Genomic DNA, 60,948 nt, shown 5'->3' with positions numbered 1-60,948 from the left:
ATCATGTAATGCATTTTTATATATTATTTTCATTCATAAATTCATTTAAAATTTATTTTTATGCACACTTTCCCCTCCCATATGCATTTTTGTAAACATTGGTTGGCAAACTGCATTGCAACATTTGAATAAATGCCAATTTCGAAGGATGGCTGTGTTTCGGTTTACATATTTGATAGATCCGGGTTGAAATGTAAATGGAATCAAATTTCTCACCCATATCTACCCATTGACAAGTCCTTGAAAACTGCCCTTGCTGCTGGCAGTATTGGGGAGAAGAAGAATTTTGTGGCCATTCACACACACATCACACGCCACCCTTCTAAACAATGTATTATCTTCACTCAAAAATGGAAACAAGGATTAAAGACGAAAGTATTTATAAAAGTATTGAAAGTGACAACTCTTTAACTTGGGTTCTCAAAACAAAGCTATGGAATGGGTGTCCTCTCATGGTAGATGCTGGTGGCTCTCAAGCCGCTTCCTCTGTGAGTTGCTACCAGCCTGAGAGATATTTGGATTTTGCAGGGTTTGGGGACAGGGAGATGGTAAAGCTTCTGCCATCTTGGTTAGGATCAAGACCTGTAAAATGAAAAGTGGAGGAGAAAGGTTTAAAGTGGAGATTCTGTGCATAGGAAGGGCACCTCCTCTTGAAGGGTGTTTTATTGCAAGGTGTATTGTGCAACATATTCTTAATAGTGGACTGGTGGTGGATTTAGTTTGTTCTGTGATGCTTCTCCAATGCTACCACATTGTTGATGTCTAGAGAGGCAAAAACAGGACAAAAATAAACCAGGACATTTATGGTATAAAAGGTTATGGGATTTCAGCAGGAAGTTATGAGATATGCACTGATAAGAAATGAAGCAGTGTGACCCTCCTCAAAACCTTTGCAGGTGCAAACATTATTGAAAGCAGAATGACGTGTGACCACCCTGACAGCATCAAGAGCATGAATCATCATGAATGTGCAATAAAAAGGATGTCACTCTGGAGGGGCCCTCATAATGATAAGAGCTGCTTGATGGTGGAACAGGCTGCCTTGGGAGGTGATGGAGTCTCCTAAGCTGGAGGTATTAAGCAGAGGCTGGGCAGCATCTGTCAGGGATGCTATAGTTGCACTCTGCATTGTGGATCCTGCATCGAGCAGGGGGTTAGACTAGATGATCTCTAAGATCCTTTCAAACTTGATGATTCTATACTAGGGATAAGCAGGTTCTCTTTTGTTCCATTCTTTTATGGTTTCCATGGGTTTTCTCTGCTACAAGTTCAATTCTTTCTGCATTCTGGTTTAACTCAGGGTGCATCCAGACTGTCACTATCTTTGGGTGGGATTCAGTCACATACCAGCAAATTCAGGTTGTGCAATTATAGTTGATTGGGAGTTCTTGCACAACAAATCCACTTCCCTGAAAGACTGGACTTTTTGCAATTAGGAAAATGATGGGGAGATGTACTGGAAAGCGCGGGATAACACTTGCTTTGATGAAACTTTATAAGATCTCCCTGCAAACAAATTAGAATGAACGCTCATTAAATAGCCAATGTTGTCTAATCTCCCTGCAAACAGATCAGGATGAATGCCCAATAAACAGCCTATCTGGAAACACCCTTAGGGGATCTCTAAAATGAATTCCTGGAGTATGCCAGGGATTGGGAAATTGTGGCCCTCCAGATGCCACGATTATCGGCCAGCCAGTATGGCCAATAGAGTTGGAATCCAGCAGTATTTGGAAGGGCACAGTTTCCTTATCCAATTTGCAGCATTGTCTTTGAGCTCTGTCAGCTGAATTGTACCTTCCACCCATCCTTCTGTGTTATTCATTCACATTGGCAAAACACTGTAAAATAAATAAACAGATAGACAGATAAATATATAAATTTGATATATACTATGTGGTGTTATGTATACTGATCAGACCTGCTAGCCAGATCTGGCCATAGCTTTGTTTTATCTGGTAGATTACTGGCTAATAGGTCAGTGGCCAGGGAAATGTATGAATGTGGGAGCAGTGGACTTCCTTTGTAAGGGTGTTAAGTTGTGACTCCATCTATGCTCAGCTTGTATATTTGCAAATAAATCCAAATATATGGAAATGCTATAAGTCTTCAGGAATAGGGGCTTCATACAAACCCATCTATGTGCATGATGGAGCTGTAGGACTGCATGGTCTGCCAGGAATAATGCTCCTCCCCACCCCAAAAAAACACCAGTCCTCACTGGAGAAGACCAAGGCTAAAGAGAGACAGTCCTGCCATATTTGTGACTCAACAACAAGCCACACACAGGCCACTGGCCACTAGCCACCTCCCTTTTCCTGCAGTCCCAAGTAGGCAACAAAAACAGATTTATTGAGCCCTTGGTTGGCCGCCATTAGGGATGGACACATCTGCCCAGTTTGATCCTCCACGTTTCTCATTACTCCAATCTTAAATTCAGTATTACACCTTTCTGCAACAATTTGCATTTTTTTTAAAAAAAATCCTTATTAAAATTCATCAGCATTTTAGTGCAAATTTGTCCTGATAAAGGTATTTTTGTATGCAGTTTTGATGAATGTACACATTTGCGTCATGCAAGTTTCCCTCATATAATGCATTTTTGTATCTTATTTTCACTAATATATGTAATATATGCACACTTCCCCCAAGAATATGCCTTTTTGTACACATTATTTGGTTGGAGAACTGCATTGCAAACTTCAGAGAAGTGTGAATTTTGAAGGACGGCTATGTTTTAGTTTGCATATTATTTCAAAAGGTGCAAATCTGATGCGTTTGCCTTTCAGTGTGAACTGAATCAAATTTCTTCTCCAGTCCTAGCTGCCTTACATGGCTAGTTGATTTGATGTGGGTCAGTGACTCCTATGTTGTGGCTCCTTTATTCTGCAATGAGTTTTTATGGTTGGTGGAAATGTGGCCAGTATGTACGGTCATCCCACGTCTGCCTCTGGTCAGCAGGTTTGAAGGTTTTGGTATTTTGATTCAAAAACCTAACTATTGACCAGAGGCAATAGTAGAACATGACTGAGCACCAAGTGAAGCAATGCCTCTTTGACACCTTTGGTCTAATCCAGCCTTTCCCAACTAGTGGGCCACCAGATGTTGTTGGACCACAATTCCCATCTTTTCTGACCATTGGCAATGCTGGCTGAGGCTGATGGGAGTTGTGGTCCAGCAACACCTGGTGGCCCACTAGTTGGGAAAGGTTGGTCTAATCCAGCCTTTCCCAACCAGTGTGCCTCCCAATGGCTGAGGCTGATGGGAGTTGTGGTCCAACAACATCTGAAGGCACACCGGTTGGGAAAGGCTGGTCTAATCTAATGCAGCAGGACTTTGATTTATTATTTCATTACAGCTCGTGGTGGTATATATCTTTCTACTCCCATTTTTATCCGCAGAACAATCTTGTGAGGTAGGTTAGGCTGACAGAGAAGCCTTGTTGCGGGCATTAGGAATGGGGCTGAACAAAGTTGTGGTGTGCGCAAATGTATTTGCATGCTACTATCTGAGCATGCCTTAGCCTACCAGTTGTCTACCAGTTGTCTACCGGGCCCAATTCAAGGTGTTGGTGTTGACCTTTAAAACCCTAAACGGTTTTGGCCCAGTTTATCTGAAGGAGCGCCTCCAGAGTCACCAATTATGCCGCCTGACAAGATCAGCCTCACAAGACCTTCTCTCAGTCCCACTGGTTAAAACAGCTAGGCTGGTGCAGACCAGAGAGAGGGCTTTATCGATTGTGGCCCCTACCCTCTGGAACTCCCTTCCTCTTGATCTTCGACATGCTCCCTCCCTGATAGGTTTCCGTCGAGCCTTAAAAACCTGGCTATTCAGGCAGGCCTATGGGATTGGGGAGGGTTAGTCTTACGATGTTTTAATTGGAAACTGATTTTAAATTGACTATGACTGCGTTTTATTTTGTATACTGTATATGATGTTTTTTATTGTAAGTCGCCTAGAGTGTCCATTAACCTGGACAGATAGGCGACCAATAAATAAAATTTATTATTATTATTATTATTAGCCACACCTCTGGTTACAGCCTTAGGCCACCATCCCTTCCAATGTTGCCCTGGATTTCAATTCTAAAGGAATTTTGGTCCTAACATCAGAAGCTGATGTGTTCCACATGAACCTAAGTGAGATCCAGTTTTGAGAAGTCTGAAATTGCTTGCAGCTGGACTTATGGATCGAAATTCATGTCAGTTCTTCTTTTGTAAGATTCAAGGAACCAGAACTGGCACTGCTGCAGTACAGGATCAAAGCTGACTGTCTAGGGAGATCTGCACCAAGCATCATGGTATCCCCAAATCCAATCCACCACCTGTGACAGCCTGCTTGCTTTTCTGTTCAAAACCCAAGTTGGAGCAAAAGGCTAGAAATTCATTTTTTTGTGAGAATTTAAGGCTACAAATGCATTTTTATGAGGGTTTTTTTTTTTTTTAAAGAGCAGCGATACAACTATATAGTTTTAGGGGAAAACACTCCCTTCCTCTTTCTTTTCCCTCTCAGTTCTTTTGTCAAAATCAACAAGCATTGCAGTGCAATTCTGGGAAGGCTCCTGTTTATACTGGCCCTCCAGCGAATGTGGTTAGAAGCATGAAAAGGCTTTAGAAGCATTAGAAAGCTCACTCTGGTCAGCCCCAGGAATCCAAACATGCAGAAAAGCTGTGCTGGGAAGGAAAGCTCGGAGCTGCAGCTTGTGCTCATGAGGGAAATGATTAGAATTGGGGAGGGGGCTTAGATTGCCATGAGCTTTTCTTGTTCTGAGCATCTGCAGCGGTATATTTACCTGGGTCCCAGCTGCATTAAACACTTTAAAGCAGGATCAGACCACTGTCAATAATCATGGCTTCCCCCAAAGCATCCTGGGAAATGTAGCATGTTAAGGATGCTGAGAGTTATTAGGAGACCCCTATTGCCTGCTCAGAGCTACAGTTACCAGAGTGGTATAACAGTCAGTCATTCTTCCCAGGAAATGTGGGGAATTGTAGCTCTGTGAGAGGAATAGAGGTCTAACAGCTCTCACTGAGGGCAAGAGAGGTTCTTGTCCTAATTTTGGAGCCTGGCGGATAGAAAAATAAATGACATCTGCTAGCAAGTCTCCCCCATCCCTATGCTACTGCTGTGTGAGCCCCCCAAAAGTCTGTAAAGAACTTCTGGATCAGCCCTAGTAAAGTCTGAAAGGAAATGCCACAGGACGAGAACCAACAGTTGGCATTTGCAAGGAGACAGATTTTGGCTAAATATTAGGAGCAATGGCCTAACATTCAGAGCTTTTTGACAGTGGAAGGCACAGCTTCTGCAGGTGACGGGCCCTTGCTCACTGACGGCTGGAGATCTGAAGGCCCCCCCAAAATGAAAAATTAGAAAAAGTTTTTTTTCCTGTTCCCCAACTCCTGTTTTTTTGAAAAACAACAAACAAACCTAAAAAAAAGGCTTAGTGGGAAAACCAGCTCTCCTCTGATTTTTCAGCCCCCCCCCAGGGCTTCACATCTCTACTGGATGTGACACAGATGGGGAAGCTGTGGCCCTCCAGATGTTATTGGACTCCAACTCCCATCAGCCCATTCCAGCATGGCCAAAAATCAGGGATAACGGGAGCAGTAATCTAGTGATGTTTTGAGGGCTGCAGCTTCTCCATTCCTGCTGCAGTTGCAAGTTCCCAGCACTGAGCAGGGGGTTGGACTAGATGACCTCCAAAATCCCTTCAATATGTAAAATTCAATGATTCTCAGGACTCTTACTGGGAGATTTTGCAGTTTGTAGTGGCAACATAGCGCCCGGTGTAGTGAACGTTGCATCTCACCACGTTGTTGGTGAAGTCTGACTCCATCACAATATACTTCGGGTTCACCTGAACCTGAGATGACAAAACAGAAAGAACAAGTCAGCCTCCAAGATGGAGTGCTGGGGGAACCGTAATCACTCATGAGGAATAGCAAAAAAGGACAGTAACAGAAGAATGAAAGCAAATAGAAGTGTACTTCTACAGGCATCAACTAGTTCGAATCTTCTTCCCTCTGTATTATTCTCTCTCTGCTAAAGAATGGGCACTACTATATCTGAGAAGTCTGGAGTTGTATGTTTTGGCTGTGCAACATTTAAAATGCCAGCCACAAAGAATAAATGATCCCATGAATATTTCTGGCACAGCAGAAGACAGAACGTGGCTTTCATTTTATGACCAGCTCATGTTAGTCCTGAGAGATTTAGGAATCTTGTGAGGAGGACAACTTACTTTGAGGATGTAATTCCCAGGCTGCACATCTGTGATATCAATCCACTGGCAGTCAATGTCAGCATTGTAAGTATCATAACAACCAGGGCTCAGACCCTGAAAAGAAAGAAAACATATGACTTCAGTGTTGTGTTATAAGGGCATCGCACTGGTGTAAGTTTTTGGAGGGAAAGCGGGGTGAGAGTTAGTCTGTACGATCTCTCAAGGATCCTTCACAGCCCTGTGGCTTTAACTGTAAAAATAGGGTAGAAACACACTCACTGTTCTGCCAGTTCTCTCTTCTGAAAACGCCACACGATGCTAGTCAAACCCTGCTCCTTTTTACTGTCAAACCTGGTGGGAGCAGCTTGAGTGTGTTTGGGTTTTTTAAAGATTCAGCTTCACAGAGATTTTGCAACTGATCGGCAGATCAACCCGTTGCCCCTCCTGGTGTGGCTAATGGAAATGCCTTGATCTGGTGTCTAGTGCGCTTACAGCCATAGACTATTAAAGAGGTCTAATGGATTAGACAAGCTCAGCCTGCAGGATTCCCTTTTGTTGGGAGGACTGGCCTCTTCATAACTGAAGAGATGGCCAAGTATTGGTAACTTCTTGTCATGGGAGCTAATGGTTGAATCAAAGCCTATGCAAAGGAAAATGCTTCACTTGACATCAAGGTGATGAAAGGTGACCGACACAAGGATGGCACTGCCCACCTGTCAAAGTGGCCTGCGGTGGTTGAGGTGATCAGGATTTCAGCTGCTGGCTCCCCACACCTAGTCTTCATTTACTGGAAGTGGTTTTATAGGGTTTCAGTCAGGACTCTGTCCCAGACCTGCCTGAGAAAGTGCCAGGGATTGAACCTCTCACTTTCTAACACATCTGGTTTGGTCCTAAGAGTGAGGCCCTAGTATCACTGTTGGTGTGCCAAACAGAGCTTGGAAAAGTTACTTTTTTGAACTACAACTCCCATCAGCCAATCCAGTGGCCATGCTGGCTGGGGCTGATGGGAGTTATAGTTTAAAAAAGTGAGCTCTGGCAAAGATAAATAGCTAGCCAAGGACCTGTTGCCAATATGCTACCAGGCCAGGTTCAAGGTTCAGGTGTTAATTCACAAAGCCCTAAACAACTTGGGCCCAAAGAATCTTAAGGACTGTAGGATTCCTTATGCTCTGCCTCAGTCACTGAGATCCCCTGATGGAGCAGTTCTTGAGGTTCTCCTGAGGCTTGGTCAGCCTTTACTAGGGACTAGTGATAGAAGGATCTGTCAATTTCAGTTTTCTCACTTTCTCATTTTTCCAACATAAATTCAGTTCTCCACATCTTTAAAAAAAATCCTCATGAAAATTCTTTGGCATTTTAGTGCGAATTACTATGGATGAAGCAGTTTGTCTGCAGTTCTGACTAACGTAAATGTACACATTTTGCAAGCAGTATCTCATAATATGATGCATTTCTATGTGTTAGTTTCATGAATATATTCATTTTCCCTCACATTGCCCCTTAATATATGCATTTTTTAAAACATTGGTTAGAGAACTGCATTGCAAACTTTGGATAAGTGTGAATTTCGAAGGATGGCTGTGTTTCAATTCTCATATTGTTGCAGAATCTGCAAATTTAGTAGATATGGCTTTAAATTAGAACCGAATTTCTGCAGGTAGAGGATTGGCAGGAACCATCTCTGCCTACTTTTAGATGTCTTCTGAAAATTGTATTATTCAGACAGGCTTTTGCAACATGAATGTCTTTTAACCAACTGGTATTCGTTGATGTTTTTGATGATTTTACTGTAATTGTATATGCTGTGTACCACTTTGCTGTATTTTTTCTTAATGAAAATGCGGTTTATAAATATAGCAATAAATAAATAAATAAGAACAGAGTCCCTCCCTCTCCCAGCTGTCACCTGTGTGTGTGATGTGCAGGCGTAGCGCTTTAGGTTCCCGAAGTCACAGGTGGTGTCTTCCAGGCAAAAGCTCGCTTTGTGGCCCTCTGCCACTTTCTTGCCCGTGGCAGCATCTAGCAGGTCATAGTGGCTGAATTCATCCATGCTGTGGTAATGCCTGTGAATGGGGACCAGGGGGATACACATGCATGCACACACATGCCTGCATCTGGGTGCAGATATAATCCTCTGACATTTCTCAATGTATAGTTTGCAAACTATGATACTACGATGCATTGCCAAAGCCCTGAGAAAAGGGCTGGCATCAGCATCTGGCATTCTCGGGTAGGGATGTCAGACAATCCCATTGAAAATGGAAAAGGAAATGGGAATTGCTGCAAGTGTTCATCTGTGTTCATCTGTGGTCGGGAATGGAAATCACTCAAGTGAATACACTTGGTATTCGTCAGAACATAAAGAGCCTTGCTGGATCAAGCCAGTGGCCCATCTAGTCCAGCATCCTGTTCTCACAGTGGATGATCAGATGCCCGTTATGGGAACCCCACAAGCAGGATCTGAGTGGAACAGCACTCTAAGTATGAATAACACTGGAAATATTGAAGTGCCCACTGTTTCTTTGCAAAAGAGGAGGGCAGGACTAGAACCACGGCAGAGAAGCAACTGTGACAACAGAGACCCCTTAGGAGCCAAAGTAGAATAGTAGATTCTATAAGGCCATCGAGTCCAACCTCCTGCTCAATGCAGTAATCCAAGTTAAAGCATCCTTGACTGGTGTATGTCCTGCTGCCTCTTGAATGCCTCCACTGTTGGAGAGCCCACCACCTCCCCAGGTCATGGATTCCATTATAAGATACTTTTCAGTTTAGTTAGTTGCTAACTGTTTGTAAAACTATAGTGCTCAAAGATCTTTGCAAGGAGAAGGATGGGGAGAAAACCAGAGCAAGCTGGCCACGCCCTTGTGACCTCCTAGCAGCCCCACCAGGACCACTGGAGGCACCAACCACCATGGACTCTCTCCACTTGTGATTCCCAGCAACTGCTGTTCAGAGGTTTCCAATGGTGGAGGTAGATCCTCACCACCATGGTTCATAGCCATTGACAGCTTTATCTCCAGAGGAAGAGTGCAGGAACGTGAGTATCAGTGGTACCACTCCTCAGAAAGGAGGAGGTGGATCCATTCAAGGAAGAAGGTCCCACATTTTGCCCAAAGCCCCTCCCCCCAAAAAAACCTGGAGTCGGAACTCTGTGTGTGTGTGTGATGGATGGACCATGGGGTATGGCGCATGGAACTTTGGGATTATACAGGGAACCCTGGTTATAGTTCACGCCTTTCCCAGTTCCAGCTCCTGACATTCAGAAAATCCTAGGACCCCCCCCCCAACACACACTCACTGATGGCAGCTGTGCCACTCCCAGGTGTGGCGAGCCCGGTTTGGCAAGAAGTCTGCTGTGCCTTGGTTCTTCACTCGCTGGGGGAAGCGCAGGAGCACCCGGACATCGTAGTCTGTCGCTTCGGGGGTATAGGCAGTGCTGGAAGGACAGAAAAGAAGGCCACAAGAATAGGAAAGAGGCTTTCTGGGAAAGGACCAGCCCTTAGTGTCCATGCTGGACTAGAAGCTACAACCAGACCCAGTCTGAGCTGCAGGCAGGGACGGGCAAAACAGTCAAGTTAAGTCTCTTTCCATTTCCCATTTCCCTCTGAATCTTAAGTTCAATTCTCCACACCAATCTGTGTCTTTTTTTAAAGTCCTTATGAAAATTCATCAAACTTTCAGTGCAAATTTCTCCGGATACACATATTTTCGTATGCCGTTTTGCCTCATACACACACCTTTGCCAAGCAGCTTCCCCCAATAGAATGCATTTTTGACACCATTATTTTCACCAACTTATGCATTTTTGTGCACATGGCTTGGCAGGGAACTGAACTGAGAAATTCAGAGTAGTATGCATTAGGAGAGATGGCTGCGTTGCAGTTCATGTAATTATTTCAGAAAGTTTTCATTTGGTAGGCTCACCTTTAAATGTGAATAGAATCAAATCCCCCCCCCCCATGCTCAGGCCCTGCAGATGCTCATGTTTACTTCCATGCCATAAAAAGCATCACCAGCTCATTTCTGCAGATTTGGAACAAACGAAGCTACATTATACCATCTCTCTTTAGCCCAGGACTGTCTACTCTGACTACTTCAGCTTAGAGGCCAGAAAATTTGACCTGGAGGTATTCCCAACTCCCTATCATGGAAACATCCAAAATGCACATTTCATGGCTACTAAGTCCTCCCTAGGCTGTTTGGGGGTTGGTTGGTTGGTTTGTTTTGGTCACCATAGTTTTTTTTTAAAACGCACTTCTGCAAAACTCAGGATTTCTCCAAACGTGCTCATGCGTTTTCCTTGTTTCTCAGGGGCCCCATTTTGGCTCAGTTTCTGTTGGCACTCACCACCTGACTCTTATTAAGAAGGATGGATGGATGCACTCAGATGTGCTGGCATATTTTACTCAGTATTGCACAGTCTAGGCAGCAATCTTACATACATTTCCTTGCGAGTGAGTCTCTTTGACCTCAGCGAGCCTTACTTCTGGATAAGTATGCACAATGACTGTGCAGGCGGCTTTGATGGTTAGAGTTAAAATAATTTGGAATTACTTGTTGCAATCAATATCATGTTCTTTTTGCATTGGAACTTGTACCATGAGTGTGGAGGTTGATGCTCTCTCTATTAAGAACTCTCCTGGGAAGATCTTCTGTAGATTTGGTACTGTTTTGCTGCAGAGAGGTTTCTTCCCATATTACTGACAGATTTGCAATCCTGCCCCCCTCCAATGCAGATTTGGAGAAAAAAATTGTTGGCTTAAAAAAAAGAAAGTAAATTTATCTTTATTTGTTTTTAATTGTTGTGTTTAATTTTATTGGTCTGTGACCAATCTTCTTCTTCTTTATTTTATTTTATTTTATTATTTGATTTATATCCCGCCCTTCCTCCCAGCAGGAGCCCAGGGAGGCAAACAGAAACACTAAAAACACTTTAAAACATCATAAAAAGACCTTAAAATACATTAAAACAAAACGTTAAAAACATTTTTTTTAAAAAGGGTTAAAAACATATTATTAAAGAAAACATATTAAAAACAATTCCAACACAGATGCAGACTGGGATAGGTCTCAACTTAAAAGGCTTGTTGAAAGAGGAAAGTCTTCAAAAGGCACCGAAAAGATAGCAGAGATGGCACCTGCCTTCTTCTTCTTGCTTATTTATTTATTACCTTTTTTGGCAAGGAAAGGGTGACAGATGAGGAATGGAGCAAAGGAGGGGGGGAAAGCATGAAAATGTTTCCAGATTTCATAACCATAAACACTGGAGCCTTGCCATTGAATAAAACGAGCCCTCTGATTCTCAGGTTGGCTTAGTCAAGGCCACTGCCACCTTCCGCAGCTGTAGAGCAAACTCCCACTTTATGCACACAGCATGAACCTCATTGACAGGTTGTCCCTGCACATGAATGCATCTTCCATCAAAATACTATTCTCTTTATTTTCAGTATCCTGATCACCCTCTGGACATTTGCCTTGGAGTGGCAATTAGAACCCAGATAAACAGTAAAGATGAATCCATGGTCCAGCAGCCATAAAACTGCAATTGTAAACACTGCTTAATCAATATTGTATTTCCCCAGACATCTGACAGATGAAAGAAAAATACAGATGGCAGGAGAGTCATTGTTTAATAGTAAGTAGGTTGCTATCTTGGAAGTTAGTGGCCTATTTCTGCCACACAGCTTTTTATAGACATGGCAGCTTTATATGCCACAGATGTGCTCTATTTTGTTGCAAGGGTGTATGGGCATGACTAGGAGCTACGGGTGGCTTCTGTAACCAGGGAGGAGACGGTTGTTCAGAACTCTGGACCACTGGTTCAGCCTTGGTTCCTGAATGATTCGTTTAAAGCAGCATTTCTCAAATGTTTTGAATTCTGGGACATTCACTCTCTTCAAAATATAGGCTCCTTATAACTAGGGGTGGACAAATCTGTCAATTCTGATGTCTTTTCCTTTCTCATTTTCCCAATCTTAAGCTCCATTTTTCCAAATCAATTTGCAATTTGCTTTTTAAAAAAATCCTCATGAAAATTCACCAATGAAGTTCTCCTAATATACACACTTGCATGCCATGTTGCCCAATACACACATTGTTGCAAAGCAGTTTCCTCTAATAGAATTCTTTGTTATGTTATTTTTCATGAATATGTGCATTTTTGAGCACACTTTAAACTAATTATGCCTTTCTGTACACCTGACTTGGCTGGAGAACCGCAGTGGAGAAGAATTGTTTTAAGGATGGGCTGCGTTCCAGTCGTTATTCTTTCAGAAACTGAATTTAAATTATTACAATAAATATTTTATTATTATTTTTAAAAAGGTTTTAAAAAAGAAAGAAAGTGTGAATTAGGCAGGTTTGCCTTTGAATGTGAACTGAATCTAATTTCTCTCCCATCTGTACATAGAACCCAGTGGCAGTCATTTGTTCTACAGGTGGATGTGTCCACTACAGGTGGATGCTTGCACCCCATCATGTGCTGCTCACTGCTGTATGCGAGGAACTGCAAACTGGGGCACTAGTTCAGGAGTAGGGAACCTGTGGCCCTCCAGATGCTGTTGGATTACAACTCTCAACAACCCTGACTATTGGCCATGCTGACTGGGGCTGATGGGAATCTAGAGTCCAACAACCAGTGGAGACTGGCGGATCCAATGGCAGTGGGGCAGTGAATCTACTTTCAGCACCTTGGACAGTTCCTTGACAGTTTCGACTCAGAGTGGATTCACTGCCCCACTGCATCTGAGCCACCAGCTTCCACTGCCAACAACATTTGAAAAGTTAGCCCCCCCACACCAATCAAGTAACAGAGAACCAGCAAAGTATGCAAGCCTGTGTGACATAGTGTTTGAGTGCAACATTCAAAGTTCAAATCCACATATAGAGTGGGTGATCTTGGTCCAAGCGCTGTTTCTTAGCCTAACGTATCTTATAGGGAGGATAAAATGAAGTGTGTGTGTGTGTGTGGGGAGAGGGCCTGGTGTTAACCTTTGTCTCTTGGTGGAATGGCAGGAAGACTGAAATATAACTAGCAACAATACTCTCAGCACACCTGTGGAAAGGGGAAGAGAGTAGGATCTTTCTGGCCCCAATGCAAAACACTGTAAGAACAAAGCTGGGGATCGTTTTCAACTTTTGTCTTCCCATTGAGATGATGTTGGGGGGGTGATCCAATCAATGAGAGTCTGTGGTTGGGCTGGAGGTTACTCAGTCAACTTGGCTGATGCAGAATTATAGCTCCTATAATAGTGATGAGGAGGTGGGTGCATTCGAAAAGGGAGACCACCTTCACCAAGCTGGAACCAGCCCTGCAGGGATGTTTCCAGTGGCAACTGAAAATTCCAGTTCTGAGACATATGACCCATGTGACAGGAAGTTGTCTTGGGCATAGGAACAGCAATATATATATATATATATATATATATATATATATATAAATGGCTGCTATCACTAACTGTCCATTTTAGTTCTCCCTATTTCTGCAATTTGCAATTTTTGCTCTTTATAAAAAAAATTACATGCAGTTTTGAATAGTGTACACATTTTTGCAAACAATGTCAGAATGCATTTTTGTATATTTTTTAAACTAATGCATTCATTTTTATGCACACTTTCCCCTAGTATATGCATTTTTGGTCAACATTATTTGGTTGGAGAATGGCATCACAAACTTTGGATGAGTGTGAATTTTGAAGGGTGGCTGCGTTTCAGGTCTCGTTGTAGAAAGTGCAAATTTGATAAATATGGCTTTAAATGTGAACTTAGCTGAATTTCTCCTCCATCCAGGGCTGTGACAGATTGGTGCTGAATGAATGAATGTAGAGGAGGAGAGCATTACCTTGCAAGACACTTCTCTTCAGCGGCGCAACGGAGAGAGTAGAGATGGGCCCTTTGGACATAAGTGGAAGCTTGGACATAGTTTGGGTCTGGCACGAGGTCGGGGAGGCCTGGAGAGAGATGCAAATGTTAGTAAGAGCTCCAGTGATGTAGGATGCAAAGCTAACCACTCAAAGGCAAACTGGGGAGCTGCTTAGAGCTGGTCCAGCAAGATCTTCAAAGCAGAAGAGGCAGCTTTTATTTTTTACCTAAAGATCCTGCCCGTCTAAGTCTGATATTGGTGTGGGTTTTTTTGCATTGTCCAAAACCATTTGGCTGCTCTTCTAGTTCCTTAAATTAAGTGTTTTCATTTAGCTAGGGTGCCCATCTAGTGCATACATTTAAAGCATACCACTTTAGACAGTCATGGCTTCCCCCAAAGAATCCTGGAAAGTGTGGTTTGTTAATTTGTTTTATTTATTTATTAGATTGATATCTCGACCTTTCTCCCAGTAGGAGCCCAGAGAGTTGGTGCTGAGAGTTGTTAGAAGATCCCTATTCCTCTCACAGAACTACAATTCCCAGAATGATTTATCAATCGAACCCTCTTCCCAGGGAACTCTTCATAGAGAGTGCTGGTTTGGGTGTACAAAGCCCTGTACAACTTGGGACCAGGATACCTGAAAGACTGTCTTACACCTTATATGCCCAGTCAGTCACTGCACTCTGCAGGTGAGGGCCTCCTGCAGATACCTTCTCATCAGGAGGTCCATTCTGCACAACATAGGAAGCGGACCTTTAGTGAAGTGGCACCTACCCTTTGAAATTCCCTCCCCTTAAATATTAGACAGGCACCATCTCTGTTATCTTTTTGATGTCTACTGAAGACCTTCTTCTTTCAACAAGCTTTTTAATTAGAGACCTTATCCCAGTTTGTGTCTGTTTTGGAACTGCTTTTTAAGATTTTAAAAGATTTTTTAAAAGATGTTTTAAAGATGTTTTAAAGATGTTTTATTTTAAGACTGTTTTAAAGATGTTTTGTTGTTGAGAGGTGTTAAGATGTTTTTAGCATTTGTTCTTTGTTTGCACCCTGGGCTTCTTCTGTGGGAAGGGTGAGATAGAAGAAGAAGAAGAAGAAGAAGAAGAAGAAGAAGAAGAAGAAGAAGAAGAATTTGACACGGGGTGCTTCCAGACTGTCACCATTTTTGAGTGGGTTTCATTCACATGCCAATGAATTCAGGTTGTGCAATTAAAGCTGTTTTGGTGCTCTTGTGCAACAAAACCATTTCCCCCCCAAACATCAGACATTTTGTGATGAGGAAAGCGATAGGAAAATGTTCTGAGGAATGTGGGATAACTCTTGTTTGATAAAATGTTGTCTAACCTTTTACCAACAAATGAATGAATGTGCAATAAACAGCTGACAGCATCTAAATGACTCACAAAATTTTGTGCAAACAAATCAGGATGAATGCTCATCTGGAAGCATCCAGAGACTGGGTGTCACTGCTTTCTGGTGGGATTCAAGCACATACGAGTAAATTAAATTTGGGCATTTACAGCTGATGAGAACATCTTTCACAATGGACTTGATTCCCCAAAAGATTGGATTTTTTACAATAAGGAAAGTGATAGGGATATGCACTGGAAAGTGTGGGATTAATACTTGCTTTAACCCAACATCATCTAACCTACCTATAAACAAATCAGAATGAATGCTCATTAGATAGCCAACATTTTCTAATCTCTTTCTAACAAATCAAGAAGAATGCTCAATAACAGGTTGTCTGGAAGTGCCTCCAGAGTCACTTAACTGAGATTCTATAGTTTTGCCTGCATGGTGAAGGTATCCTGATGGTGGTAGAATTAGGTAATTTTAGATTGCGTACACACCATACACATTGAAACCACATGGCTTCCGTGAAAGAATCCTAGGAACTGTGGTTGACCCCCCACATAGCTATAATTCCCAGCACTCTTAACTATTACAGTTCCCAGGATCTTTTGGAAGAAGCTGTGTGCTTCAAATGTACTTCTAATATATGGTGTGTATGCAGCCTTCTCCTCACTGGTAGTGGTGAGTGGGCTTGTGTGTTCCAATGAACCCTGTGAGCGATGCCGTCAGGAGTCATGTACTCCCAGCAGGGTCACCCATGGTGGTAAGGTCAAGTGACAGGAACCAGACAAAGAATGATCCAAGAATGTCCTCAATGGCAGAACAGGCGGAGGATAACAATGTATGTTACAACGGCTGTGAAGGCGGATGAAGGCTGCAGCAGATAAAAGACTTCCAGTCGTCGTGGTATCCATGCCATTGGATCAAAGCCTTTTTCTGTCAAGATTGTGTTGATTGTTGTGCACCGATCTCCCCACATAAAACAAATTCACGCACAGGCGTTTTCTAACCAAACCAAACCAAAAGTCTCATGGTGATTGGCAAATGGCGATGGGGGCAGGACTGTGAAATCCAGAAGCCCCTAGTCATGGACCGACACATGGGTGGTGGATAAGACTTTATCTTGGAAGACAATCTTACTCTGCCACGAGTGAGCACCAATGAACGAGTACGCAGCCTAATAGTCTTCTTTCCAATCCATACTTCTTTAGGTGGCAATGTGGATTACTTCACTTACATCAACATGTGCTAAGATAGCTCTGCAGTGCTTCCTCCTTCCCCGCCTACAGCTCATTCTGCTAAGTATGGAGTCCCCAGGCTTTTGCCACAAAGTTCTCTCTTGATGGCACCACTGCAACCTCAGGATTGTAGCCAATGCTCATCCAATTCACAGCAGACCCACTTAAACAAATGACCTTAAGGTAGTCACGTTCATTAACTTCAGTAGGTCTTCTCTGAGTAGAACTTGCCTTGAATCTAGGGATGGGTGAGTCTGCCCACTTTGGTTTCTCTCAGCTTCTCATTTGTTCCAATCTTAAATTCAGTTTTCCACATCACATTGCAATTTTTTTGTTTTAAAAAATGTCCTCATCAGCATTTTAGTGTGATTTTCTCCTCATACATACATTCTTATATGCAATTTTGTCTAAATATTGTATTGTAAACCATCCAGAGAGCTTTGGCTATGGGGTGGTATACAAATGCAATAAACAAACAAACACGTTTTTGCAAAGCAATTTCCCCTGATAGAATGCATTTTAATGTTATTTTCACATTTTATGCACACTTTTCCCCAGTGTATGCATTTTTGTACACATGACTTCGTTGGAGAATTGCACTGCAAAATCTGCAGAACTGCAAACTTTGAAGGATGGCTGTTCTTCAGTCTGCATGTTGGAAGGTGCAGATTTGGTAGATTTGCCTTTAAATGCAAACTGAAACAAATTTCTCCCCCATCCCTAATTGGATGTAACTTTTAAGTGTGTGCTGTTCCTGTGTGAAATTTAAAGCACACTGTTGGGCCATGGAGATGCTGACTGAAAAAAATATGTGCAAGGCTAAAGCCTGCCCCCCCTCCAGATTTTAATGGGAGCAACATTGGCCCCTGATCTGTTTTTTTTCTGAGAGTGAAAAAGAACAATGCCTTCTTGTTTCATGGGCTTTCTTCCTGGAGGAATCACGTCACCACATTGGCTCTTGTTTCCTGCCTATGCTTGGTCATTCCTGCTGATGTAATCCGCTGGGGATTCTCACATTAAGAGATGTCGGAGGGGAGTTGATGGGGAGGGCAAAGTCATTTCTTTAACTGAGCTATTCCCTTTAAAAAAAGAAAGAAATTTGAGACCTCCCCAACCCCACTTCCTAAGCAGATCATCAGTGTTTTAGGAGAAGCAATCTTTATGACCAAGTGATTTAGTACGTGCGTTATGGGGAGGTGGGAAGGATTTGACATCATGTCTTTTATAAAAATCTCTCCTTGCTTATAAAATCTCAGGAATGGGGAAAACATGGCCCTCTCGAAGTAACTCCCATCAGCCCAGTCCCAGTTTGTGTTCCAAGGCAAATCCATCAAATCTGCCCTTTCTGAAAGAACATGAGAACTGAAACACAGCCATCCTTTGAAATTTGCACTCATTCATATTTTGCAATGTCGTCCGCCAAATAATGTTTACAAAAATGCATATATTAAGGGAAAGTGTCCACAAAAATGTATATATGGGTGAAAACAATACGCAAAAATGATGAAAAATGGGTTTCAAAAATGTGTACAGTAGTCAAAAATGCCTACAAGAATGTTCATTAGCAGAAATTTGCACTAAAATGCTGGAGGATTTTCATGAGGATTTTTTAAAAAACAAAAATTACAGATTGCTGCGGAAATATGGAGAACTGAATTTAAGTCTGGAAAAATGAGAATTGGAGAGAACTGAAATTAACAGTTCTTTTCATCCCTAGACCCAGCGAGGATCATGGGTGCTGTCATCTAGCAACATCTAGAGCAGCCTTTCCCAACCAGTGTGCCTCCAGATGTTGTTGGAATACAACTCCCATGAGCCTCAGCCAGCATTGCCAATGGTCAGGAAAGATGAGAATTGTGGTCCAACAACATCTGGAGGCACACTGGTTGGGAAAGGCTGATCTAGAGGGTCACAGGTTCTCTATTCCTGTAATCACGGATTGGACACAGAAGGCAGAAGGAAACTGGATTCCTTTGCAGCCTGAATGGCATGTGAATGCCCTGCATTCTTCCCTGGCACTTGCTGTCTGTTATCACAGATTGGTAGCGATGAACTATAACCTTCGACAAGGTATGGGTTGAAATAGAGTGGGGCTTCTTTACTTATTTATTACACTTATATCTCACCTTTCCTCCAAGGAGCTCAAGGTGGCGTACAAACATGGTTCTCCTGCTCCCAGTGTGAATCTCAGAACAGCCCTGTGAGGTAGGTTAAGCTGAGAGGCAGTGACTGGCCCAGCAAGCTTCATGGCTGAGTGGGGATTTGAATTCCGGTCTCGCAGGTCCCAGTCCAACTCTAGCCACTACACCACACTGGCTGTCTCCTATATAACAACTCTGGCCTCTCACTAAGGATCTGACATGCCCTGGCCAACTCCAGTTATGCAGTGCCTACAGGCTCCGTTCCACCTGCTACATGTGAGGCTGAAATTGCTTCTCCTCTCTTGATTTAAAAGCCAAGAGGGGGCTCAGTTATAACCATGTGCAAATAAAGGTATTTCCCGCTATTTCCGATTTTCAGGCTGTGAGGATCTTTGCTAGTGGAGTTAAAACAGCACCATGCACAAGGAGGAGGCATCAGCAGGCTTAGAAGAGCACCGAGGATTGCAGAAGGGGGGGAGAAATCTAATGGGTGGGGTAACCCTCCTAAAGCAGCCTAGTGAAGACTGAGCAGTGCAGTAGCTACAGAATGCTGTGCAGAAAATGGGAAACTGGGTGCAAGGAGGAATGGAACAGAGTGGGTGGAATCCAGAACAGGGAGCACTCCACACCAATGGAGGCTGCTTCTTTAGGGTGAATGGAGCACTGTCCCACCAACCTCAGTCTGCCATCAGCCAGCCCCACCTGCCTACCTTCTTACTTACTTTGTATTGGAAATGTGTCTGGACCTTAGGCTAACTTAGGCTTACTTTGCATAGGGTGGTTTGACTGGGAAGAATTTCCATTTGCATTGAAACATTTCCTGATGCCCTAGGGAGTGATCATTTTACTTGTATTTAGTAAAGAAAGCTTTAAAAAAGTGCCCCATGATTAATTTTTGTCCCAATATATCACAAGCATTTGACCTGAAATATTTGGGGGGGAGGAATTAAAGCAGACTGATTATGGTTTTAATAGCTTATTTCATTTTAATACTAATGTTACTGGAATACTTATAGAAATGTAAAGACAATGCCAGGAGCAATCCTCTGAAAAAAAGCATTAATTACCACTTTGAAACTGCCAAGATTGCATCTGCAGTTAGCATCCATTCATTGTTACTAATGAACTTATGAAAGACACATTTTTCTGCAGAAAAATAAAACACTGGAGAATTTTCCACCCCATATCATTGCTCCACGTAGTGACATTTTGTTGCAGTATACATTATCAATAGTCCAAAATATACTTTAGTAGCTGCAGTGGGTGAAGGGCAAATGAAAAAATAGTATTAGTTGTGCAAAAGGAATGTAACTACTGGCAACACTGATTCTTCTTCCATACGATCTTTATTTCTGCTCTGTGTATGTTTTCTGCCTCTTCCCTGCACCCTCTTCTTCAATCTCATTAAGGCATTAATGGACAAATACACCTCCTCCTGGATTTTATTGCATGACTGATGGTATTTCTTGTGAGTTGTTTATATTATAAAATGAAATACATAATTAAAAAAATTGTACAAAAGCAATTAATATGCACAATGTTTTTAAAGCATTAGTCACCACCTTGTCACGATCCCACCTCAGGGTCCTGGTCTCTTAACAGTTCTCTCACTGGCTCTAGCAAAGATCTCTCAAGATCCCACTGCTAGGCAGCACCACCAGACACTCCCTGCAAAAATATTGCCTTGAGACTGTGCCTTCGTCTCCTCCTGGCTTATTGCTGTGTTGTGTCTGGGTGCGCTTACAGGCCTCAACCCCCCTGTATCTTTGTGCCTATAAAGATTACAGCTCCGGGTTGCTCTGGATACCTGATGATGTTATACTATCTCTTCACTGCTGCCACCATTGATCCTGTTTCCCAACCTTGGTATATGCCCTGCCCACCCTTCTGGTCTGTGTAAACCCAGCCAAGGATCAGGTGTTTTGGTAAACCAAGAACTATTTATTTATATACACAGGGAATAACAAGATTACTTAAAGGTTTAGTCAACAAGCATGTGGTTTCATAAGATGCGTTACCCTTTATGTTTCTTAGTCATCAATATCCTGCCTCACTAACATGCCTAATCCAATCCACCCAACAACCCTCTCCAAAACCAATCAAAAACCAACTGACCCCCTCTCAACTGACATCCTCTCATTTAGACCTTCGGACCCTCAAATGCTCAGCCAATCATCATACAGCACTCATCAACATTCCAACCCATGTCCTTCCCCCACTCAGTCTACTTACATCATATACTCTAATAAACCCGCAATAACCATATTAACAGTATTATATATACAGGGACATCACAGAGGGAAGCTTCCATTACCCTGCAGGTGGGATTTTTGTCAGGACATTGGCAGGGGAGGAAGGGTTAAACTCTCCCTCCACATTGTCCTGAGAAAAAACCCCTCACCTTTCCCCACAGTAGCTATATAAAGAAATGCAGATTGGTTCTGTTGATGCAGTTAACCTCACATTTTGTTTGACCCTGAAATGGCATGCTGTGTTAAGGAGCAATCCAAACCCAAGATCTGCTGGTATGAGCAGAGCTTGGAATAGGGGGATCTTCAGCTGAACTCCCTCATCCTGGTTCAGCCAGAGATTGTTGTGTTATGTGCTTTCAAGTCAATTATGACTTATAGCTACCCTATGAATCAGTGACCTCCAAGAGCATCTGTCATGAACCACCCTGTTCAGATCTTGTAAGTTCAGGTCTGTGGCTTCCTTGATGGAATCAATCCATCTCTTGTTTGGCCTTCCTCTTTTTCTACTCCCTTCTGTTTTTCCCAGCATTATTGTCTTTTCCAGTGAATCACGTCTTCTCATGATGTGTCTAAAGTATGATAACCTCAGTTTCATCATTTTAGCTTCTAGGGACAGTTCTGGTTTAATTTGTTCTAACACCCAATTATTTGTCTTTTTTGCAGTCCGTGGTATGCGCAAAGCTCTCCTCCAGCACCACAATTCAAATGAGTTGATTTTTCTCTTATCCTCCTTTTTCACTGTCCAACTTTCACATCCATACATAGAGATCAGGAATACCATGGTCTGAATGATCCTGACTTTGGTGTTCAGTGATACATCATTGCATTTGAGGACCTTTTCTAGTTCTCTCACAGCTGCCCTCCCCAGTCCTAGCCTTCTTCTGATTTCTTGACTAGTGTCTCCATTTTGGTTAATGACTGTGCCGAGGTATTGATAATCCTTGACAAGTTCATGGTCTTCATTGTCAACTTTAAAGTTACATAAATTTTCTGTTGTCATTACTTTAGTCTTTTTGATGTTCAGCTGTAGTCCTGCTTTTGTGCTTTCCTCTTTAACTTTCATCAGCAATCATTTCATACACTGGTGTAAATTCTCCAACCTGGCTCAGCTGGGGCTCAACAGAAGCCGGCTGAGTCAAGGCTGGGGTTAGTCCTCAAAAAGGGCGTGATGGGGGTGGAAAGGGGCAGGGGGAGACTTGCCCCTATTCCAAACTCTCTTCAGCTCTGTCACGTGACCTAGCAACCCAGCAGAAGTGACAATGGCAAAAAGGGTGGTGTAAAGCAACGTCTATTTTAAAGGCTTGTTCTCCCTCTGCCAGATGTGGGCCAGTGCAGAAGGCAGTTGCCCAACACCTGAACAGACTCTGGAATAGAGGTAAATTACACTGGCATAATTTACCCGGTGTAAATTACTGTGGCTTCCTACCATTTGGATTGCTCTGCCTGTGTTCATGCATAGCCATTTAGACAGATGTGCACCAAAGATAAAATGCATCCATTACCAGCTCAGACATTTCACTTCTGGAGACCTTAGGGAGGGAAATAAATCCTGATGAATGATGACTCACCCTAATACATTTTTTACAAGGAGCCCAGAGTTCCACCTCCCCCCGGCCCCTTGGCTTGTGTTACAAGCCCATTACCATGACGAAAGAGACTAAATTATAAATCATGTTTGAGGATGGTGAGGCACACTTATTTTCCTGTATTTAGCGATTCCCCAGATCTTGTGAAATTTGCTGGAGCTGATCAGAAGCAGGATTTGAACAGAACCAGCAGCCTTTTGAACTGACAGTGAGGTCACATCCACACCATGCATTTAAAGCACATTTAATGCACATTTACAGCATATGGCTTCCCGCAAAGAATCTTGAGAACTGTAGTTTACCCCTCACAGGGCTACAATTCCCAGCACTCTTAAAAAAAACAACCCTCAGTTCCCAGGATTCTTTGGGGGAAGCCATGTACTTTAAATGTGCATTAAATATGCTTTAAATGCATGGTGTCAATGTGAGATACATGAACATGCAGGAGTATTTGTACAGGGAAATTGAGGGTGAGTGAGCATACAAACCAATTTGAACGGGGGAAAGAGTTGAAATTTGAGGGACAGGGAGAAGTGGAGTCACCGTGTGATAAGCTCTCTGAAGAACTACAAGTTCCAGGATTCCTGTTGTCCAGTTGCAATTTCAAAAGCATAGGCAGGAGGGGCCAATGCAGTTTGGCAGCAGGAGAAAAGCACCATACTAACCAGGGACACTGAGATTCCAATGATACGACTGGCAGTAGGAGCAGGAAATCTGCTGCTGCTGAACTACAACTCCCATCATCCTTGACCATTGGCCATGCTGGCTGGGGCTGATGGGAGCTGGAGTCCAACAACATCCAGAGGGCCATAGGGGTTCCCCATGCCTGATTTACAGGCTCTGGAACAGATGTGAGCAAATGAGCACAACATGCATGAAGTGCTGCCCTGGACTCCAACTGAGAGGAAGGGCGGGATACCAACCAACCAACCAACCAACCAACCAACCAACCAACCAACCAACCAACCAACCAACCAACCAACCAACCAAACAACCAACCAAACAAACAAACAAACGAACAAACAAACAAAAGAACTGATGCTAGATCCTAGGGGGGTGGAACCATGTCTAGAGGGCATTTGCCACTTGTGTATAATGATGATTATATATAGATGCCACACTGCCAGGTCTGGCTAGAGAATGAGATAGAAATCAGGCATCCAGAAATGCTAGACCAGGTATATGGGGAATCTGTAGCTTTCCAGATGTTGTTAGGTTACAACTCCCATCAACCTCAGGTTGAGTACGCTGAACACTTAAGTAGGTGGAATTAAAACTAAGGACACCAGCCAATCCTTCCCTGATTGAAGGGGCCACAGCTCAGAGATAGAGCACCTGCTTTGCATGCAAAGGATCTCAGGTTCGAACCCCAGCATCTTCAGGTAGGGCTGGGAAAAAACCCTGCCTGAAGTTTTGGACAGCTGATGGTAAGCATTGTAGACCAGGATGGGTGACCTGTTGGCCTCCACCTCTCATCATCCCCAACCATTTGGCCAAACTGGCTCCAACCAATGGGAGCTGTAATTCAACAACATCTGGAGGGCCATAGATCCCCTGGCCCTGGCATTGACCATACTGGGCTAAATACACCCGTTGCCTGACACAGTGTAAGGCAGTTTCCTATGTCCCTTGCCTTTCAAAACAGGCAAGGTTTTTTGTGGGAAGGGGTCCCTGAAATACATGCTTCTACCCGAGCCAGAGAAACGAGGCTTGGGCACTGTCAGTTTCCTATAAGGTCTGGGAACATCTGGGCATGTTAAGCACAGCCCCTTCTTAACTGGAATAGACAGCTCTTCTGTGTTAGCAATGCTTTGCAAACATTGTTTATAGGAGAAGGATTTCAGTAATTGAAGCTGCACAGGGAATTTCCGATAAGCCAGAAATGAATTACTCAGATGGAAAAGTGTCCAAGAGACGCAGATTCCTCCTCTCCCTCCTGTGAAAAGTGTCAAGGAATCTTTCAGGCCACACTGGATCAGGAGGGACCTTGGCGTTTACCTCTCAGCAAAAACCCATGGAAATGCCATGAATGGGAAAGTGAGGCAAAGGCAGGTTACCTTGCCAGGGTCCTAGTGTCTGAGATTCAAACAATCTTGTAAATGGTGAAGGGGAAGGGTAAAAATCACCCCAACGCCCACGCTGTGAATTAAAATCCCGGTGGGAATCCAAGACAAATATGCAAAGCTGAGCTGTTGCTAAGTGATCATCGTACATATAGAAATAAAATGAAAATAATCTAATCAGAGACATGTGGAGGCAGCAGAGAAGGAGGAAGCCAGCTCCAAGCAGGACGCCTCTGTTGGTCATTGGGTCAAGCTTGGCTTTTGGAGATAAGTGTTTCTTTTTAAAATGGTAGACTATCACTATAAGACCTGGTCTAGGTCTCAGCTCACCACCTTTTGATCTTATCCACTGCCCTGTTACTTTGCTTTAATCAGTTTCATCTATGGCAGTGGTTCCCAAACCTTTTCTCCCCATGAGTGTGTGGTGGCAAAGCAGCTACAGACACACTTGGAGGAAGCAGATTATTTAGATCCTTTCCAGTCGGGCTTCAGGACTGGACACGGAACTGAAACAGCCTTGGTCGCTCTGGTGGATGATATGAGGAGGGTGTTGGATAGGGGAGAACATACCTTCCTCGTCCTCCTGGACCTCTCAGCGGCTTTCGATACCGTCGACCACGGTATCCTGTTGAGTCGCCTGGAGGGACTGGGAATTGGAGGCACTGTTTTACAGTGGTTCCGTTCCTATCTCTCCGGTAGATATCAATGGGTAGTGTTGGGGGATGAGGTTTCAGACCCTTGGCCCCTCAACTGTGGTGTGCCACAGGGTTCTATCCTCTCTCCCATGCTATTTAACATTTATATGAAACCGCTGGGAGCCATCATCAGGAGTTTTGGGCTGCAGTGTCACCAATATGCGGATGACACGCAGCTCTATCTCTCATTTAAATCTTCACCAGAGTTGGCTGTGGATACCTTGTCCAAGTGCCTGGAGTCCGTAAGTGGATGGATGGGAGAGAACAGGCTGAAGCTGAACCCCGATAAGACTGAGGTATTACTAGTGGGGGACAAGGGAAGGTTGGGTGATTTTGACCTGATACTTAATGGGGTGAGTTTGCCCCTGAAGGACCAGGTCCGCAGTCTCGGGGTCATTTTGGACTCCCAGCTGTCTATGGAGGCTCAGGTTTCTGCAGTGAGCCGGGCAGCTTGGTACCAACTTCATCTAGTACAGAGGCTGCGACCCTATCTTCCCATACATCTGCTCCCACGAGTGATACATGCCCTGATCTCCTCTCGATTAGACTACTGTAATGCGCTCTACGTGGGGTTACCCTTGAAGACGGTCCGGAAACTCCAGCTGGTACAAAACGCGGCGGCACGCTTAATAAAGCAGACCCGCCGCCGCGATCATATCACCCCAGTGTTGATTGAATTACACTGGTTGCCAGTTGTATACCGGGCCCAATTCAAGGTGTTGGTTTTAACCTTTAAAACTCTATACGGTTCCGGCCCAGTTTATCTGAAGGAGCGCCTCCAGTATCACCAAATATGCCGCCAAACAAGATCAGCCTCACAGGACCTTCTCTCGGTCCCACCGACTAAGACAGCTAGGTTGGTGCGGACCAGGGAGAGGGCTTTTTCGATTGTGGCCCCCACCCTCTGGAACTTACTTCCCTTTGACCTTCGGCATGCCCCCTCCCTACTGACTTTTCGCCAAGCCTTGAAGACCTGGCTCTTCAGGCAGGCCTATGGGATCTCTGGGGTGGGTTAGGTTTTACATTGTATTAATGTAAGATGGTCTTCAGATGAGATGTTATGATATTAATAATGTGATGATTATGTATATGAGTAGATTGTATTTTATATTGTATTTTGTAAGTCGCCCAGAGTGTCCGTTCAGTCGGACAGATGGGAGTCTGCTAAATAAAATTTTATTATTATTATTATGGACCACATGAAAATTGATGAGGGCCTTGGCAGACCACTTCATGATTTTTCTGCCTATTGTATCAGTTGTATTAACTTTTAAAGATACAGAAGACCTCTTGGAGGCCAGGCCTGGCAACCAAGAGGTCTTCTGTATCTTTAAAGGTTCTGCAGGGGGAAGGGAGAATTCCACCTTGTGGTTTTTCTCATTACAGTGTTGCAAAAACACCTGCACTTGGCTGACTTCAAGATCAGTCTCAGGCCAGGAACCTGGCAACCCTAATACACAATATACATTTAAAGCACATTACTTCTCCTCAAAGTTTCCTGGGAACTCTAGTTTGTTAAGAGTGCTGGGAATTGTAGCTCTGTGAGAGATAAAGTACAGTTCCCAGGAATCTTTGGGGAAAGTCATGTACCTTAAATGTATAGGGTGTATGCATCCTTAGAGAAGTGAGATAAGCTTTGCAGGAGCTGACCTGTTAGATCACTCTGGAGTTCCTTACAAGAACTCAGCTCCTCAGTGACTAGGTTAATAAACACAATGATTCACAAACACACACACACATGAGGCGGACAGAACAACGACACATACTGTGCTCTGCAGATTAGTATTGAAAGCTGAACTGCCATAATCATGCTGGTTTTAACATGTTGTTAGGAATTTGTTCAGACTGCATATCGACAGATTAGACTATTAGAGCCTGTGTAGGTGACAATTCTGGGGTAATTCATTAATGCATGGAGGGGGAGATAAGCATCAAGTCCATTCCCTACACATCTCCACACATTAATCAGCTAATCTACATAGATACTGAGAAGAGGATGCTAGACTAGATGGGCCACTGGCCTGATTAGCAGGCCCTTCTCACATTCATCCACACCAGACATTTATTCCGCTTTAAACAATCATGGCTTCCCCCAGAGAATCTTGGGAAGTGTAGTTTGTGAAAGGTGTTGAGTGTTATTAGGAGACTCTCATTCTCCTGACAGAGTTCCAATGGTCAGAATGGTTTGACTGTCTTCCCAGAGAATTCTGGGAATTGGAGCTCTGTGAAAGGAAGAATGGTCTCCTAACAACTCTCTGCATAATTCACAAACTACACTTCCCAGGATTCTTTAGGGAAAGCCATGACTGTTTAAAGTGAAATAAAGGTCTGGTGTGGACATGCGTACATGTTCTTCATTCAGTATCGACCTCGTACAGCTTCCTTCCTCAACTGTCATCCATCAGCTGTTATTCCATCAAGCCATGGGGGAGGGATAGACGGGGCTGTAAGGCCTCTCCATTGGCCCTGATGAAAGCTCAGCAGCTTTTCACTCCTCCTCTCCTTGAACTGTTTTCTGTTCCAGCTGGTTGTTATAAGAACTTTATACCAAAACTAGGGCCTGAGCTTGCTTTTTTCCTTCTTCCTTCCATGTCTCCTTTCCTCTTGTGCCATGCCTTTTAAATTGTAAGCCTGCTGACAGGGATGATCTTACCACTGATACTTTTGACAGCAAACTGGGAAAAAATGCTTTAGATCAGGTGTGGGGAACTTTTGGTCCTCCAGATGTTGCTGAACTGCAACTCCCATCAGTTCCAAGCAGGAAGCATGCCCAATGGCCAGGGATGATGGGAGCTGCATTTTAGCAACATCTGGAGGGCCAAAGGTTACCTAGACGTGCTTTGGATGATGATAATGATAATGATAAATAGTGCAATACAGAGCCTATATGCATACAGCTTGCAAGCACATAATCTCTGTGCAAAATTGCTGACTGATGTGAGGAGATTGGAGTCAGGGTGAGCAAGCACAATCCCCATCTCCCTCCACACACTGATCACCCCCACAGTTGTCATCCCAGCAGGGCTAATGTGTTTGGCATTAGAGTCGGCATGGACCTGAGAGGTGGTGAAAAATACGAATTATAACTGTGCAATTGTATGTATGCTTATTCAGAAGTAAGTCCCATCCACACTTCCTTGGCCCTCTGAGTTTTCAGCAGCACTGCTAGCATGTTTTCAAAATGTTCATTGTGAACAAGGGAACTGCACATTCTGCACAAAATTCCATGCTATACTGTACATGACCAGAGTGGTAGAATATTCAGTCCTGGAAGTAAATTGTGTATGAAGAATACATTTAACTCTTCATGTCAGGAAACCTTTTTTAACCTTTCAGGATGAGACTCTCAGTAATTTATTGGAGCAAAGATGATCAGATAAAAACAATCACTCAAATAAATGTACAGTCAGTAGTGTAGTGGCAAATTCAGAAGTGCAGGGTCCCTTCATGTTAATCACAGCCATGCCCCTCACCCTTTTTTGCTTCTGGGTTGAGAATGAGATCATGCCTTCTCCCACAACAGACGTCCCTAGTAGCCAATGACCATGAAAGGGAGGAGTGTTAGCTACTGAAAAGAGTCTTCCCAGTGGCTGACTTGCCTCTGATTGGCTCCAATCTGCAGGAAATGATAACAAAGCATCTTAGAAGACTCTTACTTTTATGCTGATTGGTTCACAGGATGCTGGAGACTTAGGAACCCTGCTGAGACCCTCCTCCCAAAAAAGTAAAGGGTCTAAGACCCGACTGAGACCCTGGACCACTACACACCTGTGTACAGTGCTCCTTGAACAGCTTCTTGAAAGTTCAGACTAAAGCACAGAGCAGATTCAATGACCCAATGACATCGGCGCCAGCAGTCTCCACTGACAGATGGCAAGTTTCTGGTATCAGAGAATCTTGGGTTGTATCCAGCGTGGGGATGGACAAATCTGTCAATTTCAGTTTCCCTCAGATTCTCATTTTTCCAATCTTAAATTCTGTTCCTCACATTTCCACAGCAATTTGCCAATTTAAAAGATCCTCATGAAAATTCATCAGCATTTTAGTGTGAATTTCTCACAATAAACACATTTTTGTATGCAGTTCTGTCTAATGTATAAAATTTTGCAAGCTGTTTCCCCAAATATAATTTATATTTTTTGTTACCTTTCACTAATATATGCATTTTATGTACACTTTTCCCTACTATATACATTTTTGTATATATTGTTTGGTTGGAGAACTGCACAGCAAAATTTGGAGAAGTGTGAATTTAGAAGGATAGGCGTGTTTTGGTTCAAGTATTGATTTGAAGTGTGCAAATTAGGTAGTTTCTCATCAAAATGCAAACCAAATCAAATCTCCCCCCTTCCCTAACTGAATGTCAGTCATATTCAGCATAGATCCATTGAAGTTATGGGGCATGACAAACTTAGATCCATACATTTCGGTGGGCCTACTCTAAGTGTGATTTAGTTGGCTACAACTAGGGCTGTGCACAGCCCCTCCTATCTGCCCTGATCTGTGGGCCCTGAGGAGGGTCAGTCCACCCTGTCCCAAAGATGGGACCACCCACACCGCTCTGGATCCATCCCCGAATTTATTTAGGGGGTGGGGCTAAGTGTTTTTTGAAATTAAAAAGATGACCTGGAGGGGGGAAATGGAGATGCTATGACTCCTTCTCCCTCCCCGACTGAGACCAGGCGGGTGCAACCAGCACAGGATGGCATTGTTTCACTTCCCAGCTGGTAAGCAGGACAATTCTGTCCTGAGCGTTGCTGGTCGCTTCTGCTTTGTGAGCAGCTTCTCTGCATGCAGGGAAGCCACCCACGAATGAGCAACAACCGGCACCACGCAGGATTAATCCTTCCGCTTATCAGTTGATAAGCAAGAAGATTCCCTACTGTAGGTGCTGCTCCTTTGTAAGAGCATGCAGGGAAGGTGCTCACAAAGGGGATTTGGGCACGGGGCTTGGGTAGGCCTGGCAGGAAGGAGGAGATTGGGTGGAAAAGGCAGGCAGCAACCTTTATCCTGCATAGAGGCACCTTTCTCATCTGGCCTTCTCCTTCTTGCCCATACCTGCCTCTTCTGCCTACCCTACACCTGCCCCATGATAGCTCCGATCACTCGGCCACCGTACCCTACCCGTAGCAAACTGGGGCTACCTCAACCAGACTCAGCCGAGGCCCAAATACCTCCGAAGAGACCCAGTTTCCTTGCTCCTTGGCCAAATACAGAGCGCAGACCTAGCTGCAACCCTTGGAAGAAATGTCCATCAAATTTCACTTTTGGGGGTCTTATGGAGGTACCCCAACTATTTTTAAAATTGAGATTGAAGTAACTGAAAAAGTCAACCTTGGAATTAAACAATGAGCTTCAAATTCTCCTGCTGGGGGGAAGGGCAGGATATAAATTAAATAATCAATAAAAATAAATAAAAATAAATTCTGACATTTGATTGAATGTTGGCAAAATGGCCTTTTCCCCACATTGTTTTGGGAGAACTGGATTGATTCAGGGCCGGATTATCCATTAGGCTTAGTAGGCTGAAGCCTAGGGGCCTGGAGCTCTTGGGGGTCCATGCATAAGCTAAAAAAATTATCGCGGGACAAGAGCTTCCGAAACACCCGCCATCCCCCTGCTTCACTTACCTTTTTCTCCTCTGTTTTTTGCGGTTTGCCATCAATCAAGATGGCGGCCAAGGTTTCCCTAAGGGGCTGAAGCCTCTGCCGCCATCTTGAATGATGGCACGAATGTGTGCTACACGCGTGCATTGCTGCCATCGACCAAGATGGCGGCAGAGGCTTCAGCCCCTTAGGGAAACCTTGGCCGCCATCTTGACTGAGGCAAACCTGTGTGAAAAAAAGCAGAAAGGTAGGGAGAAGGGTCCCCCAAACACCAATCAGCCTAGGGGCCCTCCTCAGCTTAATCCGGCCCTGGATTGATTAGGAACTTTTCCCTTAAAACAGATTAGGAAGCCCTGAGGACAGGAATTTCCTCCTATAGGGAATCCTGTCCACACTGGGGGTTTTGCACAAAAAAAGTATCCCCGTGCCTTTACCATACTGCAGAGGATTCTGCAGGGGAGATACACTCTTGGTTTACACAGGGCACTATTGCATCCTGAGAGTGTGTCTTAGAATCTACTCCACATTCTGATGTGGCTACATGTTTGCACGGGAAGATCAAGAGTGACAGGCGAGAGGGCCTTCAATGTCCATCCTTCAAAAATCTTCTGATTGAAGAGCCACTTATATGCTCTCAAGGAACTCTAGAATTCGTAGGAACACAATTTGAAAATCATTGCCTGAACAAGACTCTTTATTATGTAAACCCGCATAAGGCCTCTCTCCTTCCAGGTGAAAGGAAATTGGTTGCTCTTAAAATGTCTTCTTATGAGGTCTGCATCAAATGTACATCTAATCAGACAGAAATGGCCTGCACCTATATTGCACTAGTTGAGAGTTTGTGGGATTTGCTTCTAAGTGAGATCAGGCAAGCCCGATCCTTATAAGTTTTCAGTCAGGCTCTGAAGACACAGCTGTTCCCTGCAATGGAGGGCACATGGGGCACTGCCCCACCAACCTCACTCTGCCCTCAGCCAGTCCTCACCTGCCTGCCTTCTTGCTTAGAATCAGTCTAGGGGATGGCACTCCCTGTCAGCTTCCTCTTACTTAGTCTCAGTGTTGCCCTTGTAGGTCTCAGCAGGGAGGAGGATGGGGACAAAACTAGAATGAACCTGTCATTGGCTCTGGCTGGTGTGTCGTTGGCTCTAGCTCCACCTACTGGTGGTCTCCCTGCCTTCTGCCCAATCAGTCCCAATGGGCACCAGCCACCAGGGATTCTCTTGTTGCTTTTATAGAGTGATTCTAAACAGGCTGCTGATAGGGTGGTACTGTCTTATTCTGTTTGTGTTGTGGTTTTAATTGTTGTGTTGGCCGGACTGTTGTTTTTCTGCAGTGGCTAACTTTAAGGTTTTTGATGTTCTGACGTTTAAAGTTTTAAACTATGTTTGTATTGCTGTCGCATGCTGTGGTTGCTGCTTTGTGAGGAGATTTTGCTAAAAAGTGGTTTTTTAAAATTTATTAAATAAATAAATGCAATCAAATAACACTTTTAATGTTGTCACACACAGAAAGCCCTAAATAAGCATGTTAAAGTCTCTCTCAGGCTATTGAATTTTGCCATTGTGTGAGAGAACATGGAAGAGACATCGAATGTATGTGTCTTAGCCAATCAGTTTGATTCAAGGAAAACAATAAAAAGTGTGTGGATAGTGTTCTTATATAATTTAGCCACTAGATGGCACTGGACTTGATTGTATCTGGGTGGAGTCAGGTATTTTACTGTTGTTGTTTTGTTCTTGTTGGGGAGAAACAAGAAAACCTTGATCTAGCTTCCTGACTGCTGTGTCCTCTAAGACTTCCAAGATGAGATGATTTCCTCTATTGCTTTGTAAGATTGAATTTTAAAAACTCTGTCTGAAATGTTCCATTGTTTGTTTGTTTGTTTTCTCCATGACTCCCAAACTTTTGGGCAAGAGGACCAGGGTTTGATACTTGACCTGACACAATGTGAACTGAGGGTGGGGAACCTTTTTTTCCCTGTCAAGTGCTGTATTTCCTACAGGGTGATCTCTTGAGGATTGCATGGTGGCAGTGGGTGGAGCCACAGCCACAAGGGGGTGGAGCCAAATCAAAAGTGGGCAGGGTTTGCAGGATTATATAGTTCTTTCTCTCTCTCTCTCTCTCTTTGTGGGCTATATAAAATCCAGGCTGCCTGAAACTAGGCTGAGCACTGCAGGTTCCTCACCCATGCTGTAAGCAATGGAGGCTGGCCCATTAGGGCAAATGGAGCTCTGCCCCATCAGCCACTCCCTATCTACCTGCCTTCTTACTTGCAGTAGTGTAGTGGCAAATTCAGAAGTGCAGGCTCCCTTCATGACACAGCCATGCCCCTCCCCCTTTTTGCTGCTGGGTTGAGAATGGGATCTTTGTTAATGCCTTCTTCCACAACAGAAGACCTTAGGAACCAATAAGTATGAAAGAGAAGTGTGTTTGCTACTGGAAAGAGTCTTCTCAGTGGCTGACATACCTCCTTTCACTCTGATTGGCTCCACTCAGCAGGAAAGGATAAGGAAGGATTTTAGAAGACTATTTTCAGTGGCTAACAGACTCCTCTTTCATGCTGATTGGCTCATAGGATGCTGGAGATATAGGGACCCTGCTGGGACCCTGCTTCCAAAAAAGTAAGGGGTCTAAAATCCCCCGAGACCCTGGAACACTACATCCCTGCTTAGTTTCAACAACTCCAGGGGGTGCCCTGGCTGTCAGCTTACAGTTCCTCTTTGGTCTGTGTTACCCTTGTAGAACTCAGCAGGGAGGTGGATGGGGAGAAAAGTAGACTTAGTTGGCTCCATCTACCATTGGCTTTAGGCTCCACCTACTGCTGGACTCCCTGCTTTCTGTCCCACCAGTTCCAATGGACATCAGCTGTCACTGACTGTAAGCAGTGAAGAATGGGAGAGGCTTTGTTTGTGTCTATATGACTGGCCAGGACTTTCCTTTCTTATGCCAGGTCTATGAAAAGTGAGAGGAGCAGTCCTGGGTATGGAGCCAAGCCAAATCATACCATGCAACTTTCAGAGATGAAAAAGAGGAGCACATGTAGAACAGGCCAATTCTTTTTCCAAGAAGCCCACCCACAACTATTTTGCTAAGGGCTGTAGCTCAATGGCAGAGAATCTGCTTTGCACGTAGAAGGCCCAAGGTTCAGTTCCTGGCATCTTCAGATGCAGCTGGAAGAGACCCCAGCTGGAGAGTTGCTTCCAGTCAGTGTAGGCAATACTGAGCTAGGTGGACCAATGGTTTGACTTGGTAAAAAGCAGCGTCCTGTGTTCCTATGTACTGCACATTGCTAAAGGCCCTGATCCTCCTCCTCCTGTATGCTGTATTCATTTAAGGAGCAATCCAAACCCAAGATCCTTTGGGATGAGAGGGGGTTGTGATAGGTGGATCTTTGGCTGAGGCAGCTGAGACTGGGCTCAGCCACGACTATGGCGACTGAAGTCCTCCGGCTCAGCTGGAGATATACCAGTGTAAGTCTTGCATCCTGGCTCAGCTGAGGCTCACCTTAGCTCATCTAAGGCCGGGGTAAGTCCCTCCAAAAGGGGCATTCTGGGGAGTGTGCCAGGGGTGTGGCATGGGCAAGATGGAGCTGACGTATCTTACCCCTGTTCCACATTCCTTTCAGTTCGGTTGCATGACCTGGCAACCCAGTGGAAGTTATACTGGCAAAAAGGGTGATGTAAGTCCAACTCTATTTGAAAGGCTTGTTCTCCCTGTGCCAGGCTCCGGGCTAGTTCAACTGGCAGTAGACTTGCTCCGGAAAGGAGTTTGGAATAGGGGTAACCAGGGGTGTAGCCGTCTGGAGTCCCAGGACGGTCTTAGGCCCCTTACTTTTTTGAGAGCCAGGCCCCAGAGGTGTCCCTATGTTTCCAGTGACCTATGAGCCAATCAGGACAAAAGGGGAGTGTGTTAGCTGCTGAGAAAAGTCCCAATAAGTGTCAATTGCAAGCAAGCTGTTATTAGTTCCTGCTTCAAAAAGCCAAAGCAACTGGTGGAGTGTGAGAATTTTGTAACTGCAGAAGAAGGGACAGTGAATGCCGATGATTGTATCTCATCTATATCATCAAGCAGTTTGGATGGAATATCTCTTGACAGCAAGAAAGGACAGTCAAATGGTGACAGTGACAGAGAAGCAGAAAGCAGTATTCAAGCCTGGTCCAATTATTCTATAATTTTAGAAGGTTGTATAATCTTAGAAGAATCTTATTGGCTTAGAAGGCTGTGACTATCATGAAAGGGTCCCCACACTTCTGAATTTTCCACTACACTACTGGGGGTAACTTACTCTGGCTTAATTTAGGCATAGATTATGCTGGTTTATTATAGTTTAGACTGAACTCCCAAAGTTCTATCCAATGTTAACCCTACTTGCAATAGGCTCATTGGAAATAACAGACATTACTAACTTATGTTCATTACTCTCAAATGGTCTACTCTTGAATAGAACTTAGTTGGCTACAACCCTTAGTTGGCAATTGCCAGACTTTATCTTTTTTAAAAGTCAGGATAGTATTCATCTTCTTGGGGCATTAATGCTACACTATAAACCAGTATAAGCCAATGCTGAAACAATGATCCTTCCACATCAACTTTGCTGGGGGACTTCCGGGAAGGGTGACTTAGCCTGTGCCTGCTTTTGAGACGGGCTCCTGCCTCAAAAGAAGCTTATTCAGATATATCAGTCAGTTTTTTCTTTTTTTTTTGACTGATTAAACTTCTCCCGGGTAGGGAGAAACGAAGAGATTAACCTCAAAGCCTATTTTTGTTGGGACGACCAGATCTCATTAATTTATGGGACGAGGTCCAGCCGACGAAGGTGGGACGGATTTTCAACAGCAAGCTCTATCTGTTAAAGCGAACGTTCATCTTATCTTCTAAGAGAGAACGCACTAACAGGCAAGCACCCTTCTTTCTATATTTTTCTTTTACTTGACTTAAATTGTTGCTGTTTAAAAGAGATTTGCCAGATTGATCAGTTTTTGACATCTCACTGGGGAGCCATAACTTCTCTCTGCTACGCACTAATTAATAGCTTATCTCTGTTTTTGTTGCAAAAAGCTGTCCTGGATTTGCATTCTAAAGATATACACAGAAGAGGGATTTCTATTCCAGATTTTTATTTTGAAAAATATTATACTGTTTTGAGACTACTCTCTTTTTGGTCTATTTTATTTTGACGAATCTGTTTCTTGACGATTGCCATTAATTGTTTCGATCCTGGGAACTGCATTTTGTTTACTTAACTATTGGAGAGATAAGGCTGTCTGCTCTGTTTATACTGTGATGTCACCAAGTTTGGAGTATTAACCCAATTGTTGCTGAAATAAGAAGTGGTTTTCCTATATTTTTCTTTTAAAATGGCAATTAAGAAAGTGGCTGAAAATCTGGAAATAACTATGTTTCAGAAAATAATGGATGAGATTGAGATAACGAAAATTGAATTGAGTAAAATGAAGCAGGAGATTAAAGATATAAGGGTCCCTGTGAGAGAGGTGACCCTGGAAGGGGTCCCTGTGAGAGAGGAGACCCCGGAGATTGGAACAGGGGTCCCTGTGAGAGAGGAGACCCTGGAGACTGGAATAGGGGTCCCTGTGAGAGAGGAGATCCCGGAGATTGGAACCAACGTGGAACAGGAACAAGATTTGGAGTCTATGGACTTTAGAAATAAAATCTATTGTTTGGAACTCAATGTTATCTCTGAAGAAATGAATGAAGATTCTAGAGATAAAGTTATCAATGGCATGGATAATCTTCTGGACTGGAATGATGTGATGGAGCCCAATATAGAGAAAATCTATGGAATTAACTGCAGCCATGTGACAATGGAAAAACTTTTAAGAGATGACCCAGTGTATTTTGAAAAAAAGAACAGAGATATGATTTTACAGCAGTATTTCAGCAACCTATTCAGAATGGATGGCAAGAAAATATTTGGGATAGAGGTAATTCCCATCAGACTCTTACTATATGACTATGGCTTTGACAGCAAGATTATTATGGAATACTGATAATGGAAGATTGGATATTGAAATTACTGGACTTAACAAGACTACTGAAGATGGAAGATGGAAAATGGAACTAATAGAGATAATAGAACAATGGCTACTGAAATTATTGAACCTAACAGATTCTGATGTGATGGATTAATTGAAATGTTTATTTTGACTATGGTTATGACAATAAGATTATCATAATTAGTAATGAGATGGATTAATCGATATGCTTATCTGGAAAAAAAAATTGATAGATATATTTCTTAAAGAATTGAAACCTCTCTTTGACTTTTTGTGGAAAGAATAAAGTAATGTTTATGAGATTTGATGATTAAGTAAGATAACTACTGGAGGAAAGTGATTTTATAATATGACTTAAGAGACAGGATTGTTATATATTATAGACTTATAACTGATTTGATCTTTGACAAATGGGAAGTCAATATTTTACTCTTTATTTTTTATTTTTGTTTTTTTTTTTTTCTTTTTTTCTTTTTGTTTAACTATTTTTGATTTTGTTTTTTATCTTTGAATGTTTTATGATTTTGTCTTGTATGTTTTATGAAAATCTGAATAAAAATTATTGAAAAAAAAAAAAAAAAAAAAAAAACTTTGCTGGACTGGCCATGTTGTTCAAATGCCTGATCACCGTCTTCCAAAGCAGCTACTTTACTCCCAACTTAACGATGGAAAATGGAATATCGGTGGACCGCAAAAGAGGTTTAAAGATGTTCTTAAAGTGAATCTAAAAAAAGTAACATGAGCATCGAGAACTGGGAAGTCTTGGCCCATGAACGTCCCAAATGGAGGTCGACTATTATCAAAGGTGCTATGGACTTTGAAGAAGCACGAATACAGGGCGAACGGGACAAACGAGCTAAGCGGAAGGCATGTCAAACAAATCCTCATTGCGACCATCTTCCATCTGGAAACCTATGTCCTCAAAGTGGGAGGCTGTGTGGATCCAGAATTGGCCTCCACAGTCACTTACGGACCCACCGCTAAAGACCTTATCTTGGAAGACAATCTTACCCGGCCATGAGTGATCGCCAATGAACTATAAAAACCAAATACAATCTTAATAGCTCTGCTGACTGCGGGGTGTGAAAAGGAAAGCTGAGTGTGTTGCAGAGTGCAAGGGTGGAGGATCTTCCAGCCCGAAGGCTGCATTCTGTCATCGGCAACCTTCTAGTGGCCACATGCCAATGTTGGTGGGAGGGAGGGAACAGAGGCAGAAATGGGTGGAGCAAGAAATGTGACCCTTACCTTAGTTTTATTTATTTATTGGATTTATATCCCCCCTTTCCTCCAGAAGGAGTCCGGTACATTAGGATTCATTGCAGCCAGGGTGCCACACCTACAACACAGGACTCTCCATCCTCCAGCCAGGCACGCAGGAGGCATGATCACAATTTCAGGAGACATTCCAGCCAGGCAACAGCACTCGAGGAGGGCACGGAGCAGAAGTGGTGATGGGTCTGGCCTGAGGAGGGAGGATGTGGCTTGGGGAGAGGGCCAAAGGCCAGGCAGAGAGATCTGGAGTGCTGCATTTGGCCTCCAGGCCTGAGGTTCACCACTCCTGGCAGTGAACATGGATGTGCAGCAGGAAAAAACAGTGTCTCCCCCATTCTGAGACGCAACTTACAGAGACCCTGAGGAGGGACCTGATTCCTGAAGCATCACGATGTGAGACGCTCACTCTAACAATATAATGAAGCCCAATCCCCAAGAGGCACAAAGAATGAAGAAACATAGACAGTGATTTGCTGGAGATGAGTACCAGAAAATCAGGGACTCCCTTTGCTCAGTAAGGATAATTACAGCATACTCAGGATCCCTTTGGGCCTTTTCAGTGTTGCTAACCTCTCTCCCCCCCCCCCAAATTCTGGGACAACCTTGTCAGGGAGGCTTGCCTGGTACTCACTTTAAGAAGAGGTTTTTTTTAGAAATCAGGCTTTTAAAAAGGAGTTTAAAAAGTATTTGTATTAATTAGTGTCTGCATCTTTCTGTAGTTTTAGGTAAGGGGTGTGGACCTGTGACCCTCCAGGTTGTTGGACACCAACTCCCATGAGCCCTAGCCAGCATGACCAATGGTCAGGGATGATGGGAACTGTAGTCCGACAACTTTCGGAGGACCAGACATTCCCCACCCCTGCTATAGGTGGCATTTTAGCAACGCGTGGATAGTTTAGGAGTTTACATTATTAGAAGGTGGATGAAGTGGGATGAACTCTGCTCTGATAAATTTTGTCATGGCTAGAGATTTTGAGCTGTGATTTGTTGGTGTTCTATGATCCGATTTATTTAAAACAATTTTTCTTTCGCCCAGAAAACTTTGGTTATGGTGTGTAGGATAATGGTACTCACTCACTCAGGGCTCATTCATACTTTTGTTTAATCTGTAACGTAAGCCCCTTGTGTCCCCATTAATTCACCCTTGTCCATATGATGCCAACTGCTGCCCTCCCCAATTTTCTCCTAACTAAATCCGGAGTTTCCCTACCCAGCAATACTCTAAAGAGTTAGGGAAACTCCAGATTTAGTTAGGAGAAAATCAGGGAGGGCAGCAGTTGGCGTCATACGGACGAGGGTGAATTAATGGAAACACAAGAGGCTTACACTACAGATGAAATGGAAGTTTGGATGAGCCTTAAATTAATAAAATTCAGGAACATTCAAGGCTGTGACTCCCTCAAGATGGGCCTGGCCTCATAACCCATCCTCTAGATTCTGTGGAACAGCTGAATTCTCCCCAGGGCTTGCTTGATTAGAAATGTTTTCATTATCCCCTAATTGGCATGAGCGAATATAGGGAGGAGAATGCAAACAATAGTATCAGTGGAACAAAGGGGAGTCGAGTAGTAGTTTGTTTTTATTTTGGAGAAGCTGACATATGTCAGAGATAGCTGACAAGGATAATCACACTCAGGGCTCTCTTTTGCCTCTAGAGCCCTTGTGACCAGGCCCAAAGAAGATGAGGTCAAGCTCATAAAATTAGCCTTTTGGTCACTGTTGCGTGCATGAAACGTGGAGTGAACTCTGGTGAGGAGGTGTAATCTCAAGAACAAGCTCAGAGCTTGGCATCCTCGTGGACCCCTGGGATTTCCCACAATTCCGAGAGGTGGTTTGTGACGGTGGTGCTAGCTGCTATTTAATCAGGAGGCACCAGGCTTTCAGAAAGGGGGAAGAGGACCAAGGGCTGGCTACAGCACTGCACAAGCACAGTTCTGGCATTTGGAGCAGTTGCCTTGTTGCACCTTGAAAGGAATTCTTTCTGATTCAGAGGGAACAATCCTGTCCGGTAAAGGTTGCTAGGTACTTAGAAGATTCAGGGCAGAGGCTCATGATGCAAATGTGCACACAGTTTGCATGTGCTAATTTATAGGGATAGCTGCAAATTAAGATGTCTGGTGGCTAGGGTCTTACCGAGACTATACTTTGCAGCACACCCAGCAGCCCTATAAGCAAAGTTACATTTTTTAAAAAAAGTTGCTGAAATAGGCAGGAGATCTGGGTCTCCTGGGCTGCTCCCTTACATCATACCTGTAGTATAAGTCATAGTTTATTGGACCAGGAATGTATTGTATATCTGCTGATTCCCTCCTTGCCACTCACCTTCTCTCCTCTCCTCACACACATAGCTCTGGAAAAAATGTTCTTAAACTACAGTTTCTTGAACCACAGTTTCTAGTGATTTCCAAACCAGGAAACTGTGGTTTAAGGGCTCTCTATTACAAAGAAGGATATCAGACCAGGACTAGATCATGCAAAGATGGAGAGAGGGAAGTGAAGGGAATGTGTGGGCACATGGTTTGTTTCAAGTCTGATAAACCATGGTTTTGGGATTGTTATGACTGAACTGTATTACTATGGGGCCATGGGAGTTAGCTAAGTTTTCCAGTGATGCACTAAGTGACCCAGCTCCAGTGCCAAGCATGTACAGTATCTTGAATCAGATCATGCAAGACATGCAACATGGCTGTAGTCAGCTGAAGCAGGCTTCTCAAATGTTTGGGTTGCTGCATCTTAAAAATGATATTGTGGAGCAAGAAAAGTTTGAAAAAGGCAAACAAAATGATCAATGGGCGGGAGCAATTGCCCTACGAGGAAAGGTGACAATGTTTGGAGCTTTTAAGCTTAGAAAAAATGTGAGTAACGGGGAACATGAATGAAGTGAATAAAATTACATGGTGTGGAGAAAATAGGAGACACTTTTGTCTTTCACATGCGACACTAGAACCCGGGGTCATCCACTGAAGCTGAATGTTGGAAGATTCAGGACAGGCCAAAGAAAATACTTCTTCATGCAGCGCATAGTTAAACTATTGAATTTGTTCCCCGAGGAGGCAGTGATGGCCACCAACTAGGACAGCTTTAAAGGGGGGAATTAGAAACATTCATGGAGGATAAGGCTACCAATGGCTACTGGTCCTGACAGCTATATATTGCATCAGGCCATATGCCGTATGAATACCCATTGCCAGGGATCCCTCGCAGGAGAGTGCTATTGTACTCGTGTCCTACTTGACCACGGATTGTCCATAGACATCTGATCAACCACTGTGAGAAACAGCCTGCTGAAAGTTGTTTACTCTGATTCAGCAGAGCTCTTGCTATGTTCATTGCCTGTTCAGAAGCAGCATATGCTCTGACTATTCCTATTTATTCTGGACAGTCCGAATATTCATAAGAACATAGGAAGCTGCCTTATATTGAGTCAGCCCATAGGTATATCTAGCTCAGTACTGTCTACACTGACTGGCAGTGTCTCTCCAAGATTTCAGATAGGGAGTCTCTCTCAACCCTACCTGGAGATGCTAGGAAATAAAGCTGGGACCTTCTGCATGCAAAGCAGATGTTCTACCACTGGGCTATGGCTCTGCCCCTAATTCTTGTCCTGATAAATTGTCCCCATTTTGTCTCTGTTTTCGCTTTTTTTTGGGGGGGGTGCACATGAGTGCACGCCTTGTTGTGTTCTGAGTTGCTATAGTTGTCATTGTTCAAAGTTCAGCTCAGCTCAAGAAGCCAATGGGACAATCCTATGCATGTCTACTCAGAGGTTAAGCTCCAATGGCACGAATGGAACTTACTTCCAGATAAGGGTATATCTGAATGCGTAGACCCTCCAGATGTTGCTGGACTACAACTCCCATCATCCCTGCCCTTTGGCCAAGCTGGCTGGGACTGATAGGAAGTGCAGTCCAACAAAATCTGATGGGCATCAAGTTCCCCATTCCTGGGTTAATGCATGCCCATGAATGCTAAGGCTACAAAGTTGCCTACAATTCTATGCACATGTACCTGGGATTAAGCCCCATTTGAACATAGTAGGTCTCACTTCTGAATAAAATACATACGCTTGCACTGTAAGTCATCACTCTGTGTGCAGCCTGCCATTTTACAAACTACAGTTGCTAAGCTATGTTTTGAACCACAGATAATAACATCCTGTAGGACAACTATGCTTTCCCCGTATATTTTTAACTAATCATCACCCTCTTGGCTTCTAAAGCAGGAGGGGATGAAGCTACTGCAGAGGAAACAAATGCACTACATGGAAAATGGTGAAGGGCCTTCAACAATGTTTCATGTTTGCTACACCAAACCACAGATCTTCCCACAGAGCCTCAGACTGTAAGCACACATTCTTTGCACACATCTCTGGGGATTGAAACAGGTGATTGGTGCTGGCTTTGCAGGGCCCAGAAGGTACCCTAAGTTCAGGAGGGCCCCGTATATTTAAATTGTCTGAGCAACGCTGGGGTAGCTTGTAGTTTGCCCCTTAAAGGCAAGGGAGTGGTCTCCTTAGGCACTGGTTCATCAGATTGGAGGGGGCCTAGTTAGACTATCGATGCAGGGGTTCCAGAGTTAAAGCACCCTCATCAGATGGCTCCCCAGCCTCTGTTTGAAGACGTCCAGTCAGGGACAGTTCACCAATATTCTAGGTATGCAAGAAGAAGAGCCTTGCTGGATCAGGACAAACGCCCATCTAGTCCAGCATCGTATTAGCCTACATTTCAAGCACATCAAAAGGACATTCCTCCCCCCCCCATGAATCCTGGAAATGTAGTTTGCTAAGGGTGCTTGGCATTGTAGCTCTGTGAGGGGTAAACTACAGTGTCCAGGATTCTTTGGGGGAAGCCATGTGCTTGAAATGTGCTAGAAATGTATGGTGTGTGGTATGCAACCAAAAAAGTCTTTCCTATCATCTGTTACCCAATGCTTTTAAGTGGAGATGCCAGGGGACTGAGTCAGGGACGTCTCTCTCTCTTTCTGCATACTAGGGTTGCCAGGCTCAGGGCCGGATAATGATTCTGTATCTTTAAGAGAAGAGACAATTCAGCCAAGTGCAGGTTTTCTTGCAACACTATAATGAGAAAAACCGCAAGGTGAAATTCTCCCTTCCCCCTGCACAACTTTTAAAGATACAGAAGACCTTTTGGAGGCTGGGCCTAACAACCAAGAGGTCTTCTGTATCTTTAAAAGTTGTGCAGGGGGAAGGGAGAATTTCACCTTGTGGTTTTTCCCATTACAGCATTGCAAGAACACCTGCACTTGGCTGAATTTTCTCTTCTCTTAAAGATACAGAATCATACTCAAGCCCTGAGCCTGGCAACCCTACTGCATACAAAGCATGTGCTGTACCACTGAGTTGTGGCCGTTCTCCTGTTTCCACTGCTAGGAAGCACTTCACTTGGTTAATTTCTTTGTGTTTGGTGACCATTAAAGGCATCAAAGCAGATTTTAAAGTCACAAGAGGCATGGAGTTGAAGAAAGGACAAACAAGGCAAGGAAGAGGTAAGGGTATATGTGTGTGTGTATGCGTGCATATTTTATAGGGCTAAAGGGGTAGCCTTCTTTGTCCGGAGGGCTCTTGTACCTTTACAACAGGGCTGGGAAACCTTTCCCAGCCCAAGGGCAACATTCCATTCTGGGCAACTTTCTAGTTGCCACATGCCAGTGGTGCGTGGGGCCAGATGTAAAAGTGGGCGGGACACATAATGTACATTTTACTTTTGAATAGTAGGCTAGTTTCTTTGCATTCATACACCCCCTCTCTGCATCCTCCCTCCAGGCAAGCGAGATGCATGATCAAATTTCAAGGACACATTTCAGCGGCAAAAACACTCAAGGAGGGTGCAAGGGGGGCAGTGAGGGTGTGGCTCAAGAGGGTGTGTGGCCTGAGGAACATCCCAAGGGGCAAATAGAAAAGCCTGAAGTGCCACATTGGATCCTTGGGCCTGAGCTTCAAAGCTTACAAGTTGCATGTCAGGCAGGATGGGACAAACAGCTGCAGTTTCCCTGCCCTTCCTCCCCAGTACAAGGGAAAGTTACACTTGTTGAATTTCTGAAACACACCGTTAAGGATGGAAAGACCTGTCAATTTTGGTTCTCTCCGTTTTTCACTTTTCCAATCTTAAATTCAGTTCTGCCCATTTCTGCATCCATTCGCATTTTTTTTAAAAAAAATCCTCATGGAAATTCTGCAACATTTTAGTGCGAATTTCTCCTAATAAACACATTTTTGTAAGCAGTTTAATCAAAGGTACACACTTTTTGCAAGCCACCTCATTATCAAATGCATTTTTGCATGTTATTTTCACTAATGTATTCATTTTACACACACTTTCCCCCTATATATGCGTTTTTGTAAATATTGTTTAGTTGGCAAACAGCATCACAAAATTCAAATAAATGCATATTTCTAAGAATGGCTGTGTTTCAGTTCTCATACTGATTCAGAAAGTGCGAATTTGATAAATTCTGCTTAAAATTCAAACTGTATCGAAATTCTCAGCCATCCCTACATGCCATGCAGCAGTCCCAGTAGCAGTGAATGTGTTCTCTGGGGACTAGCTGTTGCATTGAGAGATAAAACATTGCTGTTTGAATGCTGGGGAAAGGAGAAAAATGCTGCAACCGTAAAGAGTAGCGACTTGTGAGAAGGTGTGCATATCACACAGAAGAAATGCAACAATGCATTGATTGCACAAAAACAGCCCCAGTTGCATAGGGAAGCCCACTTTGCCCCAGTGCCCCTGTTGCAGTTTTCAGACAGCAGGGATTGCTGTGAGAAAAGTAACGTACTGAACAGTGCATAGCAGGTTTCCTTTTGCTGAGCCAGATGGTCTGTTTAGCTCAGTATTTACACTAGCTGGAAGCAGCTCTCAGGGGTTCAGGCAGAAGTCTTTCCCAGTCCTACCTGGAGATGCTGGGGTTTGAACCTGGGACCTTCTGCAAGCAAAGCAGTTGCTCTACCACAGAGCCACGCTCCTCCCCTTGAATGCCATTGGACGTATGAAGCTGCCTTACATGGAGTCAGTCCATCAGTCCATCCATTCAGAATGGTCTACACCACTGTCCTTCAACTTTAGGTCCCCAGATGTTGTTGGACTCCCATCTTACGTGGCCGTTGGCTAAACTGCCTGAGGTCAATGGGAATTGTAGTCCAACATCTGGGGATCCAAGGTTGAAGACAGTGGTCTACACTGACTGACAGTGGCATTCCAGGCTTCAGACAAGAGTCTTCCCCATCCCTAGCTGGAGATACCAGGAATCAAACCTGAGAACTTTGTATACAAAGCATGTGATCTTCTACTGAGCTACATTCCTTCTTCAAAAATGGTAATTCCCCTCTGGTGAAGAATCTTGTCTAGCAGTTGAATCCAGGACTTCTAGTACTAGGGCTGTGCATTGCTCCTCCTGACCTGATTCGGGGCCTGATCCAGTGCTTCAGAGTGGCCCCAATCTGACCCAGGATGATCCGGGCCCCCAACTGATTTGGTGGCCTTGCACAGTATTTAATTAGCGTAAAACACCTTAATTTAAAGGGTGGGAGTGGGGGGAGAAGGAGGTGCCTGCACGCAGGCTGTCTGCACACATCTCCTTTCCCTCCTCTCCTCATTGTTAGACTGCCTTCACTTTTGACAGCCCTGGATCACTCTGAGTGGATCTGATCTGACCTGGGGTGATCCAGAGCTGCTTCAATCCCAGGGTGACCCAAATTGGCCCAATTCAGCTCAGGATCCAGGGTTTGGCCAGAGCCAGTGCACAGCCCTATCTAGTACACTGCAAATAGAGAGTCAAGAATACATTCTGGAACAGAGTGTGACTATAGGTGACAACTCTCAGAGCCACCTATGACATAATTCAGATGGTTTTGTCAATTAGAAATCAGCCATAATCTCTCTCTTTCTGTTTCCCTTCCTCACCCTGCACTTCGTGATAGTTGTTCCTCCTGTGCAGTTCCCTTTAAGAATCTTCACCATAGTTTACCACCACAGCCAAACTGGGAATCTATCGGTAGTGTTCATCTTCCAAAGCAGAATGAGAAACCATGGCTTGAAGTGTATTTCTGGCTCTGGACTAGAGGCCAAGCGTTAAGCATAGTTTGCTAATTCAGATGTCACAGCAAACTATGCTTAATGTTTGGCCTCCAATCCACAGCCAGAAACACACTCCAATCCATGGTTTCGCATTCTGTATTGGAAGGCAAGTGCTAACCATAGTTTTTCAGTTCAGATGTTGTGGCAGACTGTGGCTAGTGCTAAACAGGAAACTGCAAGGAAAGCCATGAGAAGGGAGTGGGAATACAGCACTTGAATCTGCAGCTTGTTTCTGATCCTATAAACCAGAAGTAGCCAAAGTTGAAACTAAAGATAGAAGTTGTAGTCCACAACCTCCAGGAAGCACCATGTTGGCTATGCTTGCTCTGAACAATAGCATGGATGGTTACCTAAATTGAGTCTTTGGTTTCCATGTATCTGGAGGTGTGCTAGGAGGACCTCCCACAGGTGCAAAAGCCATACAAACTATTAGGAATCAACCATCAGTTCCTTTTGCCCAAGGGTGGAGAACCTGTGGTCCTTCAGATGATGTTGGACTCCAACTCCCATCAGTCCTAGATAGCATGGCCAATTATAATTGGTGATGGAAGGGGTAATCACTGATTCTTCAACCCTGCTTTTGCCCAAATCAATATCAGCTAAAAAGAGTTCCAGAAACAATACCACTAGCCCCTTAACTTCACTTGGCAGGAACCATCAATAAATTAATAAGATAATGCCAATGGCGTAGCCTCTACAGCTGAAGACCCTGCACTACAACATAATAGCTGTTTCACATTTACAAGAAGCTCTGGCCCAAATATGCCCTAATGTGTGGTCCTAGACACCATAGCTACGTGCGGCTTCTCTGAAGTAGTCCTCTTCATGGCTCAAATAGCTATATTGGAGGGTATTTTTTTTCCCAGCTGGGCTACCTGTTTTTTTCTGAGAAGAGTGGGAGGGAAGCTCAGGCAAGGTGCTGTGGGCCCTTTCCTAGATTGCCTTTTTGCTTAGGGGTCTACACAAAAGAACCATCCAACAATTCACTGCTTCATCTCCTCCCCAACTCTCCTCCCACAGGTTCAATGGGGTCCATGACTCACCCCGTCCATTCTGATTGGGTCTGTAGATGCTGCCCACGCTGACCCGGCCTTGGCTAACACTTTGGCTGTCTGGAATCAGTTGGGGAGGCTCAGAGTTCCGGATGGGAAGGTAAGGTTCAGGCCTAGGGACCCCATGGGGGTCTAAGGGCCGGAAAGGTGGCTGAGGTTCCATGTTGCGGGGAGGAACGTAGGGCTCTGCTGGCACCTCCCCAAAGGGAGGATACTGCCCTGCCCATGGCTCATTCCTGTACCTGGTGCCGGCACTCACAGGAGATCCAGAGTTAATATGCAAGTTATCTGCAACAGGAACCCCTTGTCCTACAGACTGTTGGTTCTGGGTGGACACATAAGGGTCCTGGACACTTTGGTCGTAGCTAGTGCCAGTATCATGATAGAGGCTGTGTGAGTACCTTCTATCCAAGCCATCGGAGGGCTGGAGCTGTTGGGGGACAGGTACGTAGGGTCTTTCCTGTGCAGGGTAGTATCCTTGAGCTCTATATGGACTTTGGTCCTCTGCATACTCCTCATATCTCACCCTGGGCTGGAAAGGATATATGACTCCTGCGCTAGCTGCGGCTGCAGCGACAACACCCCCTCCAGTGCCGGTGGTGCGATAGTAGGTGTAGCTCTCGTCATACGGGCGGGGAACCTGTGGGTCATAGGTCTCATATTGGTTGGCAAAAGGTGGCTGAGGCTGAGGGAAAGAGGCCTGGGGGTAGAGCTGTCCAAATGAGGAATGTGCAAAGGAGGAGGAAGAGGAGCCAACCTGACGCTGCCGAATGGTGGGTGAGTGGGGACGTTGGGAGTTGGAGCTACTGTCCCCAGTGGTTCCATCCCTCCAGTTGTCTGGGACCTGTCCAAAGCCAAATGGATGCCGTGTCTGTCCCCGGATGGTATCAGATCCTGCCCGGATTGGCAAGTTGGGGGCCTGTCGCCGAGTGTTCCCCGGAACCCTTTGACCCTGGCTTGTGGCAGCATCGGCCAGCATGACCCTTGCGCTGCTGTCTGCCCTCACCTGGCTGGCAGGGATGTACTCCGAGCCTGAGTTCAGGAGGCTGTACACCCGGCCATTGTTCTCCCACTGGATCATCTGCCTCCAGCGTCCGTTGTCTGCGTGGCTGCCCTGTGGATGTTGCCCCCGGACCAGCAGAAGAGCCCCAAAGCCCATCAAAGCCCACAGGTCCCAGAAGCCAAGAGAGGTCATGGTGAAGCCAAGATGCAAGGGGTCGACAACCTCGACGGATGTTCTTTCTGGGAGGGAATTGCAGAAGAGCACCCTGGACGTTCGGTTGTGGCAGCTTGCCTTGTCTCTTCCTCCACTGCCTTTTCGTCTTCCTTAGGTGAATTAATCTCAACTTTGTCCATTCCTGGCTTGTTTGAAGCTGCTCTGGGGGTCTCCCGCAAGCTTCATATTGAGCTTGTTGGAGGGGGGAGAGAGAGAGAGAGAGAGGAATGAGGCTCCGTAGAACTCCAAAGAATCTGGAACTTCCCCCCCTTTCTCTTTGGATATTTGCTGTTGTTTGTTTGTTGCTGTTTCTTCACATTGCTGCTCTGCCCGTTGCAGGGGACGTCACTTCATCCCGCTTGCTCATTCCTGTTGACTGGACGGCTTTGCTCCTGCTCTGAATGAATAAGCAATAGGCTCTGAAAAATGTTGGGAAGTTTCAGGACTCTGTTGCAAGTGTCGGCTACGCAGGGTCCTAAAAGCCATCCAGTTTTATTTTGTCGGCTTCCCAGGGCTCCCCCACCCCCACAAATGCACCGAGGCCAGGCTGTTTGAATCTGACGTTTCAGAGCGAAATCCTTCCTAAGGGATAACAGAGAGATACCCTGAAACAAATAGGCAGAGCAGCTGAGCAAATGTTTAGAAGGGTTCCTTGTGTTTCATCAATCCGTGTTAGCCAAGAAACCTTCTTAAGTGGCTAAAGGAAGCTCTCAAGTTTATACATGAATAGACACACACAGAGAACATACACAGAAAATAGAGCTGAAAGGGGGGTTCAACATGCAAGGGATCTTTTGTCTATATTTGACTCTGCATTCGACAGCCTTAGTTGTGTTTGGGAGGAGGGGGGAAGGGAAAGAGATGAGACATTGAGCAAATGCATTGCCAAGCTAGACAGGGATGGTGAACCTGTGGCTCTCTTGGTGTTGGTGGACTCCAACTCTCATCCGTCCCAGCCAGCACAGCCAATGGTCAGGGATGATGAGAATTGTAGTTAGGGATGAAATTTGATTCAGTTCGCATTTAAAGCCACATTTATCAAATTCACACTTTCCAAAACAGTATGAGAACCAAAATGGAGCCATCCTTCAAAATTCACACTTATCTGAATTTTGTGATGCAGTTTGCCAACCAAACAATTTGTACCAAAATGCATATATTGGGGGGGAAATGTGTATAGATGAATACATTTGTGAAAATGTCAGATAAAGATGCCTTATATTAGAAGAAATCGCATGGGGAAAATGTGTACGTTAGTCAAAACTGCTGACAAAAGATGTGTTTCTTGGGAGAAATGCACACTAAAATGCTGAAGAATTTGCACGAGGGTTTTCTTAAAGCAACAATAACCCACAATTTGCCACAGAAATCTGGAGAACTGAATTTAAGACTGGAAAAAATGACAAGCGGAGAGAGCCCAAACTGACAGATCCTTCCATCCCTGCTTGTAGTCTGACAATATCTGGAGGGCCTCATCCTCATCCCATCCCTGATGCAGAAATAGGTGCAGCTAGGTTTAGTTGGCTTTAGATCAGGGGCGGAGATCTGGGGACAAATGTGCTCCTCCAGGTATCTCTGTCTGGCCCTTGGGGTTCTCCCCAGCCACACACCCACTCCCCAGGACACACTCTTTACCAGCCTGGCTTTGCACCCCTCCTCAAAGGGTTTTTGCCTGTCTGGAGTGTGCCCTTGAATTCTGGCCATGCCACTTGCTCGCCTGGAGGGAGGATAGAGAAGGGTGTGTGCAGGTGTGTAGAAACTAGCCTACTGTACAAAGGTAACATTCACATTCATTGCTCTGCCCATTTCCCCCTCTGGCCCTGTCCACTACTGGCATGTGGATGACCCTTGGAAGGTTGCCCAGAAGGGAATGCAGCCCTTGGGCAGAGAAGGGTTCTCCACCCCTGCTTTAGAATGCAGCATCTTGACTGGCAAATGACTTGGTGGCAAGGAACAGGAACACACCTAGGACCATCTTCTGACTGTGGCCATCTGCACTATATATTTAAAGCAGTATCAAGCACTTTAAACAGCCATGGCTTCCCCCAGAGAATCTTGGGGACTGTAGTTTGTTAAGGGTGCTGACCCCTGTCTCCCTTACAGAACTACAGTTCCCAGAGTGATTTGTCAGTCAGTCCCCCTTCCCAGGAAACTCTGGGAATTGCAGCTCTGGGAGGGGAATAAGGGTCTCCTAGCAACTCTCAACACCCTCTATGTGCTCAGATCTATGGCACAATAGGATGGGCGTCAATATTGGACAGTCCACACGGTCAGGCCTGACTCCATAGATCTTGTCCACTTGATAGTTTCCTGATTGGCAGGGAAAGACTCATATCAGTGGCTTCTGTATTTGTCTCAGACAAGTGAGACCTGCAACAAAATGTTGTAGTATAGAACTGTTCAGGATTCCAGCTACACCATTCTGTTTTCATCTCCTGCTTTCTAATCCCTCCCAACATTCAGTACACATTCTGGGATCACTAAGCATGCTGAGTCCTTATTAGGCTGTTTTGGAGTCATCCTCTTTAAGGTTCCCCTTTCCTTAGATTTTTGTATTTCTGCAATTTTCAGGCTTCTCCCAAGCCTGGTGATATCACCCTCTTGTGTGTTGGCAGTGCCTTTTTGCCCTGATAGCAAATGGCATTCACAACCTGAATAGTGGAAACAGAGATGATATATGGCAATGGTCTGGGACTGTGTCACAGGGAACGGGCTCTTGTGCTGCCAGCCTGCCGTGGGTCGATGTGAATAGGGCCCCTGTGAACAGGGCCCAGTAGTGGCCCCATCTGTAGCTTACATTTAAAGTTTATACAGCTTTAACAATAATTGCTTCCCCAAAGAATTCTGTGAACTGTAGTTTGTGAAGGGTGCTAAGAGTTGTTAGGAGACCCCAATTCCCTTCACAGAGCTACCGTTCCCAGAGTGGTTTAATAGTCATTCCCTCTTTCCCAGAGAATTCTGGGAACTGTAGCTCTGTGAGTGGAACAGAGATCTCTTAACACCTCTCAGCCCCTTAACAAATGACAGTTCCCAAGAGCCTTTGGGAGAAGCCATGACTGCTGTAGTGGTATAATTCTGTTTTAAATGTAAAATGCAGATATGCCCAATGTGTATTATTTGTGTGCCACAGTCTCAATGAGCGGGTCTCTGTTCTTGATTTCATCCCAGCTTTGAAGGCAGCCTGCTCAGTGTTTGCAGTGCTTTGAAGCTCCTCGAGATGGAAAACCATCTGCACATAAGGCAGAAGAAATATTGCAGCCTGGTGCGTGAGTTTGATCACTATATAGAAAGTGAAGTTTGTACCTTGGGGATGGGGGAAATCAGTCATTGTGGAGGAATGAGTTCACCATCAGTGAATATGCTACTGTAGCCTGAGGGGGATTTGAAGGGTTGACACAGCTGGCTTGTTTACCGAATGTTCTTCTGTGAATGTTGGCATTCAACCAGACGTTCCTGAACGTAATTGCTAACAGTCCAGATTCACAATTGACCATTCCTTTCCTGATAGAGGCTCTTGAGTCTTTAATGTCCGGGTAACATGTCAATTGCACCAGCAGTTTCCCACCTTCTATCAGGAACCCACTACCACCATTATTCAATCCATTGAATTCTGTCCATCCAGCTAAGGTAGAGGGTGGGGAAGTTTTTGCAGCCTGCTGGGTGGGGTCAGAGTTAAATGTGGGCAGAGCCAGTGGTAAAAATGGGCAGAATAATAGATGTGACTTTTACCTTTATACAAGAGGCTATATTCCAGCCACAAAAAAGTCAGCGGGTTCTACATTCCCATGTACCTGTCTCTGTCCTCTATTCAGGCAAGCAAAAGGCATGATCACAGGTCAAGGGCACATTTCTAGCCAGGCTAAGGCCAGTGGCAGCCGATGGCTGCATGTCAATCGGGCAGTGGAATTCACTCCAGGTTTTAGTCTGACCTTTCACGGAGCTGTCCAAGGTGTTTCAGCGGATTCCAGTGCCCCACCGACATGGAGCTATCAGCCACCACTGGCTAAGGCACTCAAGGAGGGTGCTAAGCAGGGTTGTTGGTGAGTTTGGCCTAGGTAGAGGGTGTGTGTCTAGAAAGTGCAGTGGTCAGAATGAGACCAGGGAGACGAGGGTTCAAATCCCTGCTTGGCCATAAGGCTCACTGGGTGACCTTGGGCCAGTCACTGCCTTTTAGCCTAACCTACTTCACAGGGTTCTTTAGAGGTTAAAATCAGGATCGGGAGAACTGTTTGTATGCCACTTGAGCTCCTTGGAGGAAAGGTGGGATATAATAATGAGTCACAAGGGCCAGACAGAAGGCTTAATTTGGCCCCCAGTCTGGAGATTCCCAACCTGTGTTTCTTTTCTTCCTTTCTTCCTGAGCTGAGTTTCTTTTCTTCCTTCCTTTCTTTAAGCAAACCAAATCCATACCCTCCATCCTTCCATATATGAAAATACAGACTTGATTTTAATACCCCCTCTCTTCTCTGTTCCTTGACAGGGTTAGAGATGGGGTTTCCAGAGAGAGTTTCCTCTTACAGAGATATCACTGGAAGGTGATACCAGTGGGTATCAGCTCCCTGGCTTGACCCTTCAGTGTGGACATCAGACACCAGGCATGAGAGTCTGTTGGTTTGCTCTAGGGCAGGGGTGGAGAACATTTTTCAGCCCAGGGCTGCATTCCAGAGGCAGAAGTGGGTGAAACAATGGATGTGAATGTTACCTTTGAACTGTAAGCTAGTTGCTACACACCCTCACGCACCCCACTATATTATTTATCTATTTATTTACTAATTAACTTTATATTCTGCCCTTCCTCCCAGTAGGAGTCCACAACCTTTTTGTACACCGCCCAGAGAGCCACTCGCTATGGGCGGTCTATAAATGAAACAAATAAATAAAAATAAATAAAATAAATACGGCACACAAAAACACTCTAAAACATCATAAAAACAGACTGTAAAATATATTAAAACAAAATATCTTTAAAAACTTCTTAAAACGCAGTTCCAGCAAAGACACAGACTCTACTTAAAAGGCTTGTTGAAAGAGAAAGGTCTTCAGTAGGAGCTGAAAAGATAACAGAGATGGTGTCTGCCTAATATTTAAGGGGAGGAAATTCCACAGAGTAGGTGCCACTACATTAAAAGTCCACTTCCTATGTGTGGAACGGACCTCCTGATAAGATAGTATATGCAGGAGACCCTCACCAGCAGAGCACAGTGATTGACTAGGTATATAAGGGGTAAGATGGTCTTTCAGGTATCCTGGCCCTAAGTTGTATAGGGCTTTGTATACCAAAACCAGAACCTTGAACTTAGACTGTTACCCAATGGGCAGCCAGTGCAATTCTTTCAGCAGCAAGGTGACATGCTGGCAATAACCTTCCCCAGTGAGCAGTTGCACCACCACATTTTGCACCAGCTGCAGCTTCTGGACCAACCTCAAGGACAGCCCCACACAGAGTGCATTACAGTAATCCAGCCTGAAGGTTACCAGTGCATGGACAACAGTAGTCAGACTACACTGGTCCAGAAACGGCTGCAGCTGTCTTACCAGCCGAAGGTGGTAAAAGACACTCCTAGCCACTGAGGTCACCTGGTCCTCTAGCAACAAAGATGGATCCAGGAGCACCCCAGACTATGAACTTGCTCTTTCGGAGGGAGTAAGACCCAGCCAATGGATCCTATCCCTACCAGCAACCTGCTTATGCATTCTTTTGCACAACAATATTCCGCTGGGGCATAACATTTTACCAGTGTTACAAGTATATCGCTCAGTGACTTTAACTTAGCATTGCATTGGATACAGTCCTATGTCTTTGAAACTAGACTCTTCAACTCATCCAATGTACCTAAAAGATGTGAGATCCCTACTAGCTTGCTCCTGAATCTCCATTTTGGAGATAAAATAACTGATCTGATGGATATTAAACTGGTTGACTTGGACACTGGTTACTCTGTCTCTCAACTGTTCTTCAGGAATGGATGGATGTTGATATAGAAGCTTAAGCTTGTACAGCCTCTTCCCTTCCGAAACTCTAAACTGTGTCTTTTTATCCACACGGTAGTAGGATGGATGATTCAAATATGGGTTTCAGGGGAAATCTGTTTGGGATTAATTTGCATTGCCATGCCTTCCGCACCATAAATGTGCCCTGTTGAAAGTATTATAGAATATTGCAATCATGTGGGAGTTTGTTGAAAGGAAAGGTGGTGCCCCCAGAGAGACATCCGTTGACCCTGACAGTTACTTCTCCACCCAGGACGTGTCTTTATTGCCCAGCATTAGATAAACTGATTGGCACAACTGAAAAGTTCTATAATTTTTCCCCCCAATGTAGAATTCCCCACCCTCCATGGATTGTTCTTTTGTGTAATAAATCACATCCAAGTCTGACTGTTTTATTCTTAAAAAATAAAGTTATCAATGAAAGTTTGCCATTTTCCAAGCACCTTTCCTGGAATTTAAAAGGGAAGCACCTGAAACATAATGAACTACTTGGGGAGATTGACATTCTGCTTAAACAGGACCATTTTAAGCTTCTCCAGCGTAGCCTGGTGAGAGTCCTGATGGCCAAGCCTGGAGAGTCGCATTTGGCCCCTCTGCATGAAGTTCCCCACCCCTGGTTTAAGGCATACCGTTTATTTAGATTTTTTTTTTTTTTAAAATGGACCCCTGAGTATCTGACTGATTTAAAGTTAGGCATAATCCCCATAGCACACTTGATCTCCATTGGCACTTGGGGGCCAGTATTTACAAAGAGGGATTCAGACTTCTCATAGTTAATTTTTTTAATCCTGCAACAGCTCTGTAGCACACCGACTCCTCAGTTATTTCAGCTAAGGAGACTCCTGGGTTTGACAGCGTTACCACGGCATCATCTGTGAATTAACTCTGCAGGATGTTCTCTGCTGTCTATGGCGCACCCTGCAATCCTGACATGTCCCCACAATGCAATGGTACAGGACTTGAGAGATCAAATAAACAATAGGTGAGACAAGGGACATCCCTGTTTAGTCCCCTGATGCAGTTCAAAGCAACACCTTTGTTCAAATATGTCTTTACCAGAAGAACCAACTCTTTCCTGCCTTGTACGTCGGTGGAGGACAGCCCTATTGCAGGCCAAATGAACACAGCACATGGCAAGTGACTGCGGTGAAGACACTTTGTTAATGTGCAATAACGCTAAAGAATAATCTAGGGCAGGAGTGGAGAAACCTCAGGCCCGAGGACAGAATGCGGCCCAATAGGCTTCTCTATCTGGCCCTCGGGACTCTCTCTAGACCACACCCTCTTCCCAGTCACACCCTCCTCCAGTGATTTTGCCTGGCTGGAAGATGTCCACAAGCACTGATTGTGCCACTTGCTTACCTGGACGGATGATAGAGAGGGGTGTGTGTGTGTGTGTGTAGAAGCTGGCCTCCTGCACAAAGGGACATTTGTTGTTCTGCCCACTTTTGCCTCTGGCCCTGCCCGCTGTATGTGGCCCCTAACAGGTTGTCCAGAAGGGAATGTGGCACTTGGTCTAAAAATTGGTTCTCAATCCCTGAGGCAGAGGATAGGGCTCACAAAATGATCTTCAGTATGAGAAGAAGACAGCTGTTACAGCACAGTGGGGAGGAGAGCCTGGCTGGGAGTCCAGTCTGTGAGTTCAAATCCCCTCTCATGTCTCCTGGGTGTCAAGGGCCAGCTAAAGATCACCCCCACAGTGAATGGCTCAGGGGTTACGTGCCCTCCCCCCTGTGCAGCCGTGGGCAAGCTGCAGAGTCCCAAGGAACCCAGTTGCCCCCTAGCTGGCAGTCATGGACAAGGAAGGGACTGGCTTGTGCAGCTGTGGCAAGCTGAGCAGGCCCTAGTCAGCTGGGGAGGGCTAGCCTCAGAGGGAGGCAATGGTAAACCCCCTCTGAATACCGCTTACCATGAACACCCTATTCATAGGGTAGCCATAAGTTGGGATCAGCTTGAAGGCAGTCCATTTCCATTTCATGAGAAGAAGGAGGTATTATACGTAGTGATTTGTGTGTGTGTGTGTTAGGGTTGCCAGGTTCATGGCCTGAGACTGATCCTGTATCTTTAGGAGAAGAGAAAGTCAGCCAAGTGCAGGTGTTCTTGCAACACTGTAATGGGAAAAACCACAAGGTGGAATTCTCCCTTCCCCCTGCACAACTTTTAAAGATACAGAAGGCCTCTTGGAGGCCGGGCCGGGCAAGTACAGAGCACTTGCCCCTCTTTTTTTTCTGCCCATGGGAGCTATTTTGTGCTGGCACCCACAGCACTTTTATCAAGATATGAGTACTGCCACCTCATTTTTTTAACCCCCAAAACAGCACTCATTATAAGCATGTCTTCCCATCTGCAGAGTGCGGGAGAGTACCACGTGGAGTCAGGAATCCCGTCCGCCTTCCACCTCCAAACTTCAGGCTTGCTTGCAGCCATCTGAGCATTGCATCCTATGCAACTGACGACATGGGGAACCAGGCTGTTGAAAGGAAACGTTACGAGAGGATTTTGTGTCTTTAAACTCTGACCGTGTTTTAATTTATTTTCCCCCTGCTGCTTCCAATTCTCAGCTTGAGTGCCGGGGAACGGGGCCAGCTCAAGCAAAGGGAAGAGGGAGACGTGTGGAGGCCGAGTCAAGCATATTTCAGAAGGCCCTGTCAGGCCACCGGTTGCCTTGCGCCCCGGAGTGGGTTGCTGGCAACCAGAGCTTTCGGCCAAACAACTGCTCAACATTCAGGACCCTGAAGAACTTTGTACAATCATCTGCTATTTTCCTGTTTATCCGCCCCCAGCCTCGTCTCTTTCTTCCCCCTTTCCCCCCTTTCTCCCCTCAGGGACTGGAAATACCAGAGCTGATGTCATGAGCAGGCAGCACTCGCCAGAAATAAAATCTTGGATAAACTCACAGGCTCCAGCCAGTGCTTTCCAGCCCTTCTCTTTGCTATCTATATCCTCTTCCCCTCCCCTCCACGCCCCCACCCCCACATCCCAAGGTCTAGGCCTGAGCCAAATGACATTTCCCCCCTCCGGAAAAAAAATTATAATAAATATTTGCATTAAGAACTTCCAAGCAATTGCTCTTAGAGGGCAGACCCCAGCCCAGAAGCCACTTGTAAAATGGGCGCTTGTGGATCCATTGCATCCAAGCTGGCGTGTATTACGGTGGTTTAACTGGTTTGTGGATTGCAGGCTGCTTGCAGGGGTATTAAAACCAGTGGCGACTGGTTCATTGGGGCGAATGGGGCTCTGCCCCACTGGCCAGGCCCCACTTGCCTGCCTTCTTACTAACAACCAGTCCAGGATGGGGACAAACACAGAATGAATTAGCTCCACCTGTCATTGTCTCTAGCACTACCTGCTGTTGGCTCCGGCCTCCTATCCCACCAGTCTCAATGGGCACCAGCCACTGTTGCTTAAAAGAGTCAGGGGACAGGCCCCTAACACAAATCTGCATAAAATCTGCATCTGCTAATTTATATATTTAGAGAGATGCAAATTTAGGTCTCTGAGCAAATTAAGGTGACGGGTGGAGGTGTCACTGGTGCTGCACTTTGCAACAGGTCCAGCAGCTCTGTAAACAAAGTATTTTTTTTAATATATATACCCACTGACCCACCCACAACATTGGCTCTGGGTGCTCCTGGACCTGGACCTCCTTCTCATCCCCCTTTTTATTTATTTTTTTAAAGTTAAACCTTACTTAGTGTTGACCTATAAAGTCAATGGCTTTATGGGCTTCATCGCAGAAGTCAACCCTTTCCTCTTGATGAGAGTCTTGTTGATTGCTTTGAACTATGTGAACGGACTGTCCAGCCAAGCAGCCTTTTCTTGGTGAGCATCGTTCCCCTTCACAGCAAGCTCAAGTGGCCCTGTGCCAAGCATTTTGGAAAGCAAATGGGGACCACCCACAAACCGAGGAAGGTTTCTCCATAGCAGGGGGAGCCCCATAGTATGCAGAAGCATAACTCTTCCAACATTGACCTCCCCATCCCACCCCGGGTCAAAATCTCCCCAAATAAGGAGAAAGAGGACTTGCATGTGCTCTACCCTCTTTAATTTAATTTAATTTAATTTAATTTATTGGATTTCTTAGTCACCCATCTGGCTGGCCATCCAGCCACTCTGGGCGACATCCAGCCACTCATTAACAGATTTAAAGTGTCTTTAAAATTGGCTGAAGTATGCTGGTGTAACATTGTGCTATGAGACTAAGCTATGAATGGAGAAATCCCAGATTTTAATATTGTCTCTGCCATGAACTCATTCCTCTCTCTCTCTCTCTCTCTCTCTCTCTCTCTCTCTCTCTCTGCTTCAGTGACACCATCTTCAATTTTTTTTGGGGGGGAGGAATAACAAAACTGACTTCTTATAGAGGCTTGTTGTATGGATCAGAACTATTTTATAAAGCATGTGAAGAGCTTCCATAAGAACATAAGGACAACCCTCTTGGATCAGGCCAATGGCCCATCTAGTCCAGCATCCTATTCTCAAAGGGGCCAACCAGATGCCAATGGGAAGACAATAAGAAGGACCTGAACCCAATAGCACTTTCCCCTCCTGTGGTTTCCGGCAACTGGTATTCAGAAGCATATTGCCTCCAACCGTGGAGATAGAATATAGCCATCAGGTTAGTAGTTCCAACTTTTCAGAGAGCTATGTAAATACTGACTTATTATTAAGCCACAGAATGTTGAGTATCAATTGGAGAAGAAAAACAGAAGAAATGTGTGTAGCAAAGGGAGGATTCATCTATTTGGGCCTCTTGCAGCTTGTAGCATCGTAGAGGAGGGCATGGCTGGTTGTTGGTTGGAGCCCAGTTGCGAGCGAGGCTGCACTGCAACATTTTGTTGCAGGTCCTATGTGCCTTCTCTGTTTGGGTCAATTCTCTTCATCATTTTGTGCAAACACATGCTTGCTGTCTCTCATCCAGATCTAAAAACTTATCCTGTTTCTGGTGCATTTGTTTTGAGATGGTTGGCATGCATTTTCAAGCAGATCTCCTCCATGGTGAGTGATAAGAACATAAGAAGAGCCTGCTGGATCAGGCCAATGGCCTAACTAGTCCAGCATCCTGTTCTCACAGTGGCCACCAGATGCCTCTTTGGGAAGCCTGCAAGCAGGACCTGAGCCCAACAGCACTCTGCTTGTGCCTCCTGACAACTGGTATTCACTGGTGTACTGCCTCTGACAGTAGAGGTAGAACATGGCCACAGTGGCTAGCAGCCGTTGATAGCCTTCTCCTCCATAAATTTGCCTAACCCTGTTTTAAAGCCATCCAAGTTTGTGGCCATCACTACACCTTGTGGGTGTGAATTCCATTGTTTGACTATGCACTATGTGAAGAAGGGCTGTAAAAGAGGCTTAGACAAACACACAGACAATAAAGGCTATCATCAGTTTCTATTAGCCATGATGGCTATGCTCTGCCTCCATGGTTGGAGGCAGTATGCTTCCGAATACCAGTTGCTGGAACCTGCAGGGTGGAAGCGTGCTCTTGAACTCAAGTCTTGCTTGTGGGCTTCCCATAGGCCTCTGGTTGGCCACTGTCACAGTGGCGTCACTAGCGGGGTGTGGGGTGTGTGGACCGCACCCAGGTGACACCATGAGGGGGGTGACACCCAGAGCCGCCCCATTGCGGGGCAGGGCGCCCGTGCCATTGCCCAGCAAAGGAGCCGAAAAGTGCTCCGGGTCGGTGTCGGAGCAGCCAACTCCTCCTTGGAGGCAGGTGGGCGGGTGGGCGAGACTGGGAGCAGTGTCGGCGGGGTGAGGGAGGCGTGCCAGCGTTCCCAGACCTGCTTCTCTGGCTGGGTGCCCCTCTGGCGTGCGCCCTCCCAGGGGCATGGCTGGCTGGCCTCGTGTGTGCGTGCACGCGCACATGCACGCACACTCAGCAGGAGATTTAGGGGCTCGCCAAGGAGTTACCGCACTGGGTGACACCAACCCTAGTGACGCCACTGCCACTGTGAGAACAGGGTACTGGACTAGATGGGCCGCTGGCTTGATCCAACAGACTCTTCCTATGTTATTAAGAGGTTCTTTCTTTTGTCCGTCCTGAATTTTCCAACATTCAACTTATTGGATGGCCTTAGGGAGCAATAAAATAGCATATATGTGTAAAGCACCATCTGTGTGCAGACACCTATGCCACAGGAGATAAAGGGGAAGCTTTTGCTGAACACTGGGTTGTTGTTATATGCCTTCAAGTCGATTATGACTTATGGTGACCCAATGAATCAGGGACCTCCAATAGCATCTGTCGTGAACCACCCTGTTCAGATCTTGTAAGTTCAGGTCTGTGGCT

General features: G+C 44.8%; 1 protein-coding gene across 2 annotated transcripts; it reads right to left on the bottom strand.

Annotated features, from left to right (window-relative positions):
- Positions 1 to 363: 363 nt before the first annotated feature.
- LOXL1 (lysyl oxidase like 1) lies at positions 364 to 49,104 on the bottom strand. Of its 2 annotated transcripts, XR_009759008.1 has the most exons (8): positions 47,441 to 49,104; positions 14,064 to 14,172; positions 9,522 to 9,659; positions 8,130 to 8,286; positions 6,242 to 6,337; positions 5,748 to 5,863; positions 1,348 to 1,506; positions 364 to 582 (listed from the first exon to the last, which is right to left on the bottom strand). XR_009759008.1 is itself a non-coding variant. In XM_061595613.1 (7 exons), the coding sequence occupies exons 1-7, from the start codon at positions 48,642 to 48,644 to the stop codon at positions 576 to 578; spliced, it is 1,827 nt and encodes a 608-aa protein (XP_061451597.1). In that variant the 5' UTR covers positions 48,645 to 49,104; the 3' UTR covers positions 364 to 575. The 2 variants fall into 2 exon arrangements, 1 of the variants encoding a protein (XP_061451597.1); XM_061595613.1 differs by lacking the exon at positions 1,348 to 1,506.
- Between the last annotated feature and the right edge of the window lie 11,844 nt (positions 49,105 to 60,948).

The sequence above is a fragment of the Rhineura floridana genome, chromosome 14 (genome assembly GCF_030035675.1).
Source record: "Rhineura floridana isolate rRhiFlo1 chromosome 14, rRhiFlo1.hap2, whole genome shotgun sequence".
Taxonomy (NCBI): Eukaryota; Metazoa; Chordata; class Lepidosauria; order Squamata; family Rhineuridae; genus Rhineura; species Rhineura floridana.
This window is presented reverse-complemented; position numbering and strand designations above follow the sequence as displayed.

Excerpts from the sequence above, each read along its gene's own strand:
- LOXL1 (XM_061595613.1), bottom strand. The coding sequence starts at position 48,644 with ATGACCTCTCTTGGCTTCTGGGACCTGTGGGCTTTGATGGGCTTTGGG. Across the intron at positions 14,173-47,440 it reads ACCCAATCAGAATGGACGGG|GCCTCCCCGACCTCGTGCCA; the intron begins GTGAGTCATGGA and ends ATCTCTCTCCAG. Across the intron at positions 6,338-8,129 it reads CCTGCACATCACACACACAG|GGTCTGAGCCCTGGTTGTTA; the intron begins GTGACAGCTGGG and ends CTTTCTTTTCAG.